At 35.9% G+C, this 60,948-nt stretch overlaps 4 protein-coding genes across 13 annotated transcripts in view; all 4 read left to right on the top strand.

Annotated features, from left to right (window-relative positions):
- Positions 1–14,637: 14,637 nt before the first annotated feature.
- Positions 14,638–29,598, top strand: LOC126700599 (UDP-sugar pyrophosphorylase). Of its 2 annotated transcripts, XM_050398814.1 has the most exons (18): positions 14,638–14,902; positions 15,024–15,139; positions 15,309–15,413; positions 17,072–17,188; positions 18,115–18,255; positions 19,055–19,154; positions 20,697–20,824; positions 20,915–20,986; positions 21,133–21,197; positions 21,828–21,888; positions 21,974–22,091; positions 22,633–22,757; positions 23,775–23,851; positions 24,678–24,783; positions 25,007–25,066; positions 27,704–27,784; positions 28,039–28,278; positions 29,102–29,598. In XM_050398814.1, the coding sequence occupies exons 2-18, from the start codon at positions 15,032–15,034 to the stop codon at positions 29,267–29,269; spliced, it is 1,872 nt and encodes a 623-aa protein (XP_050254771.1). In that variant the 5' UTR covers positions 14,638–14,902; positions 15,024–15,031; the 3' UTR covers positions 29,270–29,598. The 2 variants fall into 2 exon arrangements, with proteins under 2 accessions (XP_050254771.1, XP_050254770.1); XM_050398813.1 differs by lacking the exon at positions 14,638–14,902 and having other exon boundaries at positions 14,944–15,139.
- A 16,887-nt stretch (positions 29,599–46,485) lies between these two features.
- Positions 46,486–47,228, top strand: LOC126700597 (probable calcium-binding protein CML44). The gene has a single exon (XM_050398810.1). The coding sequence runs from the start codon at positions 46,576–46,578 to the stop codon at positions 47,065–47,067; it is 492 nt and encodes a 163-aa protein (XP_050254767.1). The 5' UTR covers positions 46,486–46,575; the 3' UTR covers positions 47,068–47,228.
- Positions 47,229–51,161: 3,933 nt separating this feature from the next.
- LOC126700596 (peter Pan-like protein) lies at positions 51,162–56,320 on the top strand. Of its 2 annotated transcripts, none has more exons than XM_050398808.1 (8): positions 51,162–51,292; positions 51,528–51,596; positions 51,932–52,114; positions 52,947–53,177; positions 53,640–53,732; positions 53,828–54,015; positions 54,425–54,618; positions 55,787–56,320. In XM_050398808.1, exons 2-8 carry the CDS (start codon positions 51,579–51,581, stop codon positions 55,900–55,902), a joined length of 1,023 nt encoding a protein of 340 aa, XP_050254765.1. In that variant the 5' UTR covers positions 51,162–51,292; positions 51,528–51,578; the 3' UTR covers positions 55,903–56,320. The 2 variants fall into 2 exon arrangements, with proteins under 2 accessions (XP_050254765.1, XP_050254766.1); XM_050398809.1 differs by having other exon boundaries at positions 51,222–51,292; positions 51,532–51,596.
- A 4,624-nt stretch (positions 56,321–60,944) lies between these two features.
- Positions 60,945–60,948, top strand: part of LOC126700593 (probable methyltransferase PMT10) — a 15,361-nt gene continuing 15,357 nt past the window's right edge. For 3 of the 8 annotated variants that reach the window (XR_007647252.1, XM_050398805.1, XM_050398802.1), the window contains exon 1: positions 60,946–60,948. This exon is cut by the window's right edge and continues 975 nt beyond it. The gene's annotated coding sequence lies outside the window, so the exon portion shown is untranslated. The other 5 variants (XM_050398799.1, XM_050398800.1, XM_050398797.1 and 2 more) reach the window with 3 other exon arrangements.

The raw sequence follows: 60,948 nt of genomic DNA, 5'->3' as shown, positions 1-60,948 counted from the left end.
CTCCAAATCTGGAAGCGTAGGAGATTGCCGCAAAGCATTTGATCACATAGAGAATCCTGATTTGATAGGTTGGACAACCATAATTTTCAGCTATGCTCAACATGGGTAGGAGAATCTGAGTTTTGGGTTTTGATTTTGGGGCAAGGAAAGGGTGAGTTTTAGGTTTAGGGGAAGGTGATGTTAGCGTGTGAGAAGAGAAGAGAGATTTTGAAAAGGTATTGGTTTTAGGTTTAGGTTTTGAAGAAGTATCGGTTTTGTAATGTGTATTCGGTGGGGGAAATAATGAGATTTAATTTTTATTTTTAATAATGCTGACATGAGTAAATGGGTTGGAAAAAAAATCAAAACATATAAAACAAATTAAAAAAATAAAATAAAATTGCTGACGTGGAAAATTATGGGAGCTTCAAAGGCTTCGATTATATATATATATATATATATATATATTATTTACAAAATAAATAATTAAAAATAAATAAATAATACATTTCTTACGACCATTGTATGATTCATTTTTCCCATTGAACCCAATTCTCAGGATCTCTAATCCTTGGGTTGGGTATCCTTATACATGGCTCATGATTCTATGGACTTTAGTCCCATCCCCCTCGATGTATTCCAGACTCTATCTTTTGCCAAGGCTTTGGTAAATGGATCTGCAAGATTATCATTAGATTTAATATAATTCACAGTTATAATGCCATTACTCAAATAAGATCGCACGGTACTGTGCTTTCTTCTTATAGGTCTTGATTTACCATTATAATAACGGTTTTTAACTTTACCAATTGCGGCAGTGCTATCACAATGAATTAACATAGGTGGAATTGGTTTTTCTGAAAGTGGAATTTCATATAACAAATCTCTAAGCCAATTTGCCTCTTCACTAGTTGAAGTTAATGCTATTAATTCAGCTTCCATTGTTGAATTAGCAATTATTGTTTACTTTTTAGATTTCCAACAAATAGCACCACTAGCTAAGGTAAAAATAAAACAAGTGGTAGAGAGAGAATCACCTGACAAAGTATTCCAATCGGCATCACTAAAAGCTTCAATCACAGCAGGGTTCTTTTTATGAAATAAGCCATAGCTTTTGGTACCAATTAAATATCTCATAACTCGCTCAATAGCTAGCCAATGATCTTTACTAGGCTTGCTAGTAAATCTACTAAGCACTCCTACTGCATATGCAATGTCAGGTCCTTTTGATTAAAAATCTCATAATCATTATTCATAGGAAACAAATGAACACTAGAATCAAAAGGAGTAGCTACACTTTTGTGATCAAGAAAATTATATTTTCTCAACATAATGTGATTGATCAAGAAATATCTCATCACATGTTTTTGTAATATTTATGTCCAAAATAAAATTAGCCTCACCAAGATCTTTCATATCAAAATGACTTTTAAGCATATTTTTTGTCTCATTTATAACATGCATATTTGAGCCAAAAATCAACATATCATCCACATAGAGGCTAATAATAACATGTAAATTATTCCATGATTTATAATAAATACATTTATTACATTCATTTCATTTATAACCATTCTCAATCATGTAGGAATCAAACTTTTCATGCCACTGCTTAGATACTTGTTTTAAGCCATATAGGGATTCAGTTAGTTTACATACCTTGCTTTCTTGTCTAGACTCTACAAAGCCTTCAGGTTGACCCATATAAATCTCTTCCTCTAGGTCCCCATTTAGAAAAGCAGTTTTTACATCCATTTGATGAATTTTCAAATAAAAAATTGTAGCAATAGAAATTTACAATCTAATAGATGTAATTCTTGTCACCGAATAAAATGTATCAAAGAAATCAAAATCAGCTTTTTGTTTGAAACCTTTTGCAACAAGTGTAGCTTTAAACTTATCTATTGATCCATCCAGTTTCAATTTTTTTCTAAGGACCCATTTATAACCTATGGTCTTACAACCCTGTGGAGATCTACCAATTTCCAAGTTCTATTAGAAATTAGAGATTTCATCTCATCATTTACAACCTCTTTCCAAAATATAGCATTAGGTGATGTTAAAGCCTCTTTTAAATTTTGGGAATTTTCCTCAATGTTAAAAACATAATAATTAGGACCAAAATCCTTTTCAACTTTAGCTCTTTTACTCCTTCTAGGTACCATTTCAAAATTTTCTTGATTTTGTAAATGTGAAGTAGAAGAACTAGGTTGTGACAAAATATTTTTTTCACCCCCACTATTTTTCAATTTAAAAGGAAAATTTTCTTCATGAAAAATTACATCACCAGATTCAAAAATTATTTTGCTTTTAAAATCAAAAAACCTATAAGCTGCACTATTAATCACATAACCAAGAAAAGCACAGGTAGTTGCTTTTATACCTAATTTAGGTATTTTAGGGTCAGTGAGCCTTACATAAGCAAGACAACCCCATACTCTCAAACATCTCAAATTTGGCTTATGTCCTTTCCACATCTCAAAAGGTGTAGTATGTGACTTTTTATGTGGCACCCTATTCAAAACATGACATGCAGTTAAAATAGCTTCACCCCAAAAATGTAAAGGTGCACTAGATTCAATTAACATGGCATTTGTTAACTCAATTAAAGTTCTATTTTTTCTTTCAGCCACTCCATTAGAAGTAAGTGAATATGGTGCAGTTGTTTCATGGATAATTCCCAAAGACTGAACAAATGAGTTGAATGCACTTAGTTCATATTCACGGCCTCTATCACTTCTTATTCTTTTTATTTTTCTACCGAATTGATTTTCAACTTCTTTTAAAAAATCTTGAAATTTTTCAAAAGCATCACTTTTATTTTTCAACAAATAAATAGTTGTATATTTTGAGAAATCATCAATAAAAGTGATAATATATCTATTTCCTCCACGAGTTAAAATTCCCTCAAATTCACATAAATCGGAATGAATTAGCTCAAGCAATTCGGTATTTCTTACAACACTTTTATGATGCCTTTTTTGTAATCTTAGCTTGACTACAAGTTTCACATTTTTCAAAATCTTTTGATAGTCTTGGAATTAATCCTAAATTACTCATGATTCCCACATATTTACTATTTATATGACACAAACGAGCATGCTAAAAATTAATAGAAGAAAGCATATAAATTGAACTGGTAGATACTTTATTATTCTCAACATTCAATTTAAACATTCCATCACAAGCATAACCCTTGCCCACAAATAATCCTTTTTTAGTGATTACATAATTATCAGATTCCATAGTTTGCTTAAAGCCAGCCTTGTTAAGCAAAAAACTTGACATCAAATTCTTTCTCATGGACGGAGTGTAAAGTACATCTTTCAATGTTAGCACACGTCCAGAAGTGAATTTCAAATCAACCTCACCACTCCTAAGAACCTTGGTTTTGCTAGAGTCACCAAGCATAACCGTTTTTTCTTCTTCAAAAGGAGTGTACAACTTGAACCAATTTTCATCATAGCAAACGTGCCTATTAGCACCAGAATTTGCCCACCACCCTTCAACATTTTGCACCATATTGATGTCTGTAATCATAGCCACTAAAGTCTCTTTGGTTACGTTAGCTTGCGGGATAGACTCATGTTTTCGAAATTTGCAAAATCAAGCAATATGGGCACTCTTGCCACAAACAAAACATGATCTATTAAATTGATCTTGTGAAGGGGTCTTTGGTTCTTATTGTAATTTTTATTCGGGTTTCCCCTTCCTTGAGATCTATTATTATTTTTGAAAACTCTTTTTTTAGGCTTCAATTGACCATTTCTAGGAAAATGATTTTTAGTCTTATTATTATTGGCTGAAATAAGGTTTACCTTTGTGGTGGAATTACCATTGCTCTCTTGTGTCATGAGTGCATCTTGTCCTCTAGCCTCCTCCTCCACACGGATGTGTGTGATCAAAGCCTCCAAGGATGTCTCCTTTTGTTTGTGACGCAAAGTCTTTTGGAACTCCCTCCAAGATTGTGGTAGTTTGTCAATTATGCCAACTACCACCAAATTGTCTCCAATCTTTATGCCTTCAGATCTCAATTCTACCACAATCATTTAGAAGTCTTGTGCTTGATCCACCACCGATTTTCCATCCACCATTTGGTAATGAAAAAATCTACTAGTAGCATACTTCTTTGCACCAGTCTCCTCAGTACCATACTTGCTTTGTAAAGCTTTCCAAATTTTCTTGGCAGAATTATAAGTTGTATCATAATAATCATAGAAATGATCGGCAAGACAATTCAAAAGATAAGGGCGACAATTATATTCATCTTTTGTATACTTATCTATTTTTTCTTGATGGAGACTATATTCTTCCTCACTCATCTCATCGGTAGAAACTTTTGATAGATTCTTATGAGGATGTAGGCGGCTTTGAGAAGACTCAAGTAGAAGAGGACATTTCCTTTCCCCCTCTTGAAGTGGGTTCCCTTAAAGTGAAAGGGCTTGTTGAGATCTCCAACAGGCTCATTTGGTTTCTCTTATGTAGGCTTCATGTGTTGAATCTCCTTAAAATTGCTGATGCAAACACAATAATAATGGAAATAATACAAAGAGAAACTCAATAATACCTCTGAATATTATTAATTTAAAGAGAAAAATTACACAACACTATTTGGACTGAGGTGTGGCACTCGCTCTTTTTAAGGAAATTCAAGCCCTTGGTTGGCTAAACTTTGTAACCGGTGCAGACCTTCTCTGACTTGTCTTCCCCAGGATTCAACAACCCAACAAGTGTCGTATGGCTAGAATAACCTCTGCACAAACTGTTCAAGCCCAAAACTCCACCAGAAAGAACACCTTTCCTTGCCAAGAACCTCTCTATTTTTGTGTGTATATTGCAGTCACTTGGTATGGGTCTGAATGAGTCCATTTATAGGCTCAATGGGCCTCACGAATCTAGCCCAATATCTGATTCAATTCATATTAGCCCATTAATCACCACAATTAAAAAAAACAAAATAGTCTCTCTCTCCTTTTCAATGTGGGATTAAACATTTTTACTAACTCTTTATCTTCCATATTCACTCCCACATCTTTACATTTATGTTGTAATCTATATATATATATATATATATATATATATATAACCGAAGCCTCTGTTAGCATCACAATTTTCCACATCAGCACAACACAATATTTAAAAAATATAAAATAAAATTAAAAACACTATTTTCAAAACCCAATTCTTATCTTCTTCTTTTTTTTTTTTTTTTTTATAAAACCTGATACTTATCTTTAAAAATATATATAAAACCAAAACTTCTACTGGCACCACAATTTTTCACATTAGCACAACACAATATTTGAAAATTAAAATTAAAATAAAAAACACTATTTTCAAAACCCAATATTTATCCCCTTTTTTATTTTATTTTATTAAACCCGATACTTATCTTTAAAAATAAACAAAACCCGATAGACATGCAGGTTTACTCTACTCTCTTCACGCTGCCCCTCATTCCTTTCTCTTTGGCTTAAACGCAGAGCATCCCTCTTCTCTCAGTCTCGCTCTCTTTGTTCATAGCCTTTGCTGGCTCAAGTCTTGTCCTCTAATTTACAATCACTGGTACCAATATCATTTTATAAAAACAGGCCAGCCCCATCACCATGAATAGGTACCCTTTGTTCAAAATCTGTATTCTCTCTAGGTGAGTTTTTATTTCTTAATTATATTATTCTATTTAATAATATGTGTTTGCAATCCAATTTGACTTATCTTATTCAATTCTTCTCTATTTTATACATATGTGGACGATCTTCATATTTGATCTTGATCAAAACCCAACCAAAATATATTTAACTAAAACTCAGGGATCAAGTTCTCAAAAGCATACAGAGTCTCACCAGTTTTCTTACTTAGTATCTCTGTAATATTCTCTCTCATGTTTTTGCTTGTATAATGGTTGAAAGAATGATTTAAGAATTGGTGTCCTTTGTATAGGCCAACCTAAGTGTTTGACAAAATGTCTCAGTGAAATTAAAATCAGTGAAAATTAAAGACTTGGTAAAAAATTTACATCTGTAGCTATTGTGTATGAAGAAACAATAAAAACATACAACATATCATTAAATAATTTTTATTCATTTAAAAATCTATAATATGCCTTTTGATTTTGCATAATGATAGAGGTATTCATTAAAGCTTGCTATATGTCAAGTCTCTCTCAACCCTCTCTCTGAATCTCTGCCTCAAATTTATAATATCTAATACAATGTCTGTTGTGAAATTTTAAAATACTCACAAGTGTACGAACCGTACCAAAATATAGTTGGACAAGAACGAGTTCGAACCCACAGGGACTTGTATGAACATAGGAAAATTAATTAAACCTTAACCAAATTAATCCTAATCTAATTTAATAAAAATTGGTTGTTTGCAATTAAATATACTAAACAAATAATAAAATTAAGCAAATAGTTAAACTAAACAATCAAGGGAAATGAATTAATGTTTTGGAATCCGCCTTGTAAGTCATATCAGCATATATTTATGATCATTAATTTTTCCCAACCACTGCATGATAATCTAGAAATCAATCTTGCTATCATGGAAAATATTATCGATAAAACTTCTATTTAAATATATAAAGCATGTTTTTCTTCGCTTCTTAAGTATAAAATCAAATCATCAATTGTATCCGTATCCAAACAAATCACAAGATATATCCAATTCTAAAAATCAAATCATAAATTGTATCCATTGATAAACAAATCACAAGTGATATCCAATTTTATAATTAAGAATTAATAAACCAAGCATTCAATTAATTAAGATAAATCCTAAATCATGAGAAAAACATGATTGAACTCATATCTAGAATCTCATCTTAGTCAATTAATATGAAGCAAGAACAATTTAAATGATTAAAGAACAATTATTGTGGGAAAAATCAAATCACATAATATTACTGATAATCCTTAACAATGTTTCATCCTCAACCCTAATTATAAATTTAGCTACTCATAGTAATTGAAAGAAAACACAAAAATAAAATACTAAGCATTAAACTAGACAAATAAATAAAATTAACTGTTATGGAAGAAAACCAAAGAGATAGCCACAGCCGCAGCTCTCTATGCATTCAGCCCTTAGCCCTAACATTAGCCTCTCTGAATTTTGCCCTAAAGAGCCTTTAAATAGGTCAAGGAATCCTAATACAAGTTGAATTCCCGTTTGGAAAATCCCAGAATTTTAGGCTTCACTTAACCAACGATTTCGGCCTATTTAATGTCTGGATTCAGACTTTTGGCAAAATACAAAAGTTGTAGCCCTTTAAGTTAAAGTTCCAGCCCAACTTGAATCATCTCAATTGGACTTTTGAGCTGAAAGTTATGCCAAAAATACTAACTCATGTGCAATTTGGAATCCTAATCCGAATTGGACTTGGATTTGATGCAGATTTCCTTTGATTCCTTGCTCCAAGTGGACTTAAATTTAATTGGGTTGGTCTTCTTTAACTTCATCATAGCCCTTGTAAAAGTAAAGTCCATTAGTTTTCTTCTTTGCACAAATCCACTTATTTAATTTCATTCTCCTACAAAAGACAAATTCACACTATAAGATTCAATTAAGCACAAAATTGATTATTCAACATTATTCCAAAACTAAATATAAAATGCATTAATTATCTCAAAATAAGTATAATAATGCTTTCTAACAATGATATAAATATGCAAAATTAAGCTATTATCAATGCACATCAATGCCCATCTTGCATAATCATATATAACTGAGTTATATAACTTATGTTTTAGACCAAATTATATCTGCAGCCTTTTGTAATTTCCTGTAGTTGAATTCTTTTAAAATAGAGTTCCGAACATGTTTATATCTATAATTATTTATAGCTATGAATTGGTTTTCTCTTGCATAACCTTTACCACTCCAATGCAAAGAATTATTGTAGTTCTTAGCCTATATTGATCATATCATTTGAGTTTTGCATTTCCCTTTGACTCTGTTCTTTTGCTTGCAATATCCCAACTAAATATGGTCATTTTTGTTTCTCTATATTACTGTAGTTCTTAGCATGTATGGATCATTCTTCTTCAATTGGTTTATAATCATTTAATGCTTTTGATGATGCCGAAAATATCACCAATAAGCCACACGGTCCTCGCGCGCTCCAAATAGCACCTGCACAGCAAAAAGAAAGGACCTAGCAGAGAACACCGATGTGGTACTGGCCAAATACCCTCCGAAGGTCAAGTCAGAACTATTCTCACAACTCTAGAGTGCTAGAGAGGGTAAATTATGCGTACCTTGGTTCGTGAGGGTGCTTAGGTTTTTATAGTAGTAGGGGTTGACCCCTTTTTCCTTGGAATAGAAGTATTTTCCTTATAGGAGTCTTCTTGGGCGTATTTTGCGGGATCCTTTCCATATAGGAATCCCTCGTAGGTTTCTCAAAACATGGAGGGCAAGTCATTTATTTATACACGCAAACGTGGTTAGCAAGCATTCTTTGACTAGCACCGTCAACTTACATTATGCCTTCAGTCTTCCTCCCGTCAGCTTCAGGATCACCCTTCAACTTTATGATCCCATCAGCCTATGGGTGCCTTTGGTGCCTCTCCCTACAACTTTCGCCCGTCGTCAGTCATTAAATAGGGGCTGACGGCTCAGTAGATCCCGTCACTAATAAACTGTCGGCTTATCTTTTGTGATCAATCTCTTTTATCCTTATCAGCTTTCATAATCTTTATATGGGGCAATATATCCAAGCACATGATGGTCCAATTTTGGCAATGAAATTTAATCTTGATGGGCAGTATCTTGCAAGTGCTAGCGAAGATGGGATTGTGCAATTATGGCAGGTGGTGGAGGATGAGAGATCTAATGAACTTGACATTCCAGAAATAAACCCATCTTGCTTATATTTCACAGTGAATCATCTCTTTGAATCGAAACCTCTCTTTGCTGATAAAGAGAAAATGTGTAAAGTGAGCAGCTCGAGGAAATCATCAGACACAATATGCATAATTTTTCCCCCTAAAGTATTCCGGATTTTGGAGAAACCATTACATGAGTTCCGTGGGCACAGTGGTGTTATCGCCCTGGAGGCCAAGTTTGGTGATTTTCTTGCTCTTTTGTCTTATAGATAGGATCATCAATAGTAAGTGATGCTATGTTAATGTCTCTTTGTTTCTGTCATAGGGGAGCATTATTGGCTCCATTGATGAAATTATAAGATTTTATTGGTTGTGAGTTGTGTGATATTAAAGGTTCATTCCCAATTCCCCTGTGTGTGTGTGTTTAAACTGTTAACTTCTCAAAAAAAGAAAAAACGTGGGTAAATCCCACATCGGTTAGAGTTGAGTCTGTCTTCCCCTTTAAAGCCTTCACACAACCTTCAAGAGTTACCGGCTTTTGTTGGTTGTGAGTTGTGTGATATTAAAGGTTCATTCCCAATTCCCCTGTGTGTGTGTGTTTAAACTGTTAACTTCTCAAAAAAAGAAAAAACGTGGGTAAATCCCACATCGGTTAGAGTTGAGTCTGTCTTCCCCTTTAAAGCCTTCACACAACCTTCAAGAGTTACCGGCTTTTGTTGGTTGTGAGTTGTGTGATATTAAAGGTTCATTCCCAATTCCCCTGTGTGTGTGTGTTTAAACTGTTAACTTCTCAAAAAAAGAAAAAACGTGGGTAAATCCCACATCGGTTAGAGTTGAGTCTGTCTTCCCCTTTAAAGCCTTCACACAACCTTCAAGAGTTACCGGCTTTTGTTGGTTGTGAGTTGTGTGATATTAAAGGTTCATTCCCAATTCCCCTGTGTGTGTGTGTTTAAACTGTTAACTTCTCAAAAAAAGAAAAAACGTGGGTAAATCCCACATCGGTTAGAGTTGAGTCTGTCTTCCCCTTTAAAGCCTTCACACAACCTTCAAGAGTTACCGGCTTTTGTTGGTTGTGAGTTGTGTGATATTAAAGGTTCATTCCCAATTCCCCTGTGTGTGTGTGTTTAAACTGTTAACTTCTCAAAAAAAGATGTAAGGTGAGTAAGGTTGCTTAGATTTTGTGTAAATGTAATATTTGCTTGAAATCACTTTTGACGGCTTAAAGGAAATAAATGAGATTTTAAGAGAATGCTTGGGGTCAAGATTGTCTAATTGCAGTTGCCAGTGGCTTATGTGTAAATTAAATGTCTAGAACAAAGATATACGTGGCAATAATGTTTATTGAAATTCTTGGCACACGTGTAGTGAAACTGATTTACAATTAATATGAATTTGTATGCTTTTATTGTCGCAAAATTAAATTTGGATTCTGGCTTTGAGCCAAGCCAGGTAAACATACAATAGTTGCAATTCTTTACCGATAGTATTCCCTTTTTTTCTTTTTCTTTTTCTTTTTCTTTTTCTTTTTTCCTTCTTTTAGATTTTTTCTTGATGGGCAAATCAACCTCTTATCGATTTCTTTAGCCTTTTCTTTTACCGTGAGGTTGATTAATTATTTTATTATTTAACTATTCCGTACATTGTATGAGTTAACGACTAGTATTTATTCATTTTAATTAATTAATATTAAAATGCTTCAACAAAATATATATATATATATATATATATTTGGGTAATATATTATTATTGCAAGGGTGTGATCGGCAGCTGGGACTGGTACCGTACTCAATTAAAGCTAAAAAGCAAGAATATCTGGTGGGTAAAACTTAAATTCATAAGTGAAAAAGGAAAAAGAATAAGAATTTTTTTTTTTTTTTTTTTGAGAAGAAAAAGATTCTAAAGCGAGAAAATGCTAGTACGTGGCTAAGCATATGCTTAATTAATCCGTCTAATCCTCTGGACGAACAATCACGACAACAGAAAATAAATAAATAAAATACAGCGTGACATTTACGTGGAGTAGGTTTAAAGAAAATGTGTAGAGTGGATAATGAGTCAATTACCAAAACACACACTAATTCCACCACCTATGCAAACATACAGCTTACCAAAATGAATAACTTTATCTACAATCAAAATGGGAAAATTAATGTGGGTTCTAATTAGTTCAATTGGTAAAGTCTCTTATAGTTGTATAGAGATCTGGGATTTAATTTCTGCCTACACCAAAAACTGATTAGTGTCTTAGTCTGATAATAAAGAGTTATTATCAAAGCAGACGCCATAAGTTGAAACTCTCTCCAAAAAATGGGAAAATTAATCTGTCTAGGCTATAATTAATTAATACATACCAGTAATAATAATGGTATTATAGCTATAAGTTTGAAATATTTTTCAATGTGTTTGAACAAATTAAATGAACTGTTTTTATTTATTTATTTTTATTAATATAAGCAACTCTACATTACTTGAGAGTTAGAATGATAGCCCATTTTTATTTGAAATTGCAATGTAAAGGTGAAACCTAAATATATTTAGCTCCTTGCTGTTTACAATTATAATGATTCAAGACCTGTCTATAAACATGATTAAATTTACAATTTGTTTTTGATAGTTCCACAGTTATAATAATGGAGAAAGTGGATATGAACTTTGATTCTCCTTATGAAAGAGAGTAAATAATGTCACTCACTGCAAGACACTTGGCATTAGTTTTATAATTCTTTAAGAGTTTACAATCGTAGAAATTATTATTAGTTAAGAGTTTACAATCGTAGAAATTGTGGATTAAGATTATAGTCTACAATACTCTGACTCTTCTATCACACTCAACTGTTTGTCAAGCTTTAACCTTCAGACATTAATAGATATACAAGACATCATTGTGGAGACTGGTTGCTCACTCAATTGTCTCACTGTAGTTCCAGCTTAAAGCATTTAGTTTGAAACTGGCAACATCACACACTACATGTTTCTCACGATGAGACTTTTTTTTTTTTTTTTTTTATAGGTTTAATGTCACAATTATTTATTTATACACACACACATATATATATATATATATATATTTCTTTTAACTCAACTCAAAATCCTCATTAACCATTGATTGCTAAAAAAATAACAGTCTTCTTTCATGGTTCCACCCAAATTGTAAAGGTACATAGACAGAGTTTTTGAAAAGAAAATAAATGAATACACCAAACAAAATCAATATATGCCTAAACATAAACACAATCACATCGGTGGTAATGATTTATCTTCTACATTTGAAATTAAAATTGTCAATGTAGAAGAGAAATGTACATTTTCAAATCAAATCAACTTATAAAATAAAATATAATAAAGGGTAAAATACTATTTTTGTTCTTAAATTTTACCAAAAATTTGTTTTTCATTCTTGAACTATTAAAAATTTCATTTTTCATCCTTAAACATCGAAAATGTTATAATTTCTGTCCTTAAATTTATTAAAAGTTTATTTTTCATCTATAAACTAGTGAAAAAAGTTATTTTTCATCCATATTTTGTCTCTAAATTATTAAAAAACACCTTTACAAAGTTTAAGTATGAAAAGTTGTATGGATATATTTAAATTGGTGTGCGCACTAATATTTAGGAAAAAGATATGTCAAATGTGTATAAGGTATATATAAATGAGAAGTGTTACGTCCACAACATTTTTACAATATTTTCACAACAAATCATAGGTGGTTAGTTGTTAGTGGTTCAAATTTAAACCTAACACCAAGATTACTTTTTTGCCCCAATAATAACAACTAGTACCAATATGCCACTTAAGATTTGTTATAAAAATATTGTAGACATATCATTTTTCTATATAAATAAAAATAGTATATGACTATATGCTAATTTTAAGGAAAAAAAAATGTGTCAAACTTTTAAAATTTATTATAACGGTTTAGAAAAATTTTGAAAATATATTTTTTAAGTAGTTGCGGCCATTTCATTTTGGAAGTTAGAGAAAAAGTAAAAGAGAACATATATTTCAGTATTAAAAAGGAAAGAGATAAAAGAGGATAAAATTTAGGATTTTGAAACATCAATAGTTTTGGAAGTTAGTGATATATTTTTAGCAAATTATTCTTCAGTTTTATTTCTGTTTAAACGTTGTAACAAACTAACAAGAGTAATGCTACAGACACAAACTATTCTACAAACATTTTACAAACTGCTTATGTGGCATACTCCAACTCAACTTTTTAAAAACTAAAATACCACGTCAGAAATTAACAAAGTAAAGCCCATTATCTATAGACCATTGAAGAATTTTGCAGAGGTTATCGAGACTGCATATATGTACAGAGAGAGATAACGATGAGAAAGAATGAGAGACACAGTTTTTTGTCTTGTTTCTTAGTTTCTCTCTCTATTTTTGAACTCTTTTCTTTTTTCTTTTTTTTCTTTGTAAGAAGAAGTAGTAGTGGGAGCAAATATTAGGCGATTACACCGTATCACTTTTTTAGTCTTTCCAATGGGTGACGGTTGTTGGTTTGGTGTTTTTTTCTGATTAGGATTTAGGAGGGAGGTTGTTTCTGGACCGTCTGATGGAATTTTGTGGGGCCCACTTACTGCTGACGTGGCTGGTCTGTGAATTATTTGCGCTCAATAATGCTACTTAGTGGTGTAGTACCTACCTACAACATTCACTAAAAATAAAAATAAATTTTAAGACATTTTTCATTGAGTTTACCAGTTTTTATTATTTTAATTTGGACATACCATTGGCGTTATTTTTTTATATATAATTTTATAAATTAAAACAGCCAAAAAAATCAGGTCCAAATATTGGTTTCGACCAATTTTTACCGAATTGAATTAAGATTCTGCTCTCATTAAACCGGTTAATCTTGTCTATTTTTTAAATCATACTTTTTTACTTACTATTAATAATTTGTAATATCAATAATTCTCAAATTTTTTTTTATTTATCATTAATAATCATGCTTTATTTTCACATAGGGTAGACAATTATGTATTTCTATAGATAATGGGCTTTACTTTGTTAATTTCTGACGTGGTATTTTAGTTTTTAAAAAGCTGAGTTGGAGTATGCCACATAAGCAGTTTGTAAAATGTTTGTAGAATAGTTTGTGTCTGTAGCATTACTCAACTAACAATAAAGGCCTATTCCATATTTAGCCTTAAAGTGCTACAATAGGTTGCCTTTTTAGAATTCCTTCAAAAATCTCTCATATTAGGAGACAGGGTAATTGTGTGGCTCATGCCTTAGCAAAGAGAGCAAGATTTGCATTTCCATTGTTAGTTTGGATGGAACATGTTTCACCGGATGTGATTCCTTTTGTACTTTCAGATCTATAGTTTTCTAATAACATTTCATCGTATTGATTCTAAAAAAAAAAAAAAAAAAGGAATTCCTTCAAAAAAATAAAGGTTTTCTTTTTAGAAGTTTTATTTCTGTTAAAATTTTATTTTGACATATTTTTACCACAGTAAAATTAGTAAAATCCCCAAAAAAAAAATAAAAAAGAGAGAATCTAGGAAAAATGAGAGGTGGACCCAGTTAACTAACAGCCATGTCAGCCACATTAGCATTATTCTCTGGTTCTACTTCGACCATTGGCATTCAGTGACCAAAATGTTTTATTTTTTTTTTATTTAAATATTCTCAGATCCACATGATTAGAAAACGGGCAAAACTTAAATATGGTTGACACCTGTCAAATTAAATAAGTCAAGTAACAGACGTTAACACCCGTCTCTGTTTTTTTTCTTTTTCTAGTTCATCGTCGTCCTTTTCAGAACCTAGAATTCTAAAGAGGGCAAAACACATAGTTTTATAGTACATAGTATTAGTCTTTTTCTTTTTGTTGCCAAACACATAGGATGAGTTCAAACGTAAATAAAGGGTTTAATGAAGAAAATCGCCCCTTTATCCTTCTTTGCTTGAAAATTTTCAGGGTTTGAAGGTTTGTCGATTTACAGAAGCCAACGAGATCTTGTGAGATTGTGCATGAGAAAATACGAACCAGATTGTGCGTCTGAGAAATACGAAGCTAAAAAACAGAAAAGAGACGGTGTTAACGTCTAGACAGGTGTCAAAAAAAAATTAAAAGGTAAGTATTTAAGTTTTGCCCTTAAAAAAACAAAGCTGTGTCTGTCTCATTATTTTTTTTACGTAGCTTATTAAGTTCATTGCAATTTTCTCTTCTCTCTGAGAATTCCAAATTTTCTCAGTCTCAGCAATGGCTTCAACAGCCACAGAAAGCCTTTCAAAACTCGATATCAATGCCGATTTTGCCTCCTCTGCTCCTAATCTGCAGCGCAACGTTCACCTTCTCTCCCCTCAACAGGTCCCCTTTTCACTCCTCTCTCTCTATATATATATTTGTGTGTTTGTGTAAAAACATGTAAATTTTGCAACAAAGTTTCCACCTTTATATGTATAATGGAGTACAATTTTGATGGGAGTGTTTTATTTGATTTGTTTATCGAATTTTTGGGATGGTGGTGGTGTGGCAGATTGAGCTGGCGAAGTTGTTGCTAGAGACAGGGCAGACCCATTTGTTTGAGCATTGGGCTGAGCCTGGTGTTGAAGATGATGAAAAAAAAGCTTTCTTTGATCAGGTATCCTTTTTTTTTTCTTTTTTTTTTTTGTTGCTTATTATGGTTTGGGAATTTAGAATTATCTGAAGATTTAGATTTTCACATGGATTTTTTTGTTTTTGTTTTTTGGTTGGTGGATCTATATATAGAAATCTGTGAATTGTTTTAGGATTGAGAATGAATTTGTAGAGTGAGATTGGAGGAGTTCCTGGCTCATAATATGGGGTTTTGGTTTCTTTTATATTGTAATGGATTTGAAGCAAATTTTAAATGTATACACGGCAAGAGCTCAACTAGCACCTTCTGGTGTTTCCAACAGAGACGTTTGGGGTTCAAATCCCTTCTCTCCACGATTATAATCATCGAATTATCAAAAGAAAAAATGTATACACGAGTTCATGTAAAACGATGTTAAATAAGGGGCAGAACCATATAGAAGGTTGGGGGGCCATAGCCCTCACAAAATTCTCAAATAATAGATTTTTACACCTAAATTTACCTAACATTTTTGAAAGATATATGATGCCCCCCCCCCCCCCCCCCAAAAAAAAAAAACTCTTCATATTTCTTGTATGACACTTTTAAATCGGTTCAATTTTTATATTATTTTTGCCCCCCCCCCCCCCCCCCCAATTCTTAAAATTCTAGTTCCGCATAAGAGAAAGATCATATGGGATTTGATTTTCAAACTAATCTGGCTTTGAAGAAACAGAATTGGGTCGAGTTGCACAATAAAATGAAAAAAAAAAAAAAAAATGTTGTTCTTGGATGTGACTGGGGTTCAGAACTTAGAAGAGTTAGTGTGCAGTGAAAATCTATGCAGATGGTATGTTAAATAATGTGGTTGGCAGATCTCTCTTAATGACATTGAGCACATACTTTTTTTTTGGGGGCACAAATTCCTATATTTTTATTAGGCCTAAGGTACTCCATTTTTTTTTTAAATTATGATTTATCGATTATTGGACATAAGTTACATTAGTTGAAATGGCATAAGTGAGTTGGTTTGAATTAAACTTGAGAAGCCACTAATTAAGGAGACAATTTTTTGTTACTGATTTACAGATTGAGATTAAACATGCCAGAATGTTCTTATTGCTCATTAAAATGTCCCACAGATAATTCAAAAAAATTTCTTTTGTTAATATATATATATATATATAATTTCGGGTGCTTGTATATATTTCTCAATGAAATGAAAAATGAAATTTGATTTAGTAACACCAATGCCTTGTGGATGAGTTAAGTGAGTGAGGACCTTCTTTTTCCTCCTTAAAAAGAGCTTGTGTTTTCATCCTGCTCCTTTTTCCATTTAAGTTCTGTTTTTGGTTTCTGTACTGGCCCTTAACAATGGTCATTGTTTGACTGGTCTCGGGCATGGGGATTTACTAATAGTAACTCCATGGCTGAGTTTTTGGTTTTATTAAAAAAATAAAAACCTCCATGATTGAGCTTTTAAAATCATTGTCTTTTTGTGCATAACCTTTGTAATTCTTTTGCCTCCTTTGTGTTTACTACTTTACTTCAATGTACATGAAGTAGTCTTTTTCAATAAAATGATTATATACTTATAAAAAATAAATAAACTGGATCTTAACAATGGGTCTTCATGTGCTTGATTGATTCTAAATTAGCTATTTGTCTTTCCATTTCTTCTTCTAATTGCAATTTTATTTCAGGTGGCTCGGCTTGATTCAAGCTATCCTGGGGGTTTGGCATCTTATATTAAAACTGCCAGAGAACTCTTGGCAGATTCAAAAGCAGGAAAGAACCCTTTTGATGGCTTCACACCTTCCGTAAGTAAATACAGATCTCATGCTTATAAATTCATGAATGAGACCTTCAATCTAAACTGGCACAAAAACCTAGCATAAATGCAGCATACTATTTGCACAGAGACGTGCAAACAGATGCAAGTTTGACTTTATAATAAATGGAAATTCTATAATATCAAATTCCACTTTAGTGCTCTCATCTAATTGGAATATTAATCATTTGGTATGCATAAATCTGTACACCCTGCCACCTGAGCATTTTCTGTTCACTCAGAAGCATCCAGTGTGCTTCTTAAAGACCTCAAGTCTGAAGGCAAATAGTCCAAAGCACAGGTGCTACAGGTGTGCATGGGGATTTAGGAAGTTCATGTTCCTTCTATGTGACATGTGCGGTATACTATGTCATCTAGTAGGTTTAGAACATAACAACTTGGTTCCATGGAGTACTTGTCTAAGGGTTTGTTTGGACCAGAAATATTCCAGCCACCTTCTCTCTCCTCTCCCTCCATCCAAACATAGGGTAATGTCAGTTTTTTTACTGTTTAGAATTATGGCTATATTGATTCTAAAAAAAAAAGAATTATGTTTATATTACTTTTCCATTAGGGCAGATGGTGTCTTCTGGAGGAGACCTATTAATTTCTTTTGAATTTTTTTGATTCGTCAAAAACAAAGTGATACATAAGCTTTATAATTATTATTATTTTGGACTTAGTTTAGTCAGCTAAACAATGAAAATGTGTAAATACTTGGAGCATCTACAGTAATCCTATTTGTATGAATGAGTTCTTTTTGTTTGGGCAATACATACATCCTCAATCTTGACCCCTTGTACTTCATCTATACAATATGGTTCAGATATTCGGTAAGAAGTACTGAGCCCACAATTCTCTACTGTTTAACAGATTAATAAAACTAGTCTGATGTATGAGTAAATAATTTTGTAGGTTCCAAAAGGTGAAGTTCTGACTTATGGTGACAACAACTTTATCAATTTTGAGGACATGGGTGTCAAGGAAGCCCGAAAAGCCGCATTTGTTCTTGTTGCAGGAGGGCTTGGGGAACGTCTGGGATACAATGGAATAAAGGTAACTGCAATATAATTGTTATGGTACTTCTTTTAGATCTTTTTTTTTTCCTTGTGTTTCTCTTGTATTCCTTCTGTTGACTTGGATTTGCGTCATTTCATTTTAATAAAATTTTCTGTTATTCACGCAAAAATTAATTCTTTTGACTTCTAAATTTTTTTATTACTTATAAAATAAAATGGAATAAAGGTAACTAATCCTTGGCTATATTTAGTTCTTTGGTGGATTGTAATGTTTTTAATTTCATCAATCTGGACAACCAGCATAATTTTATACCATTGGGGTCAGCTACATCTATTTTTTCCTTGTTGGCTTAACACTTAACCATCAATTTCGTCTTCTTCTAGCCCTGAATTGTCCTTTTATACCCCTTTTTTTTTTCCTTTTCTTTTGGTTTCTTTGAAGTTTAAATTGAATTGAATCTTCTAGTAGATCGTCCCTTGGTATGAATTCTCTAGGTCATATTTTGTTGCTTGATTTTCTCCCATTTTGCCCCCAATTTTAAGCAATTTAAAACTTCTTACTATTGCATTTCTTGTTTTATCCTCATTGTTATGCACATGTTTCTTGACCCAATATCCCCTGGAAGTAATTTATGTCTGGCATATGGTCATTTTAATTATTTATGTTCAAATTTCATTGCTCATATGGGTCTGTTTATGTGTAATTGATCCCATTATTAGATTAGTAGTAGTTAATATGACGGGGCACTTGTACTAGTAGGCTGTTCACTTATTTACCCATATTTTGATTAAAAATGGTTCCAATATCCTTAGCTGATTGTCTTTACCACTTGCAGGTGGCTCTTCCAGCAGAGACCACTACAGGAACGCTTTTCTTACAGAATTACATTGAGTCTATTCTGGCTCTTCAAGATGCTAGCTGCAGACTCACGCAAGGTTTGTTACCATCCAATGGTTATGTCATGTCATATATAGAGACTGGGGTTAGAATTCTATCTTGGTATTTTTTTTTTTTTTTTTTTTTTTTCAGTTTCCGAAATTGCCTTTCACCATTTATTATCAATCATTGGTGCAAAACCTTCACAGCAAAAAGATAAACAGAAAATTTAGATACTATGTGAATGCTGGAAAGAGGACCAATTATCTCTGATGTCATATGTTGGAGTCCTCTAAAACCATATCAGATAAGATTTTAAGATGCCAGTAGGAACAGAACAGGATGTAGTACCATCTCCTTAGACAGCTTCTGTCATTATAAATATTTTCCTCTCTCCCAGAGTTTTCTTCTTCTTTTTTAGAGATCCTGTTGACTTCAAAGACTGTGTTGCGCCATGTGAGACCAAATAACTTGGAACTTTGAAAAACAAGTTCAAATGGAAGATACAAATGAACAGTCAATTAGTACTTGAAAATTTGAGGCCAATGAGTATGAACTCTAGCTCAACTGGCTACTCCTTCCCAATGAATGTGCTCTCCACATAATCAAGCACTCATAGAGATGATGCATCAGTAAGACAGGACATTGCAAGAATTGCTACTTATTTTTTAACTAAATCCATTTTTTAAAATAAATAAATAGAAAATATTGAAGAAAAATGATAATAAAAAAAAAAATCCTCACTACTCCAGTTGTCCTGCCCAAAACTCATTTTTAAGTCAATTGAACCTATCAAACATCTTATACCCAAAGAAACCAACTAAAGGCCTGCATGATGCTCTTCCATATACCACAACCCTGGGTTATATCTATGTGTTCTGGCCTGCTTAAGGACCCATATTTTCCCACAATTATTATGCGTTAAGTTTCCCCCTCCATAAGTTCCTTAGCATCTCTCTAATTAGGCAGTTCAACAAGACAAAGGTCATAATTATACCTTTTACCTTGTTGAGACCTTCCTCTTATGTGCAAAGGTAGCAACTGCAACCTCATTATTAGATACTTCACTCAACTCACATAAGCTTAGTCCCAAAATGTTGGGTTGGGTTTGCACGAATCCTTTATCAACTAACTAGGGTGGGTTGTCTGAATCCTTTATCAACAAATTGCAGTCAGCTGTATATATGTTTTTCCGCCACTCTACCCTATTTGAAGCCATCATCTTGTCATCTTTTTATTTATTTCCACATTCTTCATGACTTCTAATCTGGTCTTAGTTGTCTTTCTCATCCCTTTCATGGAACTTAAATTAGATCACTGTTTTTCATTAGTGCACCTATTGATCTCCTTAGCACTTGGCAGACCACCTTGGGCGACTCACCCTCACCTTTTCCTTAATAGGTGCCATCTCCACCTCTGAACAGATATCTCTATTCCGTATTTCATCTTTCTTGGTACTTCTATTCATCTATCTAAATGTCTTAAGTAATTGGGCATCACTTGGTTAATGAAGACTAGTAGATGAGGGTGATTATTGCATTAACCTACTTCCTATCTTTTTCTTTTGTGTTTGAAGTAATGTTGTTGCTTTTTGTTTGTAGATGATTGCCAAACAAAGATTCCTTTTGTTATAATGACATCCGATGACACACATGCACGTACCATAGAGCTGTTAGAATCAAATTCTTATTTCGGAATGGAACCTACGCAAGTGAAACTTTTAAAGCAGGTATGTGATGGGTCGTTGAAGTGTTATGGAGAAAGCTTATTGTAGTTGTAAAATGGCCTCATTGAAATGCTAAGTTTCTATTTATTACAGGAAAAAGTTGCATGCTTGGATGATAATGATGCCAGGCTTGCAGTTGACCTCCGTAACAAATATAGAATTCAGGTAGCCATCGAATTTAGTGTACTTCATAATTTAGTCATTGACATCAGATTAGAATTTTTTAATAAATTTTAAGGTCTCTGTAATTGCTCTAACCTTGGAACCTCATGGTATATGTGTCTACTTAAACCTTTTTCTGTTTGTGATAGACAAAACCTCATGGCCATGGTGATGTGCACGCACTTCTCTTTTCTAGTGGCATTCTGAAAGTTTGGTAATTCTCAAAAGCACACCTAATTTCTGGAATTTGTTATTGTCCATATGAGTTCATCCTTATGCTCACTGTATAATTGTTACCAAGAGCTTTGTAGCTCAACTAGCACCTCTTGATATTTCCAATGGAGATGTCCAGGGTTCAAGTCCCCTCACCCCCAATAGCTGATTTATAAAATAAAAAAAAACTCACTGTATGATTGTCAATGCTCATCTTGATCTACTTGTTTGATTACAACTATGGGCCCTTAATTAATTGATCTCATGTGAGTGTGCTCTCACATGCATCTAATACTGGTTGGAACACTTAAAAATATTTGAACTTCTAGCAGATTGAAAGCCACTACGTAACAGTAAACTATAGGTAATAGCTACATATTTATTTGGTAAACAATAATAATGATTTATGCCTCACAGTTATCTCCTGTTAACATTATATTTGTGCGCCTATCTGAAGTGTAAATTGATAGGTTTACAATCCTTTTATCTATTGGAAGTTTAATAGCCTAAGGTTACCTTCAGAATTTTAGTACTGTATACAGTGAAAGTGTCCTGTAATGTGTTTTGATTTCAAATTTGGCTTTGTAATATGCACTATCATGATCGTAATAGTGGTTCATGATTATTTCAGGCATGATGCTGGATTGAGATGGGTTCTGTTCTTCCAAGATACAAATGGACTTCTCTTCAAGGTTGGTTGTTTCAATATTTCGTTCTTTAATCCAAATATGTCTTATTAAGACCAAAGCGCTGATCATTGTTTACTTGTTTGTGTAGGCAATTCCAGCTGCTCTGGGTGTAAGTGCTACCAGACAATACCATGTTAACTCTCTTGCTGTTCCACGCAAAGCAAAAGAAGCTATTGGAGGAATTACCAAACTTACTCATGCTGATGGTATTTTGCTATTTTATTGAACGCATGTTTCCCTTGTTTTTGGTTCATTACTGTCAACTTGCATCATTACTGTCTTTGCCTGGATGTTATTTGCATGGATCTTAGACTGTAGTGACAAACCTGTAGTTACTGACCCATCATTCAATAACATGAATGAAGACTCAAAAGTCATGTCTTATATATATGTTCGCATTATCAATAAGACAATTGTTGTGTCCTGACACTCGATGAAAAGGAGGAGGGGGGGGGGGGGGGGCAGTGAGAGAAGGATAGGTAATAGAGAATATGTCACTGAAGAGATGTTGAAAATCCTTGAAACTTGTAATTCATTTGTTCAATGCCTTCTTCCTTGTGTTGCTGGGGAAGATAAAAATTGCCATATCGGTCTAGATTCTTACCAGTTCTACAACTTTGTTACCGTGCTTAATTCTTTGTATAAAACATTGTATATACTTGTGAAACTTACATTTATTGTGGCATCCATGTAGACAATACTGTTCCTATTCTAGTCTTTAATCATTGATCTATAAAATTGTTCCAGGGAGGACGATGGTGATCAATGTGGAATACAATCAGCTCGACCCTCTGCTTAGAGCAACTGGAAATCCGGATGGAGATGTTAATTGTGAGACTGGCTATTCCCCTTTCCCAGGAAATATAAATCAAGTAATCTTCTTCAACAGATTCATAATCTTCCCCCATTAAAAGGGATGTTTGTCCCTTATAATCTTCTTAATTTTTTTTTTTTTTGCTTTAATTTATTGGATTTGGCATTTTCAACTTTAATATGAGTTCTGCTGAGTATACTGGAAAATTCACTGATATTTTCAGCTGCTAATGAAAATCTCATGATAAGTTTTCAGAATTTCCCCCACCGTATTAGCAGGCAACTGAATGGGGGTGGATATATCCAATAAAAACTTCTGTATATAACTAATACAATGTATCATATTAATAAATTTGGTTACCTGAGCATAAAAATTGAGAACTAGTGTGGAATTTCATAAATTTGGTTACCAAAGTGTAAAAGCTGAGAACTAGAGTGGAAATTGGTAGAGAGTAGTGTCTCATGTATTCCCTTCTTCCCATCTCTCTCTCTCTCATGGATGTTTAAATACATTTACAATTTCATTAACACGCATGCTGGGATCTATGTAGCCATGGAATAATGTCATCACAACACAATGATAAAAAAAAATTTATAAAAAAAGGAGGTTAAATATAATTTTACTTGGATTTTTTGATAAATTTACCAATCCTGACAACATCAATTCTTTCTTTTTAAATGAAAATTGATAAATTACTATTGTACTAAAAGCTTAAGCCATTAGAAAATGATAAATTTAATCATTTAAGCATTGTTCTAACACCTTCCCTCACGCATGGGCCTAGACTCTCTTTTGTAAGTGAGACCTAACACGTAAGCTTTTTAACTTTTTAATGGAAGGTAGATTGGAGACACGATTTGAACTCAAGACTACATCCTCTATTAGCAAATCATGAATCTAATCATTTAACCATTATTCTAATAAATATTACCCAAGGTATCATTGAATTAGCATAAGATTACAATATCATATATCTTGGTTTCAGTATTTGATTCAGATTTTGATATACCGCACATCTATTTAAAGGAACTGTTGTATGCTTAGGCTTGACTTGTTTGTCTCTTTTTTTTCCCAGTTGATTTTGGAACTTGGTCCTTACATTGATGAACTCACAAAAACGGGAGGTGCTATAAAGGAGTTTGTTAATCCAAAGTAAGTCTTCTGTACTTGCTACCTTAGAACTTCTAATTTATCTACTTGGTTTTTTCTACTATGTTTAAGTGCTTTCAGTTATCAATCTCTAAAAATAATATAAATGCTTTTTTATCTTATGACTTGGTTTATTTGTGAAAATTTCCCAACCCCAATACATCACACCTTGCCAGTAGAACAATGCGGGCTTTAGAAATTGTACTGAAATAGAAAGAGTGACAACAGTTCATCTGACTGATTGTTTAACTGGGTTAGTCACATCTTACATATATTAAATTATAAATTTTCTAGTTTCTTGTTTTACCCTCTAGCATTGGAGAAATGTCATTCTTTCTTGATTTCTTTTTTGCTCACAGAAATGTGTAGGGATTAAAGCAGTTATAGCTTAGTGGAACACTATGTAGGAAGCTGCTTTCATTTCGGACTCCCTGGCAGGCCATATCTATGTTAGATTCAGCATGTCTATTTATTCATTTTGGGAATTTGTTAAAGAACCCAATGAAATTGTTAAAAAATCATCTTCTTTAAGCATACCAAATATCATATCAATACATCTCCAATAGCTATTTTATCCATTAACTTCCATATTTATATAAATAATCTTCAATTTGCAGCAGTATATAGATAGGATACCTATTGATCTCTGGTTGACTTGATTTTTAGCAAGCATGATGGGCATGGAGAGAACATGAAATACCAAAATGGTCTTGTTTGGTGTCAACAGACTCCTATAATCTCTGTGTGTGTGTGTGTAATGTTGCAAATACATACCAGTTCTACTTTTTGTTTATCATCAAATCCTATATTCTATGGTATCTTACTGCAGATACAAAGATGCTAGCAAATCTTCATTTAAATCCTCAACAAGACTAGAATGTATGATGCAAGACTATCCAAAAACTTTGCCTCCATCAGCAAGAGTTGGATTTACGGTAATTTATTCTTTCTTGAGTGAACAAGTGGATTTTCAGCAAGTTAAAATCACTTACAATCGGACACGTTTTTCGAAATTTGATTGCTTAGATGTTTAGATGGATTTGGTATTTTGCTCTCTTATAATAGCACTTCACATTGTTTGTGACGGCGCATGCTATAAAGACATTGCCACTATTGTGGTGCTCATTGTTAACGCAATAGTTATTCTATGATGATTAGGTGATGGATGCATGGCTTGCTTATGCACCTGTGAAGAACAACCCTGAGGATGCTGCTAAGGTAAGAATATTGTATAATATTTTGTTTGTTAGCTATTCTGGAGGGTTTTCTAAAAAAAAAAAATGAATGAAACTTCTTTTTTGACTAAGACAAGTTATATTCTGATCTGATGGTTTATTAAATAATTTTTTTATTTTATAAAAATGTGATACAGTGCATTTCCTTGATTGATGGCATGGGGATTTTATGATGTTGGAACTAATTAAAATTCATGCCATAGTTTAAGACAGACTACCCCCTTTTTTCTATGACTGATATACATTTTACGTATGTTTATATGGTCAATATATGCTCCTCCATATAAGAGATCCTCAATTATCAAGTGGTAAACACAATGTGATGGTTTTGTTAAAGAAGATATTCTGAAGTTTTGCCTCATTTTATGCAAATTTGTGGTCAGGTCTGCACTTCCATTGTTGAAACAATTGTTTGAACCATCCTGAAAATTATATCATCCATATTAGATATTTGTACCTATACATAGATTGCTTGATACAGTAGTTATGATTAATTCAATTAATATTCCCAAATTAACCACTGAGTGTGATCTACTATCATGTTACCAAGTGCCTCCAAAGATGTTAGATGTTTTTTAAGTCCCTGTATAGCTACGCTTATTTTGTTGGAAAAGGCAATTTCCAGCTCTCAAAATGTTTTTGTGGGGTTCGAGGGAAACCTAGTTCAGCACCTCTTGTGGTGCTTGGGCACTGGGTTCGAACTCTACCACCCAACACTTTTTTGGGGTGGCATTGGAGATGAACCCAAATTCCATTTGATAAATTATGATAATGTGTGTCTTCCTATTCAAAATGGGTGGTTTGGGGATTAGAAGACTTTTGTTATTTATCAAGCCTTGGTTGGAAAGTGGTTGTGGCCTTATGTGAGGAAAGGGGTTGACAACAAATATGGTATTGTTTAGGATGAATGGAGTTATGATGTTGTGCAAGGCTCCTATTGAAAAACATAAGAAATGGACAGAACAAATTGCTCATTCTTAACTAGAGGTGATGGTGCCAGAATTCATTTTTGGAAGGACCACTGGATTGGTAACAATAAGTTCAAGGACGAGTTGTATAGACTTGCTAGAGGCAGAGATGCTCTTGTAATAGGAAATATGGAAAGGGGTTAATGGGAAACTTCATTGGAATCTTGATTTATTAGAGAAGCTTAGGATTGGGAGGTAGAATTGTTGGAGTACATTTTAATTGTGTTGTATGTAGTTAATGTTGACCAAGAGGGAGATGATAGAATGGTGTGGCTTTTTTCAACTAAGTATGGATTCCAAGTTAAAAGCTTTTATAGGGTACTAAGATCTAGAGGTGAGGGGGTTGCCTCATTCCATGGAGGAGAGCATTTGGAGGTTAGAGCTCCACTTAAAGTTACTTTCTACACTTGGATTGCAGTGTTAGGGAAAATCCTAATGACAGATAATTTGAGAAAAATGGGTGGTAATAATTGTGGATTGGTATTGTATGTGTAAATCCAATGTGGAGTACGTGGATCATCTTCACTGATATTGCTCGTAATCGGAATGGTCATTTGTGGATGGCTGCCCCCACATTGCGAACAAGTAGAATTTCAAAGATACAGAGAAAACTATGCCTGATCTCAAATTATTTTTCTTTAGAACTTTGTTGGATTGGATGTTTGTTCTTGATTTGATAGATGTATGTAATTTGCATGAATGATTGTATGGTCCCCAGTTGTATACTCCTTATATACTTGGGCGACTCATTTTTTGATATCAATAAATTTTTAATTACTTATATAAAAAAAATCATCACTGATATTGTTCTGTCTCTTTGGAGTTGTGGGATCTACTCTTATGATGTCTAATTCAGTTACAGCTATGTTGGCCTCTTGGAAGGTGAATTTGGGCAAAACTCAATAGTGGTGAAATTTGAATGGTAGCTTCATTGTGCCTAATCTGGTGTTTTTGGAGAGAGAGGATATGTACTTTTGAGTGAAGAGTCACCGGTGCCACATCAAGTTTGCTTTTCTCAAGACTTTGGATGAGTAGACATAAAATTCCACCAATTCTCCACTTTTCGTTTCATGGACTTCTCAAATGATTATTTGTTCAGATTTTAATTTATTTGTTCTTCAAATTTGTTATTGTTTTCTTTTTTGCTCTTTCTTTGTATACACCCCATGAATTAGAATAGCGCTTCTTTTTGAGATTTTTTAATAAAAAATCATTACTTATATATAAAAAGGTGAAAAAGTACACAAAACCACCATGTGATTTCTCCATAAATCATGGAATCTCCCCCTGAAGTTTTCAGTATAACATGCAACCTCCTGGTAGCTCAAGCCGATCTATTAACAGAGAAGACGACCTTGAAAGATATTGTACTCTTTTCAGTTATCTTCTAGGGCTTGTATATTTGTGGTCATAACTCTGAAAACCATTGACAATGAAACTGAATAACCCAGTCATGTTACTTGTTATTGAAAGTATTTGTTTACATTTTTTTTTTTTTTTTTTTTTTTTGCTCAAGACTATTATTTGAATGGTTTAAGTGTTTAGCAATTCTGTATCCTTTATCTTCTTTTCTTAACTAGGTTTAAATGTGAACTTGGGGTTAAGTTCATTTTGATTTTATTTCTTATCTTCTGCTTAAATTTTAATTGAAGGTACCAAAAGGAAATCCATATCATAGTGCAACTTCTGGAGAAACAGCCATCTATCGTGCAAACAGCCTTATTCTTAGAAAGGTAAGTAATATCATAATTTATTATTGAGTGTTACTTATTATGCTGCTGACTAAGGGCACTTGCCATTGCACCACTGTGTTAACTTTATGTGTGTAAACTCCAGTAGATGTGAAATGTGAGTAGTTCAGTTGTTGGTAAACAGGACTGCCTGAAAAATAGTGCAACACACTCTACACAAATCTAGAGTGCTTGTAGATTTTGAACTTCTCTCTCTCTCTGTTTGAATTATGGGGTTCTTTTTGTCTGTTTACCAGGCTGGTGTCCAAGTTGCCGATCCTGTAGTACAGGTGTTCAATGGGCAAGAGGTAGAAGTGTGGCCTCGTATTACATGGAAGCCAAAATGGGGTCTTAAGTTTGCAGAAATCAAAAGAAAAGTTTGTGGAAGTAGCACCATTTCTCAGAGGTCAACCATGGTCATTAAGGGCCATAATGTCTTTCTTGAGGATCTCTCCTTGGATGGAGCTCTGGTCATTGATGCTGTTGAAGATGCAGAGGTAAGTCAAGACAATCTGATAGCAAAGATGGATTAGAAAATTGCGAATACACGCAGCTTGCCCATGTGGCAAAATTTGATGTTCTCTTTATTTTTTCTTTCCTTGACAGGTTTCTGGTTGCATGCTACTTTTTTTTACATTGTGAACATACATTTGTTTTACATGTTCCAAGTTATACCCTTCAAAAAGTTTCTTTATTATCATGAGTGTAGCAAATATAGCCTAATTAGCGCTATTTTCCTAAATTTGTAATTAGTGCGCGCGCGCACGCACACACGTATATTAGGCCTAAATGCAAAAACATCCCCCGAGATTTCAATTTTTCCTTATCTGCCAAATTGATCCCTAGGACCAACTTCCATTAGCTCTAATGGAGGGAAAAATTACGTGATCATAACGTGAATTAGTTGGTGGATCTTCTTAATGTAGTCATGTCATTTTTTGATCCATAAATACTAACGGAAGTTAGTCTTAGGGGTCAATTTGTTGGATATGGAAACCTTAGGGAGTTATACTGAAGAATTAAAACTGAGGTGTTTTTGCAACTGACTCAAACCCAAGGGGATATTTTTTGCATTTTAACCCTTTTTTCCTTAATCAAAAACATCATCTCAGAAACTATCTGCATATATCCTTTTCATTACTGTTTACCACCTGTTCATTTAGTTTATTTTCCACTGTTGGTGTAACTTGTGTTGGTTATTTAAATTTGTTTTATTTTGTTAATGGTGTCCATCTTTTTTTTCGGGTGTATTCGAAATGATTACGTCCTAAACCTGTGATTATGCAATTTTTTTTTTTATGATGTGACCTTTTTAAACAGGTAAAAGTACGAGGTTCTGTACAGAACAAAGGTTGGACGCTTGAAAATATTGATTATAAAGATGCTTCAGAGCCCGAGGAACTAAGGATCAGGGGTTTCAAAATCAACAAAATAGAGCAGCTTGAAAAGAATTACTCTGAGCCTGGAAACTTCAGCTTGGAGCTCTGAAGGTTAACCAGAGAATTTTATCATATCATGTATTCCTGCCTCTAGCCAAAAATAATTTCCTTTATGATAATCTTTCTGTTATGACTTAATTAATAGCTAAAGCTTGATGTGAAAATTCTTTTGGCAAATAATGAAATCTGAGCTCTCTGTCAAAAAATTTTGTAGGATTTTTTTAACATAGCTTTTTATTTTTTTCTTGTTGAAGACAGAGTAATAAAAAACAAAATTGATTGTCCCTCATATATGAATAAAAATGTTTGTGCTGAGTTCTGTAAACACATTGGTATATAATTAATATTGTGAATGCAGTGCTCAGTCAAGTTTGTAAACGCGTTAGCATTTAATTAATACTGTGATTGCAAGCTTCTCTCTCTCTCTCTCTCTCTGCATTTGCAAGGAAAAATTTGTGTTAAATTTTTCAAGAAGTAACATAAATTTCCAATGACTATTTTTTTCTGTTATAACTTATTTCCAACAATGAAAATAAAATTTACTTTATTTAAGTTGTTGCTCTAAATTGTACTTGCACAATTTGTGTGATAAATGGAGCTTACTGATGTTTCGCAGGATGATGCTCTCTTGGATAACGTACAAGTGTGCTTGTGGTAAAATTAAGTTAAAATATCTTAAGTGGGTACATTAGATCCTTAATTAAAGTTAAACACCTGATTACACAAACCAATAAAATACCCAAAAAAGAAAATGTTATCTTTTTTTATTACTTCAATACAATTATATGTTTGAGTTTAATTGATGAACTAAATATATTACATCTAAGTCTAAGGAATTGCTATACATAAAGTTATTGCCCATTTTCGTATAATTCCATCAGGAGGCATGCCTTGAAGTTCCCAAAACAAAGTTTTCATTTTTCAGCTTTCAAATAGAAACAAAATTGGTATGAAATACCCCATAATGCCACCATTTATAGATGATATATATTTGTTGCAAGGAGAATGGAGAGGGGAAGGAAAGTAAAAGAAAGGAATTAAGGATTAGGAAGTCATGGTGATATTCCTTTGTATTCTCATTTGAGATTCCCAGATGCCCCAAAATATATATATATATATATATATATATTTTTTTTTTTTTTTTGGGGAGGTGGGGGAGGAGATTTTTTGAATGAAAATTTTTCTTCATCTAATTATCTGGAATTACAAGAAAAATTAATGATTTTTTATGCGAGTAAAATAATATAAAATGTTTTCTAGTTCATTTTTCAGTGTTATGAGTTACAATAGAACACAAGAAAACAAGTTAGTTCTTTAAAAAAAATGTTTAGAAAATGTATTTCGTTGAAACAACCGGAATTTAAGTATAAAATTTGGATGCTAACTATGATCTGTTGCATGGTCGAATCCCCTGAACAAAATACACAAAAAGCTTCACAAATTTCTGACTATATATATTTGAAATTTTTGCCAAGTGCAGCTTCTCGGTTTTTGCTATGGGGAAATTCTGCTGCAATTACCTTAGCTAATTGCTAACTTTTTCCGGTGTCCAAGTTTTGACTCACAAGTCACAACTAAAGTGTCTGGCTTCTTATCTTCACTGCGATAATGGCTCTTCATGCTAGTGAAAGGCTGCAATCTGCAGTTACAGACCACCATTATCAATTTGCTTCTTCTTCTTCTTTTTTTCTTCTTTTCCTTCTTTGTTTGACTTTATTTACTAGAATGAACCGAAACTCCTGTTTTGTTAAAGGAATACAAATTCTCCGTACCACATTTATCAATTTGTATTCCCTTACAGACCACCATTATCAATTTGCTTCTTCTTCGATCTTCTTCTTTTTCCTTCTTTGTTTGACTTTATTTACTAGAATGAACCGAAACTCTTGTTTCTTAAAGGAATACAAATTCTCCGTACCACATTTTGTGTTCCACTTTATATTTCACTAATCACAACTTGTCATGTGTTTATTTTTTTTTTCATTTTAAACTCTTCTTAAAGATATTTTCCAAAAGAAATAAATAAAAGAATAGCATATATAGAAACAAAACAAAATTAAGAACTGCCCATGCTTTGGAGGTTTAAGAACCTGACAAAGGATCAAATAGACAGGAACTAATATTGACAAATATTAAGGTGCTGACTAAAAGTATCAATCTCATTATAAAATAACAAGGCCGTGGGGGATAGAAATAATTACTTTTCATCGTTTACTAATGAATTGAGATATCTTTAGTTGATGAGTAAGTATTATTATGAATTGAGATATCTTTAGTTGATGAGTAAGTATTATTATGTACTTCAGGATTACAATTGAGGTGGCACTCTAAATTAAAGTAAGACTTAAGTACAATACTTAGGTGATATCCCTTAGGTTTTCCTTTTAAAATTCTGTCATGTGGATTTTTTTACATGAAATGAAAGTGTATTTTTTTAGTTAAGTAGTTACATGACTGAATCTTAAAAAGAGAACTTAAGGAGCAATACATAAGGTACTGTACCTAAGTTTTGTTCTCTAAATTAATAAAAGACGTCATTTATTGCAAAAATCTAATTTATTTTCATATAACCATTTAAATATTTGTAAAAGATTTATATTAGTGTGTTTAACATCAGCTTATAAGTTTAGTTTTTAGTTGTTATGTATAGCTTTTTAAATTTTCATTTTTTTTTTCTCATTTTTCAAATTTTTTCAAGATATAAATATACTTTAGCACACTTTCAGCAAAAAACTCCATAAGCTGTTTCCAAACAAACACGTAGGTGACTAATTTTCATTGGCTTAAAGTGTTGGGAATTAAAGTGGGAATCAATGAAAAACAAAAAATTAGAGTAAACTAAGATATGATCACATGAGTTAATCCTATTCCTTAAGAGGATATTTGACCCTTCTTGGTTGTATATGTTAGATTATTTCTTTTACTATATTCTAATTTAGTAACATATATTATTTAAAGCATAATTTTGTAGGATGTACAAAATAATAATAACTAATTTGAGATATCAATGAATTAAATAATTTCAGATTTTATTTTATTTGAGAGAATATATGTTTTCATTTTTTCCCCATATTTTCAAACAAATCAATAAAACATAGTTTGATTGACATGTTTTTTTTTTTTTTTCAACATGTATAATTGACATTAAGATCTAATCATCCAAATCATTGAAAATTTATTAGTGAATAAATTTTAAAAAAAAAATGCGTATAGAACATGAAAATGTCAATGTTTATCTAAAGCATAAAAAATAACTAAAAATATTAATTTGATAATTGTGTTGTTAACTGTCAAACGCTTAAAACATTAAAAAAAAAAAAAAAAAATCAGTTAAAAATCTATGTCGCAAAAACTATTCTACTTAATACTCTACAATTCAAGATCTAGACTTTTTACAACAACAGCAAATGGGTTGAATTTGAAACTACCACCAGCTTACAAGTTACACAAAAACTATAGCTCTTCTCATAACATAGGTTGAAGGATAATATCAAATCATATACCTACCACCACAACTTTCCAATAAAAATTTCCCCTCTAACAAATCTTGACGGACCCATGATTGGGAACCAGTCTGATACGCTATATTGCCCAATTGAATCCTATTAAGATAGACAAAAGAGAAAATTCGTAGAAAATTTATTAGAATACCTGTGTACGTGTTCAAAACCTTATCTATAATATTCTCCACAAACTCTAAATTTCCCATCCTACAAAAAATAAAAAGTAGAATATTAGATAAAAACTCGTAGGCATATACTTTTCTGGAACCTAAAAAGGGTATAAATCAACAAATATCTGATCAAAAGTCCATTTTAGCAAACTCCCACTAAGTTTCTTGCTAGCTTCCTTGAGAGTCCGTACCATTTCGTACGAAATAGTACAATAAAAAAGGACTAGCTAGTCTTTAGAAATTGGCCTATATATAATATACCCCATTAACCTTAGCACCATTTGCAACTATAACACCATATTCTCTCATTCATATCTATCCTATATGGTGACTTAGTCAGCATGTCTCTCATCAAAACCAACGATTTGCAAAGGATATTTGAGAAGCTTGATAAGAATGGAGATGGCCTAGTGAGTCTCGAGGAGCTAAATTGGCTTCTTGAAAAAATTAGGAGTCCAAATAAGCCTAGACGAGCTCGAATCACTAGTGGGAAAATCAAGCCTCGACTTGAATGAGTTCTTCTCATTTTATGGTTCCATATCATCAAAGCAAAACAATACTAGTAGAAGCACTAGCAACGAAGTTGTAGACATAACATTACTCTAAAATAAAATAATAAAATATTAGAGTAGGACCCACGATAGCTAAAAATAAAGGTATTGTAAAAATATCGTGACTTGTTGTTATGTTTCTAGACTTCTTTTTTTGGTTTATTCAATTTGTTGAACTAAAATTCATTGTTTAATGCATAATTTTTTTATGTTTATTTTTTTTTTACACATTGTTTCAAGTTTTTTTTTTTAAATAAAAATAAAAACACACACACACACACATATTGTTTTACACACACACAAATTGATGAAGTAACACTTTCCTTCTTTATGTTTGGGGTAGTTGCATTCCCCCCTAAGGTAAAGTTGAATAATTTCATCATTTATATTTTGTAAATGAGCATATACCCCTATTATTTCTCTCTTAGTTAAACACTAACAAAATCTTATAATTCCTAAAATATTCCATTGTGTAATGTCTAATATACTCCTACTAAATTTTAATGTCCCAAAAAATTTCTTTGTGTATTTTGAATTTTATGTAGTAGACTGGTAGTCATGCTTGGAAAGTTAGAATGATGATATATGGTGTTCTATTTATTACCTAAAGAACACTAATTTATTAGGTTTAAATCTTCTACACTTATAATTTTATCTAATAAAAACTTTGATGACATATGTCTTTTGTTATTTTATTCTTATTTTAATTTCTTTTTCTACTTAAAAGGGTATTCATTAAAAAAAAGTAAGCTAAACACCGTAGTTAGACTCATAAAATAAGATAATAAAGAATGAAATATGAATAACAAAATCTTCATTGTAGATGATTGCAAATATTTAATTTAATGAAGATCTTCAAAAAAATTGTAGCATATATTATCATTCATTGCGAAAATTTAAATATTGTAGAAAGATGATGACATTCATTATCATTCTTTGTAGCATTTTTTGGTGAGTATATATTACATTTAGTAAAAAGTTCTAAGAAATTGTCATAGTACATAGATATTCAAATAGCTATTTTAAATTTAAGTATATGACTTCATACTTCTTTAACAAAAAAAATCTATATTAATTCTCTCACTAAAGGGCCAACACGTGCCTTGCACGTGCAACCCACACTAGTTAATTTGATAATTGTGTTGTTAACTGTCAAACGCTTGAAACATTAAAAAAAAATTCAGTTAAAAATCTATGTCGCAAAAACTATTCTACTTAATACTCTACAATTCAAGATCTAGACTTTTTACAACAACAGCAAATGGGTTGTGTGGGGGGTAAAATCTGTCAGCTAATGCTGGGCCGTAGTTCATGTACCAAGCCCAGCCACGATAAGAAGAAAAAGAATGGGCGTAGGATATCCCATCCCAACCATGATGGGCCGGGCCTGCTTAGGGGCGTCCGAGGAGGAGTACCTCCTCGGACTCGCCAAGTAAGTGTCCAATTCGCACTCCATACCTGGCGAAAAGTCACCCAATACGAAGGAATAGTGCGTGACGTTCAGGAAGGGGGGCAACCACAACTGCCGTATTAAATGCCAAGGAACTACTTTTCCAGCCGCATTAATGTGGAAGGGACAGGAACGCAGAATCATCTTGGCCAGTGCAACTCACAGAAAAGAGGAAGGATGACCTATGGGACAGGCACTCAAGTGGAGGGTCAGATGGTTGACAAGTGTAGGATCATGATCTTAGGAAGGATGCTATATAAGAGAAGGAGATCCCCATGGAAAGGGGATCGCAAGCAGGAAGAAGAAAAGGATAGAAAAGAGAAAGGAGATAGAAGTAGAAGAAACAGCCTCAGGGGCCGTTACTCTAAAGGTTTAAAGGAATATCCATACGTCCAACTGGCTGCATGGCTTGGTCATAATTACGTTTCCTCGTTCCAAGACCTAGTTCTGTTACCTACTCTCTACAAATTCATTGTTGAGGGACTTTTGGGCCAGAATCACCCGCCTGTTGGGCCTGAGCCCCAAAACCGCCCCCCTACAATTGGCGCCGTCTGTGGGAAGAACTCGTGTCTCGACAAGTGAAACAGTAAGGGATGGAAGGATCAGGTCTGCGCCAAACTGGACGTGCAGAATCTCAACGACAGGACAACTTTGTAAACCTTGAACGGGCAAAGGACCAAGATAATCAACGAGAGGGCAGTGTGAATACCTCTCACACGAGTAGAAGTCGCTCGAAAGGGAAAGATCACGCGTCCCACCAGCACAACGAGCGGAGGGCTCTACAGCAAGAGATTAAGGATTTAAAAAAGAGGCTGCGTCAAGCCCAGCAAAAACATCCTTCGCCCATTTCAGATACTAGCAGCGGTGAGGATGATGAATACCGACGTAGGACAAGAACCCCTCCGAGCGAGACGTTCTCCTATGAGGAAGAGCGGCCTCACAAACGCGGTCGAAAAAGCCCACCTTACCAAGGCTTGGTCAATGACGCCATGAGCAAGGCCCTAGATCGAATCTCCCAGTCGCTATTTACCTGAAGGATAGAGCGGGCGGTGCTCCCTCAGCGGTTTAATTAGCCAACGTTTACCCTGTACAATGGACGAACTGACCCAGTGGAGCACGTGAGCCAGTTCAACCAAAGGATGGCCGTCCACTCCAAGGACGAGGCGTTAATGTGTAAGGTGTTTCCATCCAGCCTGGGGCCCCTGGCCATGAGATGGTTTGATGCCCTCCCACCAAACTCCATAGACTCCTTTAAACAGTGGACGCAAGCTTTTGGCTCCCGCTTCATCACCAGCACTAGAGCCCCTCGGCCCCTTGATTCCCTTTTATCCCTGTCCATGCGAGAAGGAGAAACGCTGAAGGCCTACTCGGACAGATATTGGGAGATGCACAACGAGGTAGAAGGAAATCACGATGACGTCGCCATCAGTGCCTTTAAAAGGGGCTTGCCGACAGAGCATGGCTTAAGAAAGTCTCTTACTGGGAAACCAGCCACCAGCGTGCGGCAACTTATGGACAGGATAGACAAGTATAAGAGGGTCGAAGAGGACCAGCAAACCGGGAAGGGAAAGGCGAAGTTTGTCCCTCAAGAGAGAAGGGACTTCAGGTTGGACCGCTTCGGTAGCAATAATAAGCCGAGAAGAGATTATACGGAACAATCGGGATCTACAGGGGCTCAGGTAGTCCACGCTGTATTTCGAGAGCCATTACACGAGATCATGGAGAAAATAAAACACGAACCCTTTTTTCAATGGCCGAATAGGATGGCAGGCGACCCCTCAAAACGCAATCAGAATCTATATTGTGCATATCACTAAGAGCCTGGTCACGTCACTGACGAGTGCAGGAACCTGAAAAACTATTTGGATCGACTTGTCCGAGAAGGAAAGTTAAGGCATCTGTTGCAACGACCTGAGCAATCAAATGTCGATACCAGGTAAAGCGCCTTGAGGCCACCAATAGGCACGATAAATGTCATTCTTGCCGCACCTGGGAGAACCGGTTCCGGCCCGTTCAGAGTGATGTCAGTGGGTAAGTCCCTGACAGAGCCAGGTGAAAGGGAATCCAGGAGTGCTAGAGGGAGGGCCCTGCCGTTAATTGGGTTCACGGAGGAGGACAAGGAGGGAACTATTCAACCCCACGAGGATGCCCTAGTCATGACGCTCAGAATAGGAGGTTATGACGTGAAGAGGGTGTTAGTTGATCAGGGTAGCGCCGTGGAGGTGATGTACCCGGACTTGTATAAGGGGCTGAATTTGAAGCAGGAGGACCTGTCGCCATACGATTCCCCCCTGCTTAGCTTTGAGGGAAAAATCGTTATCCCGAAAGGCATGATTAGGCTGCCAGTGCAAACAGACATAGAAGTAGTGGAAGTGGACTTCTTCGTGGTGGACGCATACTCACCCTACACAGCTATTGTGGCACGGCCGTGGCTTCATACACTGGGGGTTGTGTCGTCTACCCTGTACCAGAAAGTGAAATATCCGTCAGAGGGCCGAATCAAAGAGATACCGGGGGATCAAGGAATGGCCAGGCAATGCATGGTATCGGCAATTGCTCGACAATTAAGCAACGGGCCCTCCACTTCAGCCGGGAATACCTTATAGCAATCAAGGACCCCGGTCCTAGCTACGGGTAATGAAGGATCGGCCATGGAGGTGAGCTGTGAAGAGCTGGAGAAAGTGCTCGTCGGCTCAGACCCCGAGAGATTTTTCCAGATTGGCTCAGAGCTACCAGCACAGGAGAAGTCGGCGTTAATTAATTTTCTGCGCCGAAATGAGGACGTATTCGCTTGGGATCCTTATGAAGCCCCTGGGATTGACTCAGACCTAATACGCCATCACCTTAACGTTAATCCGGCTGTTACCCCAAAGAAGCAGCCTCTTCGGCGCCCGTCAAGGGAGCATGCAGACGCTGTGAGGGAAGAAGTGGCAAAATTGAAAAGAGCTGGGGCTATCAAGGAAGTGTTCTACCCCGAATGGTTGGCGAACACAGTTGTGGTGAAGAAGAAGAGTGGGAAATGGCGAGTCTGTGTGGACTTCACGGACTTAAACAAGGCCTGCCCGAAGGATCATTTCCCAATGCCGCGGATAGACCGACTGGTCGACGCAACTGTCGGGCATCCCCGAATGAGTTTCTTGGACGCTTTCCAGGGCTACCATCAGATATCCTTGGCTACGGAAGACCAGGAAAAAACTGCCTTTGTCACCCCAATTGGCAACTATCATTATAAGGTGATGCCTTTTGGCCTGAAGAATGCCAGGTCGACCTATCAAAGGATGATGACTAGGATGTTTGAGCAACAGATGGGAAAAACTGTCGAGGTGTATATAGACGATATGGTAGTAAAGAGTAAGTTGGTGACTGACCACATCAGGGACCTTGACGAGGTGTTTCACATTCTGAGAAGGTACAAGCTGCGACTGAATGCATCCAAGTGCTCATTTGGAGTGGGATCGGGGAAATTCCTTGGCTACATGGTAACTCACCGGGGGATCGAGGTTAACCCTGACCAAATAAGGGCCATTCATAGTATGCAACCTCCTCGGAATCTCAAAGATGTCCAGAAGCTTACCGGCATGGTAGCAGCCTTAAACCGTTTCATCTCCCGCTCAGCGGACAGATGCAGACCCTTTTTCCTCCTATTACACAAGTGGAAGGGTTTCGAGTGGACTGAAGAGTGTGATTTAGCATTCCAACAGCTCAAGGAATACCTCGCCCGACCTCCGATCATGTCCAGTCCTGAGGCCGATGAGCTGCTATATGCGTACATCGCAGTCGCCGATCATGCGGTGAGCCTAGTACTAATCCGAGAGGACAACGGCACGCAGCGGCCCGTGTATTACGTAAGCAAGTCGCTACAGGAGGCAGAAACCAGGTACCTCCCCCTCGAACAGGCAATATTGGCTGTCGTGCAAGCTACAAAGAAGTTTCCCCACTATTTTCAGGCACATACAGTGGTTGTACTGACCCAACTTCCATTGAAATCGGTCCTCCGTAGCGCCGACTACAACGGGGAGAATAGCCAAATGGGGAACCATCTTGAGCGCCTTCGACATTAGATACATGCCACGCACCGCCATAAAAGGTCAAGTCCTCGCCGATCTGGTAGCTGAATTTGCGAAGCCTACCTTGGAAGGGGTGGAAATGTCGGGATCACCGAGTGACGATAGGAGATTGGTCAGCACGATTTCTCTACAAGAACACGATAAGTGGAGAGCATACATCGATGGTGCAGCAAACCAAAAGGGCTCCGGAATGGGGCTCGTTCTAATCTCTCCCGAAGGTATAATCTTGGAAAAGTCGTTGAGACTGGGATTCACAGCAACGAATAACAAAGCCGAGTACGAGGCACTGCTGGAGGGGATGTCCATGATCCGGAGGTTGGGTGGGAAATGCGCGAGCATATTCTCGGATTCGAGACTCGTAGTGGGGCAAGTAAGCGGGGAGTTGGAGGCGAAAGATGAAAGAATGCAGCGGTACCTTGCCCAAGCTAAACGCCTACAAGCGCACTTCGACAATTTCCATTTAACACATATACCCAGAAGCGGGAATACCCACGCCGATTCTCTGGCAACACTGGCCACATCCTCGGCTCAACCCCTTCCACGGGTTATTTTGGTCGAGGACCTCTGCCGCCCCACGGAAGAGGACGCTAACGGTATTCGGATACATAGCGTCGTTGAGGGACCAAGCTGGATGGACCCTCTTGTCCGATTCTTGAAGTATGATTCCTTACCGGACGACAAAGTCGAGGCCGACAAAATCAGGAGGAGGGCTCCTCTATTCTGGTTGTCTGAGGACTCCAAGCTTTACAGACGTTCGTTCGCAGGGTCATACTTGCTGTGTGTGCACCCAGGGGCTACTGAACTCATTCTGGAGGAGTTGCACGAGGGGATTTGCGGAAGCCATACGGGGGGCCGGTCCCTCTCCCACAGGGCTATGACGCTGGGTTACTGGTGGCCGAGCATGCATAAGGAGGCTCTGGAATATGTGAAGAAGTGTGACCAATGCCAGAGGTTCGCTCCGAATATACATCAGCCGGGTGGGGTACTTAACCCACTGTCCAGCCCTTGGCCATTCGCACAATGGGGCCTAGACATATTAGGTCCGTTCCCTAAAGCTGCCGGGAACAAGAAGTTTCTTCTCGTCGGCACCGATTACTTCACGAAATGGGTCGAGGCTGAAGCGCTGGCAAACATTAGGGATGTTGATGTCAAGAAGTTTGTCTGGAAAAACATCGTCACCCGGTTCGGTACCCCACACACCCTAATCTTGGACAATGGCCTGCAATTTGATAGCAAGGCCTTTAGGAGATATTGCAGTGAACTGGGGATTGTCAACAGGTACTCTACCCCAGCCTATCCGCAGAGTAATGGGCAAGCAGAGGCAATCAACAAGACCATAGTGAATGGGCTGAAGAGGAGGTTGGACGACGCGAAAGGGAAGTGGGTTGAAGAGCTCGCCCATGTCTTGTGGACATATCGCACCACGCCCCGCCGATCCACGGGAGAAACCCCCTTTTCGTTGACCTACGGGGCCGAGGCCGTCATCCCATTAGAGATAAACTTTCCCTCCCAGAGGACTGCTACATTCGACCCCATTGTTAACAACGGGCTTTTAGAAAAAAGCCTGGACCTCCTTGAAGAGAGAAGGGATTGCGCGATGGTGCATCTAGCTCAGTATCAACAAAAGCTCAAGCAGGGCTATGACGCCAAGGTAAAGTCGAGACCCTTGACGCCTGGGGACCTGGTGCTGAGGAAAGTCCTGGGCAACGCGAGGAATCCTGCATGGGGAAAGCTCGGACCAAATTGGGAGGGTCCATACCGTATCACCTCTGTGGCTGGCATTGGAGCGTACTATTTGGAAGACTTGGACGAACGTGTAGTGCCACGTCCATGGAATGTAAATAACCTGAAAAGGTACTTTTATTAATGAAAAATACTTTACTTGACGTCGTTTCACGCTACAATTCTCAGTAAGTGTTAAACAGAACCCAAGTCCTGCATGGCTCCTCGGACCACAGACTTGGGGGAAATTAACCACGCAACAATTCTCAGTAAGTGTTAAACAGAACCCAAGTCCTGCATAGCTCCACGGACCACAGACTTGGGGGAAATTAACCACGCAATAATTCTCAGTAAGTGTTAAACAGAATCCAAATCCTGCATGGCTCCTCGGACCACAGACTTGGGGGAAATTAACCACGCAACAATTCTCAGTAAGTGTTAAACAGAACCCAAGTCCTGCATGGCTCCTCAGACCACAGACTTGGGGGAAATTAACCACGCAACAATTCTCAGTAAGTGTTAAACAGAACCCAAGTCCTGCATGGCTCCTCGGACCACAGACTTGGGGGAAATTAACCACGCAACAATTCTCAGTAAGTGTTAAACAGAACCCAAGTCCTGCATGGCTCCTCGGACCACAGACTTGGGGGAAATTAACCACGCAACAATTCTCAGTAAGTGTTAAACAGAACCCAAGTCCTGCATGGCTCCTCGGACCACAGACTTGGGGGAAATTAACCACGCAACAATTCTCAGTAAGTGTTAAACAGAACCCAAATCCTGCATGGCTCCTCGGACCACAAACTTGGGGGAAATTAACCACGCAACAATTCTCAGTAAGTGTTAAACAGAACCCAAGTCCTGCATGGCTTCTCGGACCACAGACTTGGGGGAAATTAACCACGCAACAATTCTTAGTAAGCGTTAAACAGAACCCAAGTCCTGCATGGCTCCTCGGACCACAGACTTGGGGGAAATTAACCACGCAACAATTCTCAGTAGGTGTTAAACAGAACCCAAGTCCTGCATGGCTCCTCGGACCACAGACTTGGGGGAAATTAACCACGCAACAATTCTCAGTAAGTGTTAAACAGAACCCAAGTCCTGCATGGCTCCTCGGACCACAGACTTGGGGGAAATTAACCACGCAATAATCTCAAAAGTGTTAAACAGAACCCAAGTCCTGCATGGCTCCTCGGACCACAGACTTGGGGGAAATTAACCGCGCATTAATTCTCAGTAAGCGTTAACCGTTTATGATTCTCAAAGGCGTTAAAGGGAGCCCAAGTCCTGCGCGGATTCTTAGCCACGGACTTGGGAGAAGTCAGCATTGTAATCGTTTTTGCCCAATTACAAAGCGTCACCATTCTAACGTATTCATTCATTATTGCTTGACTTTCAGTAGTAAAAAGGCAAAACCAATATCCATTCATGATGAAAACAAAATAGAATAAAGCAGCGATATGTGTAATGAAAGAACTGTTGTCATATAATGTTCAAAGTAACTCAGTTCAGAAATATTAGCAAGGATCAAACAAAACGAAGTACAAAAGCGGAACAGACGAATTCCTATTCTACGTCCCTAAGGGCCCTAAGTTGGGGCAGGCTGATCATCCGCTGCTGGGTTCTCCGGGGCGATCTCCTGGACCTGGGCAAGGATCTCGCTGATGCGAAGACTGTCCTCGGGTGACTGACCCTGCGTAGCTTGCTCCATGCCCCCAGTCTCGGGAATGGAGGAATCTGCTGGAAGAGGCTCAGTGGAGGCGACCTCACCAGGAATCTCACGTATCTCCGCAGGGAAAAAGATGTTCTCAGCTTTCCTGAGATCAGAATCTGCGGGGACGGCTGCCCGATCCATGGCCAATCCCCAGGTCGAGGTGACGTATTCCCTGCAGACGGTGGCAACTTCCTCGGCCAGTCTCTCCTCAGTATCGTGAACCCCACGTTCATACGAAGCCGCCACAGCCTTCTCGGCAACCTCCCTGGACAAGCGAGCTTCCTCCTTGGTCCTTGCAAGCTCAGCCTTAAGCTCCGAAACCGCCTGTTGCTCCGCTGACAGTCTTTCCTCAGAGTGTCGGAGCTGCTTGCGCAGCTCTTCGGTTTGCTTTTCAGCATTCTTCAGGCCAGCCTCTGCACTCGCATTGGCCTTCTTCACCTCTTTTAGCTCATAATCCTGACGATCAAGATCTTGTTTGAGATCGCCAGCGGCCCTCTCAGCAGCAGCACGGGACTGAGCCTCCCTATGCGCATCCTCACGAGCTTTCTTAGCCCACTACTCAGCAACATAAATTTGTTGGGTGACCTGCACTCAGACAGAAATGAAGACGATACCAAGGTAAGACAATAAGAAGGTTCTTAACACAAAGACAAGATAGAAGATCCCACTTACCACAGCCATGTCTCTCTTCAGTGACATGAAAAGCTCTGGCTGACGAATCTTCCTGAGGCCTTCCATATCACGGGGCAAGAGAAGAGGCTGTTGCAACGCCTCAGCCATGAACGAAGCCTGCTCACGCTGGGACTCCCATAGGGTCGCATCCCAGAGGATTGGAGCGCCATCTAGCTCGATCCGAGGAGACCATGTTCGTGGTCCCCTCAGAGTGGCCGCCTCATCTCGGCTCTCAGTGGACCTGGTTCTTTTTTCTCGGGGCTCTTTCGTTTCCTTGCCCTTCTTTTTAGACCCGGCTTTCTCACGGGCAACCTCTCCCTCCTCCGCCTCTTCTACAGGCCTTTTTCGCCTTAGGTTAGGCATAGGCTTCAGTGCCGCACCCGACGAGGGAGGGGGAGGAGGAGCAGGGGCTTTGGAGACGATCTGTCCTTTCGAGATTTCCTTGGAGGTCTGCCCTTTGGACCTGTTGGATAGAAGACCCCTAAGGCCAGTCCTCGGCTGGAGGTCCATTCCTTCTTCTTCTTCTGTGTCCTCGCTGATATCAGGTTGTGCGATGACCAAACCAGTACCAGGAGCCGCTGAGGCACGGTCTAAATCAGCGTCAGAGTCGGAGATCTCTACTACTCTAACCGAAGCCTCCCCTTCCTCAGTAAATTGGAACTGGTCTATCTGATCCTCTAAGGATGAATGTGAAAAGCCGGCCTCCTCCTCTGGGATAACTACTGGGGGAAAGACACGTTGGGGAGGTAACTGAATAGGAGGCAAGTCTGTATCAGCGAGGAACCCTGGTATGGACACGTCAATCCGTGCTAATCTTGGACTACCAGCCCTTATAGCTTGTCCGGCTTCTACCTGGGCTCGAGTGAGCGGAGTGTAATCCAAAATCAAAGGAGTCGACCGTAGTTGTCCGTCCTCGCTAACAAAAATCTCGGACCTCAGGAGGTAATTTAGGGCCGGGATATTGACTAGGCTCAGCCGAGGAGTTGTTCGTCCCTTGTCTGCAAAGGCCGTTAAAAGATTTATGTTAGTCCGAGGAGACATGCAACCAAACCAACAAGTTTAAAAGAAAAAAAAAAGGGAAAAAGAAAAAGAGGGGGAGGAGCTTGAAACCAAAGTCCTCCCACGGCATCTAGTTCTACGACACCCCACCTGGCTTTCCCGCCCTAGTCGGACAGTGAGGGCCGTCATACCATGGCCTGGAGACGATCAAATGGTCGTCCTTCAAGCCTTTGCTGGACTTCGGAAGGCAGGATATCAACCTCACTTCGTCAGTCCTAGACTTTAGATAGTATGTGTCGCCGAGCTTATGGCATTCATAAAGATGAACCACGTCGTGCCATGAGAGGCCGAGGTTCATCTGATCGTTCAGGGTTTCGACACACCCCAGGATCCAGAACAGATTAGCGGTGCATTGATGGGGGGCCAACCTATGACCACGTAGGTAATCCCTAGTTATTCTCCCCATTGGAATAGTCATTCCTCCTTCCACGAAGGCTATCATTGGAATTGCGACTTCTCCTGTTCTCCGTTTGAGCAAAATGTCCTCTAGATGACAGTACTCTAAACCTACCTCCGGTGGGATACGATACTTCGCCCTGAAGCCCGCCATACCGGCCGGAGAATCTACCATTTTCTCAAGCCTACCCATCCCCTCTAATCCTAAGAACAACTTGAAGGCAGTATGATTAATGAAGAATAATGGAGAAGAAGCGCGCACTTACGGGTAAGAGGCTCGAAGGAGTCTTCAAGAGAATGGCAGCGGAAGTAAGAACAGACTGAAGGAATAAGCTCTGAGAAGTTCTGAATATTGGAAGGCTCGTCAAAAGTGAGGGACGAACGCCCTCAAAGCCTGTTATACTCGGTAGAAGTTGAACAGACGCACTCGCGTCTAAGGCACGTGAAGCGCTGTCCACCGTAGATCCTGCCTCCAACCGTTGGATTGGGCGAGTGTAAAACCTCGAAAGCTGCGGTTACTTTCCCCTGAGTCATTAACTGCCCACAGCATTAATGAGGCACGTAAAGGCGTGCCTTCACCCCCTACACGTGTGAAGCATTGGTTCACCACGAGCCGTCTAGTGAGCATCAAAATCCCGCCTTTTCTCCTCGGACCCAGAAAAAGGCCGGCATTTTGAGGGGCTATTGTGGGGGGTAAAATCTGTCAGCTGATGCTGAGCCGTAGTTCATGTACCAAGCCTAGCCACGATAAGAAGAAAAGGAATGGGCGTAGGATATCCCATCCCAACCATGATGGGTCGGGCCTGCTTAGGGGCGTCCGAGGAGGAGTACCTCCTCGGACTCGCCAAGTAAGTGTCCAATTCGCACTCTATACCTGGCGAAAAGTCACCCAATACGAAGGAATAGTGCGTGACGTTCAGGAAGGGGGGCAACCACAACTGCCGCATTAAATGCCAAGGAACTACTTTTCCAACCGCATTAATGTGGAAGGGACAGGAACGCAGAATCATCTTGGCCAGTGCAACTCACAGAAAAGAGGAAGGATGACCTATGGGACAGGCACTCAAGTGGAGGGTCAGATGGTTGACAAGTGTAGGATCATGATCTTAGGAAGGATGCTATATAAGAGAAGGAGATCCCCATGGAAAGGGGATCGCAAGCAGGAAGAAGAAAAGGATAGAAAAGAGAAAGGAGATAGAAGTAGAAGAAACAGCCTCAGGGGCCGTTACTCTAAAGGTTTGAAGGAATATCCATACGTCCAACTGGCTGCATGGCTTGGTCATAATTACGTTTCCTCTGTCCAAGACCTAGTTCTGTTACCTACTCTCTACAAATTCATTGTTGAGGGACTTTTGGGCCAGAATCACCCGCCTGTTGGGCCTGAGCCCCAAAACCGCCCCCCTACAGGTTGAATTTGAAACTACCACCAGCTTACAAGTTACACAAAAACTATAGCTCTTCTCATAACATAAGTTGAAGGATAATATCAAATCATATACCTACCACCACAACTTTCCAATAAAAATTTCCCCTCTAACAAATCTTGACGGACCCATGATTTGGAACCAGTCTGATACGCAAACTCTCTGTTTAATGTTTATACTTGCCAATAGAAATCTATATTGCCCAATTGAATCCTTTTAAGATAGACAAAAGAGAAAATTCGTGGAAAATTTATTAGAACACCCGTGTACATGTTCAAAACCTTATCTATAATATTCTCCACAAACTCTAAATTTACCATCCTATAAAAAGTAGAATATTTTAGATAAAAACTCGTAGGCATATACTTTTCTAGAACCTAAAAAGGGAATAAATCAACAAATATCTGATCAAAAGTCTATTTTAGCAAACTCCCACTAAGTTTCTTGCTAGCTTCCTTGAGAGTCCGTACCATTTCGTACGAAATAGTACAATAAAAAAAGGACTAGCTAGTCTTTAGAAATTGGCCTATATATACCCCATTAACCTTAGCACCATTTGCAACTATAACAATTAAACACCATATTCTCTCATTCGTATATATCCTATATGGCGACTTAGCCAGCATGTCTCTCATCAAAACCAACGATTTGCAAAGGATATTTGAGAAGCTTGATAAGAATGGAGATGGCCTAGTGAGTCTCGAGGAGCTAAATTGGCTTCTTGAAAAAATAGGAGTCCAAATAAGCCTAGACGAGCTCGAATCACTACTGGGAAAATCAAGCCTCGACTTGAATGAGTTCTTCTCATTTTATGGTTCCATATCATCAAAGCAAAACAATACTAGTAGAAGCACTAGCAACGAAGTTGTGGTAGTAGAAGAAGAAGAGGAAGAGAACGAAGAGAGCGACCTTGTTAAGGCATTTGAAGTGTTTGATTTGAATGGTGATGGGTTCATTTCTTGTGATGAGCTTCAAAAGGTGTTGTCAAGGCTTGGGCTTTGGGATGAGAATAGTGGCAAGGATTGTAGAGTTATGATTCACGTTTATGACACCAACTTGGATGGGCAGCTTGATTTTGAGGAATTCAAGAACATGATGTTTCTTACTATTTCTTGATTCACATTCATTTTTGTGGAATTTTTCTACCATGGCTATAGCCATTTCCGCGTAAAGAAAAAGGCGAATTTGATTGTGATGTTCAACTTAGAAATATTATTGGTCCAATTTGCTATTTTCATCTTTACTTAATACTTTATTAATTATCATATTATTTTTTATGGGTTAGCGTGATCATTATTGTTTTTTTTTTTTTTTTTTTTATACAGATCATTATTGTTACTACATGAATCTTGATTTGTACCATTTCAATTATACAGATACCACCTGTCTAAGTCTAAATGAAAAGTGCATTATTGTTAATAATCATGATTTAGAGCTTCCCTTGATGGACAATTGTAAACCAATTAATTAAACCTAATGAAAAGTCAAGTCAATGCTGCAAAGAACCAAGGAATGTTCTAGCATTCTCTATTTTGTCAATTTGCTACTAATATATTACCCCATCCATACGCTACTTTTCACATCTTCTTCATGTGCCAAGTCCATAATCAAAGTCTTATACGAGTCTTTTGGCCCCGGTCAGAAACTATGAAATAATGAAACTCCATTTGGTCTTCTTTTTTATTTTTTGAGAGAGAGAGAGAAAATAGGTAGAGCCCATAGTTGATTCTTTTTAATTTGCAACCTGCATGAGATCATGGAAAGAACTAAGAAGTTTTGCGCATGACATGAGTAAGCATTAGCATCGACATGCAATGCAATTTCTACTCACAAACAAGATTATTTAGCTGCTTCATATATATTCTAGTACCTATCTCTTTTCACATCCATTTTTCATGTGCTACCCAATATCATTGAGTAAATGCTTGGCAACAAACTTACAATTCGTCTATTAGTATATGCTATATAGTAATAGTATATACCTTCTTTTTTCTTTTTTTTCATTCATCAAAAAGTATATATGTATATTCCCAAATAAGTAATGATAAGCATTGTGCACCCAAAAAAAAAAAAAAGAAATTGTAGAACTCAGTAAGTGTACGTACTAGAACTAGAAGGGTCTCAACTTTGCTATGTGACAATATAGCCAGATGAAATAACAACCACAAAATTCGCACCAGATTTCTTGTCCAAAATCCACATATCTGAGAGCAACTTTGATTCCGTCTTTTTTTTTTTCTTCTTTTTTTGGAAGAATGAAATAGATAATTAGAAGAAACAAATTTTAAGTCTTTGGCCAACATAAAAAAAGAGAGGAATAATGAATACTCCAATTACAGTAGATGACCCTATTAACTAACAAATTCTTAACTTTGTTAATTCCATTCCACCCTAGTTTTTGGGAAATATTTTATACCTTTCGTAATTAACAATCTTGTTCTTATATAAAATAAAATAAAAAGGACAATCTTGTTGGTGGTCTTCCAAACTACTTCCATTTCTTTTTTCTTTTTCTTTTTTAGGTTTTATTTAATTAGAGAAGTTATTGACATGAAAATTTTTATGAGGGTGAATTTTGAAAAGATTGCAAATTTAATTTAGTCAAAAACAATAAATACAATAATTAAGAAGACATACGCTTCCAGGAAAACTCAAAAGAGTTTCACCTATTCCCTATGACTTTGGTACAGTCTTTCACAGGATCAGCTCGCCCTGCAACAATATTTTTCAGCCCATTGCTTTGAATTCTATGGGACAGATTTTTCTTTTTTATTTTCTTGTAATTCTAATATATTTTTCTGAGCCACTTCCACTTCCACTTCCACTAGTTTTAATGTTCAAACAGTGTTTTTAATTATAGCACAAGAAAAAGTCAGCTACAGGGGAAACTATATGTAAAAACTGTAAAAGTAGTTACAGATGTTGGTAGAAATGGATGGTTTGGAAATTTTTCTTTTTTCTTTCATTTATAATAGATACATAGAATTTAAATATTACTTTCACGATAATTACTCTTTTCATAAATTAAGGTATCATTGAATTACTTTCTAGTGTAGGTAGTTTCAAACTCATTGATTTGAAGTTATAACACCTCCATTTCAAGATGATTTTATCATCTGACTGTATAAGTTTGTTTTTAGTATTAGAGGGGTACAAATACAATTTCCTTATTCGATAACATTTGAAAATTCTTTTTGCATATAAAGTATCTTCAACTCTGCATTTCATAGTGGACCATTTGATTTGATAGTAAAATTATGTAAGACTTGTACGCCAATGCCAATAGACTATAGTGTGTTGCTGCGAAATTCCCATTGATTAATCCAAGGTGCGAAATCGTGTTTTGGTTTAAGTCTTTGTCATTTTTGATGTATAAAGTCAATTTGTTGATTTACTTGATGAAAAAATTAAAAGGGGATAAGTACATATAATTTAATTATGTTTTAATACCTACCGAATTGGTTGCAACATTTCAACCAGGCATTATTCAAATCATGTGTCTTGAATAATATGTATGAAGATTTGGTTTTTTTTTTTTTTTTTTTTTTTTTTTTTTTTTTTTTTTTATGGAATAATTTGTATAAAGATAATTACATATAATTTTGACATTTATATTAATTCAAAATTGTGCAATGGTGTGATAGACATCATTTCTCATTGTTGAATATCATACAAATATATATATATATATATATATATATAAAAGATGGGCAATATAAAAATTCTTGTCTCTAGAGAGGCTACTTGCATCCCAACTCATCATTGGCAATGTGTGACTTAACCAAGATTTGGTTCTCCCTTACCTCAGCTCACGCCACTCAACTTAAGAGTTCTTTTAGCCTTTTGAGTCCCCACACATATGACTATAATAATAATTGTTTGTGTTAGGAAAATCGTTTGTTTTACACATGTATGTAATAACGGATATAAGATATTGGAGGAAACTAAACAGATTGTCCCAAATGATGCCAATCTATTTAGTTTCCTTCAATCCTCATATACGACCTTAACATTATCAATTTGCTTATTCACTCATTCAATGAGGCTTGGAAAGTTGATACATACGAATGTAATATTGTATATGAGTTATTGGAGGAAACTAAACAAATTGTCCCAAATGATGCCAATCTATTTAGTTTCCTTCAATCCTCATATACGACCTTAACATTATCAATTTGCTTATTCACTCATTCAATGAGGCTTGGAAAGTTGATACATACAAATGTAATGTTGGACATGAGATATTGGAGAAAACTAAATGGAATGCAGTGAACAATGCTAATCCATTCAGTTGCCTCCAATTCTCCCATACAACATTGACACTTAAAAATTCTTTACTCACTCTCTAAGAGACCAAGGTAAAACTAGTAGAGCAAATGTTTGCTTTATTGATGGTACAAGCTGGTGCTCAAGCTGCTATTTATAGACCATCCAACACGCAATTCACAAGAGTAAAGGAGAGTTCATGCAGTCTACATGAACTGCATGACTTTCATGTTAAGTGTTAACAAACAATTATAAGTCTCTCTATACAATTTAAAGACAGGAAGTTCAAATCTTCATAAATAGCATGACCTACAATCGTACAAGCAGTTAGGCTCTCTCTCTCAATTAGGAAACATCAAAACAAAAACTATTAGATAAAAAAATAAAAAAATAAATAGAAGTCATAAATTAACAACGCCATGTATTCATTCAGTTGTGGAGGAAATTTTATGCATAAAAAATATTATTTTCACATACAAAGAAGAATGATAAAAATATAATTCAGTTCTAGCTTTCCTTCATCCTTTTAGGCCACATGATTATAATAAAGCAGACAAATTTAAACACAATAATAATAATAATAATATATAATGATATTGTTTTTATTGTCCTTTCAATTTGAATAAGAGAACAAATAACAAAACACTTAAAAATAAATGTTAAATAACACATAAATTTTTTTAAGTTTAAAAAATCCAAAAATTACAAATTTTATCATCACTACAAAACAACAACAACAAAAAAATACTGGATACAGTCTCTATGCTGCTACATAAAAATTAAGGAAGGATGAGCCTGGTTGTGGGTTAATTCGACTTGGCCCAGCTTTTTAAAGAATCGGGTACGAGTTGACCCATTTTGAATTGACTGGAGCATACTAAGCCTTTTTTTGTTTTAAAATTTGGTGGGCCAATATTGGGCTAACAAGTTTAGGCCCAAAATATTTTGGGTTAAATTAGGGCTCGCCATGTTCGGGTCATTCCAGCTCAAATTGGTTCTTATTAAACTAAAACCCTATTGGAAAACTATAAACCCTAAACACTCGCAGAACACAAAGAACCAAATACCACTAACGGTAATTTTCCTCTTATTTGATCATTTTTGCTTTTGCTTTTTTTGTTTTCTCTAATTCTCTTGCTTCTGTTACATAGCTCTTAAAATTCTAAATTAAATTTCTAAACTTTATTTAATTTTGATTTTAATTCTGGAATTAGCTGTGGCTGGGTCTTCAAAAAACCCTAGCCTTTTGCTTTTGTAATTGTTCTTGATTATGCTAAATGTTTTATTTTATTTTTTGAAAATTCAACCAGGAAGATCTGAAGCTTGGGCTGAATTTGTGAAATTCAAGGTTTGTGGAAGCCATGGCTCGTGTCCGAAATGTAAGTGAAAGTATTGCTATGTTTGGTTTTTGATTTTTACTATACCCTGTTTGGTTGCTGAGAAAATGAAAGAAAGGAAAAGAAATGAATTGTGAGTTTTATTTGTTTTTCATTGGGAGGTGGGAAAATTTTGTAGTGTGAGAAGCTAAGTCAAATCCAATGGGCTGTAGCTCAATTGTCACCTCCTCCGTTTGTTCTAGGAGTTTTGTTTACTTGATTTTTTTCTGTTTCTGATGTGTTTCTCTTGTTTTATTTTCTGAGGAACCAAATGGGGTTCTAGTTATTGAGCAAAAAAAGAAGAGTTTGCATGATTTTGTTTTGTTTGATTTAAACAGAAGAAGAAGAAGGTGTTTATGAAGCCAGTTGTGAAGAAGAATCAACCTAGTGTGGATCATATCACAGGCAATAAGATTCCTAAGAGCTTTGTGTTTTCGAGAGGGAAGTTGCCTGGTCCTCTTAGGCAACTTCAAATGGACTTGAGAAAGTTGATGCTTCCCCATACTGCTCTCAATCTTAAGGTTAAAATTATTGATTATCTGCTTTTCCTCCCTCTGTGTGTTTGTCTCCTAAAGTGCCTTTTTGTTGTAACATGAGATTGATGGAAATACACATAATGTGTTGGTGGGTTTGTGTGTCCTTGTCTCCTAAAATATTTTTTTGTGGTAATATGGGATTGAAGGAAGTATGCATAATGTGAGGACAATTTTTTAAGGGTGTAAAATAATTATACTACACAAAAGGGGTAGAAACATTTTTGCCACCACTGCACACCCTTAATGCAATGGTCACTCCACAAGTATAAGTTTATACTTGTGGGGTGCGGGGGATAAGGGCTGGAGTTCAAGTCTCCAGAAGAGAACTTCACATACATATACACTTAATTAGGCTAGAGTAAATTTCTATCTTGTAAAAAAAAAAAAAAAAAAAAAAATTGCCACAATCTTAGAATTCTTGTTTAGAGAGGATTTCTTCACTTCTTTTTAAGACTTGTGTATTAGGAATTGGAAAGAAGTGGTTTGTAGCATACGAATGGCGTTTTCATCATAATATGTATTGAGGAGTTTAGAAAGGAATTTAATTCTGCCAGGTAGATCATGTATTTAATTGGGTATTTCTTAATTCTTGCAAACTGTGATTTCCCCTGTATTTATTTTTGATAAATGCGATTCCCACTGTGATGTGTTCAGTTACAGCAATAGGCTAACTTTAGATTGGAAGTGAATTCTCCGCTGCCTATGTGCTGCATTCATCTATATCAGTCCTAATGTTTTGCTATAATTTTTTTTTTGGTAATCCTAATTTATTATGCCAAAACTTTTGAATTAATTGTTTATTTATTTAATATTGCAGGAGAAGAAACGGAATAATCTCAAAGACTTCTTGAATGTTGCTGGGCCTATGGGTGTAACACATTTCCTCATATTGTCAAAAACTGCAACTGCACCCTTCCTGAGGGTTGGAAGGACTCCACAAGGCCCAACTCTTACATTTAAAATAAATGAATACTCATTGGCAGTTGATATTGCACAATCTCAATTGCGTCCTAGATGTCCTCAAGATCTTTTCAAAAATCCTCCTCTGGTAATTTTATATTCTCCACTTATACGCAAAAAGAAAAATCACTCAAATTCACAAACAGACAAAAATTCATGACTATTTGGTTTCTAAAATGTTAGAGAAAGGAAAGAAAATGCTAAAACAAGTCTCTTTCTATGCAATTTTCGTCTCTCTTTTTTCTCCAATGACCAGTAGTCTTGTGCATCATTACTAGCCTTTAGTATGTTACATAACAAGTTAATCATAATATCTCAGTGCAGGAGAACTGATTGTAACTCCTTGAATGGTTGGCACCTGCATCTCCATATGTCTTTACGCCCTTATCTTTTATAAGCTAATGTTAGTTAATTAATGCTTATCTCAAAAGTGGAAAGTGCTGCAGCTATACAGTTGCATAATTTCCCCTTGACTTAAACATATGGTGAAATTTTTACTCCTGTTTGTTTAACTTCTGCCCATGTTAATCTCTGATTATATCTTCGGCAGATTGTTCTTTCCGGTTTTGGTACTGGTGATCAACATCTAAAGCTCACAACCATAATGTTTCAGAACATCTTTCCTGCTATTGATATAAACACTGTGAGTTTTCAAACAAATTTCAGGTTGGTGCCAGTGACAGCAATACTTATGATCTTATATCCCCCTCTTAATGTTCTTTTAATGTGTGTTTTCAGGTCAAACTTTCTTCTTGCCAGAGAATTGTATTGCTTAATTACAACAAAGATACAAAGCTTATTGATTTTCGGCATTATTCCATAAGGTTACAGCCTGTGGGCGTCTCCCGTAGAATCAGAAAAATTGTGCAGAACCATCAAGTTCCTGATTTGAGGAATCTTCAAGACGTGAGCGACTTTGTCACAAAGTAAGGATTCTTTCTTATTAATTTTGTATTTTTTGAAGTCAAGGAAAATTATGTTAGCATGTAGAATTGGAATGAGAATTTAAAGTAGAATTTGTTGTGTTTGTGTTTCCTGAGGTCTGCAGGTTGTTCATTAAGAAAGTGTAAAAGTATAGCCTTACCTTGAAAAAGTAAGGCTTTAAAAATTTGTACATAAGTTGGCAGTGAAAATAAGAAACTCATAACCAACAACCAACTATATCAATAAGCTCTTGCTCAAATGATACTCCCTCCTCCCACAAGAGTGTGCTCATAACCAAGTACAAATTGAGAAGGAAAAAGTACACATCCTTGTAATACCACGTGTATTTGGATTGATTAATCTTGGTCATTTGTTCTGGTTTTATATTTATTTTCCCTGTGACTTTTGAAGGGCTGGGTATGGATCAGAAAGTGAAGCAGATGATGAAGCGGCGACTGTGACTTTGGCTAATGATCTTGGTAGAATTAACAAGGCTTCGACAAAAAGTGCTGTCAAGCTTCAAGAGATTGGACCCAGAATGACTCTTCAACTCATCAAGATTGAGGAAGGATTATGTTCTGGTGGAGTCATCTTCAGCGAATATGGTATATATCTCGCATATGACATGTTACTTTTTCCTCTGGCAATGAGATTATATTTGGCTGTAATAAACCTGATAACATATTGGTAATGCAACATCTCTTAACTTTGAAGTAATCAACTAAGGATACCATGGATGATTGACTACAAGGATGCCATAAGACGTCCCTATGCAGATCTACCATGACCTACTTTGTCCATTCCAAAAAATTTCTACACAGCTTGATTTCTTCTCATTCTTTATGCACACAAAACCCGCTTTCCTTGAGACCTTCATAAACAATTTAATACATTCTCTAAACAGAAGTTCCTGCTTCCAAGCCCTACATCCTTCTTATACATACATATATATATATATATATATAGGGTTTAGGGTTTTACTAATGTGTGCCCTTAGGACATACATTAGTAAACCATTTCAGGAAACCTTTTATGGAAAAATGAAAAAGTTATCAACTTTTTTAACAGCTTTTTCAATTCTCCATAAAATGTTTCCAAAAATGGATGACTAATGTGTGACCGGACCCATATATATATTATATATATATCAATGGATGCTCTGCATGCTACCATTAGAAATTTGCATATTACAGTTACCTAGCTCTGAGCCATGTTTAAATGAGATAAATCACAATTTTGCTCAGGTTTTATACTGATGATTCCGGTTAATCTTCTTTAATTTGGTTGTAACCTGCCTTCAATGGACCTTTTGACATTCTGTGATTTGTCCTGCCTTCTATATTATATTACCAATCTTTCATTACATACTTTTGAATCATGGTCTAGGCTTCCCAGATTTAATTTTCCCTTAAGTGCATTTCTTACTTTCCAGTTATGGAGTCCCGTCTCTTCTCCAATTCACATATGTTCTTCCCTTTTAAACTTTGTCTTCCTATACAATCAGCAGGTCTTGTGATAATCCGCACCTTATGATTCTTATTGGATACTTGGTTCTTCATTTTATTCTGTTTCCTTTAATTATTTTTTGTACATCTCTTTTACTAAATATCATCCCTTTCTTGTTTCACCTTCAATATCATTCATTTAGTACTTTATATTATAAATCACTCTTCCTTTATTTGTTATTCACGATCCTTGCTCTTCGCAGGAATTGACAGATCACTATTAAACTTTTTTGCACAAACTTATTTATTCTCCCCCTGTTATTTTCAGGAAATGGTGATGGCAAGAAGAAGCAGGACAAGGAAGACACAGATGAAAATGAGGAAGACATGGATGAAGATCAAGAAGATATTGAAGAAGATCCGGAAGGTGAAGCAGAAGACTAGCTACTGGCCAAGTTGGGAACTGAAGTGGATAGCAGTCTTTTTGATATTCGATACCTAACTTGCTCATCCATCAAGAGAAATTATAAGGTGCCGATAATCACCAACCCTGCTGATCTCTCTCTCTGCTCAGTAGAGAGAGAGGGAGAGATTTCCTTATTAAGGATTTGGGTGTCTCTGTTGCCCAGTCTTAAATATTATGTTCTTGTATTGTTGTAAATGAAAAAAAAAAAAAAAACCATTAATTGAGTTCAAGAAAAGAATCTTTGGGTCTGAATAGGCTTGGGTGTATTCTATGTCTATTTAGAATATATTGGGAACAGTATGCTGAAGGCATGGGCATTGCCATGCATAGTCAATGACTTCTACTTTTATTATTTGATAAGTGCATAATCAAGGACTTCGTGAAAACATTCAAAAACCTTTTTTTGATAAGGGCTCCATTAGTCTTCTGCTGCCAATTTTCTAGCTATGAATGAATATTTAAGAAAATGTTGGCATGTCCTAAAAAAAAAATGTTGGCATTCTTAATAAGTTAATTGTATACCTAATTTTTGCGCCAAGCAATAAGGTTTGACTTGTAAATAATTAATAATAACACTAATGCACTAGATCTCATTTAAACTCAGCAGTTAAAAATGTTTTAGCGAAAGTAGTATTAGGATGGGTGACCTTTTGGGAAGTTCTTGTGATGTACCTTTTTCTTTTCGGTGGGTTTCAGATTTCTAGTTAGCTCAATTGGTAAAATCTCTTATGGTTGAATAAGAGATTTGGGATTCAATGCCCGCCTATACCAAAAACCAATTGATGTTTTGGTCTGAAGATAAAGAGCTATCATCAGAAACGAACGTCATAAGTTGAAATTTTCTGACTTGTAAACAACAATAATAATAATAATAAGGTGAAAATACTATTTTGGTCCTTACATTTTGGGGTCATAATCAATTTGGTCCTTACATTTTGAATCTTTGATAGCAGTCAATTTGATCCCTATTATTTTCAGGTTGCAATCATTTTGGTCCCTACCATTAAGTCACTAATGGAAAATGCTTACATGACAAACAGTTTATATTGTTGGCATGCTTAATATTAAAAAAATTATATAAGATGCTAACTTGTTTAAATTTCATAGCCATATCAACACTGAGATAGTAAAAAAGCCACATCATCTTTTAAAAATAATTTTCTCTTATTTACCAATTTTTTCTTTTAGCTTTCTGACAATTTCTTTAAAATTTCATTTTATTTTCTAACATTCTTCACTATTCTTCTCCAAACCCAGATAAGGCCTCCGTCTCTCTCAATCTCCTCCTCCTCACCTAACCATCGGTTAATAGCATTAATATAGTTTACATCATTCCTCACCACCATCGCAACTTCTCACAGATCAACCGGAAATTGTGACCCTCTGTGGGTGGCGACTAGAATATGAGCTGAGCACGAAAGTTGCATAGATCGCGCAATGGCGTTAGTGATGATAGGATTCACAGGGTGGACTTATTAGATCAGCATAAAATTGTGACCCACTTAGGTTTTGTGCTTTGAGAGGAGTGGGATGGGATCTACTATGCACTAGGGTATTAGAACCCAGATCTGTAAATTTTTTGGGCAAGTGGGGGATGTGACAATGGCAGGAACAGAGTAACCAACAAAAGAGTGAAGTACCGGTTGAGCAATTTATGGTAATGGGGTTGGCCTTGTTGGCAAAGGAGCTACAAAGCTTGGACTCCATGAAAGATAGCTTCTTGTGCTCATGGGTTTTTTCTCTTTTGGACTATTGGCTAAAGCATTGAAATTTTTTAGCTCAAAAAGTCCAAGCTTTCTCATGGACTCTAAAGCGTAAGGCACCAAACTCACATTTTTATAAGATAAAGAAGAGAAATTTGGGTTTTCTCTCTTTTGGACTATTGGCTAAAGCATTGAAATTTTTTAGCTCAAAAAGTCCAAGCTTTCTCATGGACTCTAAAGCGATAAGGCACCAAACTCACATTTTTATAAGATAAAGAAGAGAAATTTGGAGTTGGGTTCACTGAGTAATTTGACTTGGTACGCTAGAGAAACTTTTGTAGAGGTTTGATTGCTTTCTCAACCAAATCATCTTTGTACGAAGAAGAGTATGAGTGCAAGCAATTAATGAGAGAGACGATAGCCTTATTTGGGTTTGGAGAACAACAATGAAGAATGTGAGAAAATAAAATAAAATTTTAAAGAAATTATGAGAAAACTAAAAGAAAAAATAAAGAAAAGAAAAGAAAAAATGGTAAAAAAAATTATTTTTAAAAGATGATGCGGCTTTTTTTGCCATCTCAGTGCTGATATGGCCATAAAATTTAAACAAGTCAGCATCTTATTTAATTTTTTAATATTAAGCATGCTAACAATGTAAACTGTTTGTCATGTAGACATTTTTCGTTGGTGACTTAACGGTAGGGACCAATTGATTGCAAGTTGAAAATAACAGCGACCAAATTGACTACTATCAAAATGTGGGGACCAAATTAACTATGACTCCAAAATGTAAGGACCAAAATAGTATTTTTGCCTAATAATAATAATACTTGTCTTATTTTTACCACATTAGACTAAGGACTATAGATTGGTGAAATTTCAACCAAAAATAAAAGAGTAACTCTACCAAATAAACACAACAATTTTTATAATAATTGTATTGATAAGTTTTTACTTGTTTTTATCTAAGTCTATAATTGGCATCACCTTTGTCACTTCAAAATTTGTAAAATATTTTGTTAAACTTATTGGAAGTAAATAATAATAAAAATTTAGCATGGCCCACAAAAATGGGTCTAAATAGAAGAAAATTTGGTCAGAAAGTCTATAAACATTTAAAAAATTTATAAATATATATATATATATATGTATATATATTTAACACTTCCTGATATGACAGATTGTTCAGATGAAAACCAGCTTGCCACATCAACATGTGTATAAACAATATTATCAAATTTTTTGTGCATTGCCCCAGACTACTTGTCTGGTTTCTCAAAAAAAAAAAAAAAAAAAAAAAAAAAAAAAAAACTAACTAACTAAACTGTGTATTTGAGATTTGGAAATTTGCTTATTGGTGCAAGAAACCTATTGGAAATTTGGAATAGAAAAATTTGCCATAGCCTTCCATTTATAGTTTCTCATACTTCAATAGTCCAAAAGCTAACGCTTCTTTCAAGATTTCATTTATAGTCTTTTTTTTTTTTTTTTTTGGTAAAAAGATTTCATTCATAGTCTCTCATACTTCAGTAGTCCAAAGTCTAACTCTTCTTTCAAAATCAAGAGACACAAAGAAGTCATCCTAAACTAAAAGAGTAATGTTTAAAATGCCAAAGCTATAACTATTTTACCTTTTTTTTTTTTTTTTTTGAAGTAATGTTAAAAATGCCAAAGCCACTAACTATTTTACAATTTTTTTTAAAAAAAATTGTTGATGTGTTAGGTGGTTATTAGTAAATAAAAATGTAATGTCAAACGAAATCAGTAAGAATTTGTTACATTAACAGTTTGTAAAAATGTTATAAAATAGTTTGTTAATAGCATTACTCATGATACATTCACAACAAATCCTAAGACTTTTTTGGCTTACCAACAAGTTATTATTGGTTTTAATTTGGATCTACCATTGAAATTATTTTTTTACCCACTAGTAATAATTTTCCATCTAAGAATATGTTTTGAAAATGTTATGGACATAACATTTTTCTAAGTAAAATTAACAATAAATCTAAGGGCATATTAATTTCATATTCAATTAATGTATAAAATTATTATAACTAGTGATAGACATATGTGAATGTAATTTCTTCTCAAAAAAAATATGAATATAATTTTTTTTGGATATATCTATAGTTGGTAATGATAGGATTTGAGTCATAGATTATGATGGTGAACCAAAAATTGGACCATCTCCAGTTCATCTATAGTGTCGTCCAAGTTTAGAAAAGTTGTCCCACTATGAGAAGGTCGCCTAAGTGTAAGAAGGTCGTCCAGCATGAAAGCACTTGGACAACCTCTCAACACTTAGAAATTATCAAAGTAAATTTATGTTCGAGAGCTTATAATTTAGACCACGTTCTACTATTCTGAAGTATAAGCAAAATCTTTATTCATCGCTCTAAGTTTCCACTAAGTTCTTAACTGCCATAGTAGTTGTGAAAGTTAAGTCTGAACCTTTCTAACTTCCATCTACGTTGAGGAAGTTACTAAACAAGTAACCACTCCAAAGCTCACTATAAAAAGACTCATCCACATCAAATGAAGGTAAGTTTCCATCACTCCTAAAGTTAGAATTCTTGAGTTCTAGAGAAAAAACTAATTTAAGCATCAAATGGTTCTTAGCTGGTTCATCCTAGTCACATTTGATCTTGTGTTTCATTCTTTTTAGGCCTTCTAAGCAACCACCAGCCCACACCAACCCATTGAAGTCTGGATTATTCAGCCTACTAATTTTTTGGGCACTATCAGATTATATTTATTGTAAATAATAAAAGGTGTCAATCGGGTTATAAGAGTTTTTTTGTTATGTAATTGTGATGTTATTCTCATTGTAAATTAACAACTTGCCAAGATGTAAAATTGGACAATTTCATCTATATTCTATGGTATAGTTGTCAAATTAAACAAGCAACAGTGAAATAAAAAGTTAGAATCAGTTGTGAGTTCCTGTTAATTCAACTGGTAAAATTTTGTATAGTTGAATAAAAAATTTAGAATTCAATCCCCGCTTACTCTAAAAACCAATTGATATATTTGTCTAATAATAAAAAAACTATTATTAAGAACGGATACCATAAATTAAAAACCTCTCAAAAAATAGTTAAAATCAATTGTAAAAATATTTTAGTTAGCCCTACAAATTCCAAAATAGAAGGAATTTAAAAAAAAAAAATGATTAATACGATACTTCTTCTCCTAGTGCTATACTGACATAGATCAGTAATTGATTACACACTTCACCCCGACCGAGAAACGAAACGATACCTTTCCGACACCGAAGGCTTCTAATGCGTGCACAAGAACTTAAACATGGTCCCCTTG

This window comes from Quercus robur, chromosome 9 (genome assembly GCF_932294415.1).
Source record: "Quercus robur chromosome 9, dhQueRobu3.1, whole genome shotgun sequence".
NCBI lineage: Eukaryota > Viridiplantae > Streptophyta > Magnoliopsida > Fagales > Fagaceae > Quercus > Quercus robur.
The sequence above is the reverse complement of the archived record's forward strand: the minus strand, read 5'-3'. Positions and strand labels throughout refer to the sequence as shown.

What these genes read in the sequence shown, in the direction of transcription:
- LOC126700597 (XM_050398810.1), top strand. Translation starts at nt 46,576, where the DNA reads ATGTCTCTCATCAAAACCAACGATTTGCAAAGGATATTTGAGAAGCTT.
- LOC126700599 (XM_050398814.1), top strand. Translation starts at nt 15,032, where the DNA reads ATGGCTTCAACAGCCACAGAAAGCCTTTCAAAACTCGATATCAATGCC. An exon ending in ACCCTGAGGATGCTGCTAAG is followed by an intron (nt 25,067 to 27,703) that starts GTAAGAATATTG and finishes TTTTAATTGAAG; the next exon opens with GTACCAAAAGGAAATCCATA. An exon ending in ACAGCCTTATTCTTAGAAAG is followed by an intron (nt 27,785 to 28,038) that starts GTAAGTAATATC and finishes TCTGTTTACCAG; the next exon opens with GCTGGTGTCCAAGTTGCCGA.
- LOC126700596 (XM_050398808.1), top strand. An exon ending in CTGCTATTGATATAAACACT is followed by an intron (nt 53,733 to 53,827) that starts GTGAGTTTTCAA and finishes GTGTGTTTTCAG; the next exon opens with GTCAAACTTTCTTCTTGCCA. An exon ending in AGTCATCTTCAGCGAATATG is followed by an intron (nt 54,619 to 55,786) that starts GTATATATCTCG and finishes TGTTATTTTCAG; the next exon opens with GAAATGGTGATGGCAAGAAG.